This window comes from Vigna radiata, chromosome 4 (genome assembly GCF_000741045.1).
Source record: "Vigna radiata var. radiata cultivar VC1973A chromosome 4, Vradiata_ver6, whole genome shotgun sequence".
Lineage (NCBI taxonomy): Eukaryota > Viridiplantae > Streptophyta > Magnoliopsida > Fabales > Fabaceae > Vigna > Vigna radiata.
In genome coordinates, this window is record NC_028354.1 from 14,992,853 (window position 1) to 15,064,941 (window position 72,089).

Sequence of the window (72,089 nt, forward strand, 5' to 3'; positions counted from 1 at the left end):
GGAGAAAAGAACATAAATATCATTTTAACATTAGATAATTTTTTATAACATTATTTTTTATTTTTAGGAAATAAATTAGATCGGTCACATATAACTTATTATTTGAAAAAAAATATGATATAAGACAAATATAAATATAAATTTTTACTACGTAAATAAAAACAAAAATAGTTAAATTTGCATCATTTGTCACCACGAATTATGTTTGATAATAAATATCTATCTTAAAAGATATTTAGTTATTATTAAATACAGCAAGACCTTTAAAACAATACTACATTAATTAAACTACTTTTAGAAAATTTAAACCTTTTGACACTTATATTTAATTTAACTTAATATATATTGTGCAGTATAGACGGTCAATCAGTCTAAGATTTCATATGAGTTGATTAGAAAATCAAACGGTTGGAATAAAAGCAGAACTCACGTCAAAGATAATTATATTAATCTTAAGCTAATCGGACCATAATTTGGTTAACATTATCAAAAGTTTATTCTAAAATTTATAAATTTAAGTATGTAGTATTTAGGTAGTTGATTATATTGATTGTATATTTATTGCTAATACTATCAAACATTAAATAATTTTAGCATTAGAGTAACACCTCAATTCGATCAAACGATAATTAGTGTGAAGTGAAAGAATAATTTTGACTCGAAGTTAGAGTTTGAAGACCGTTTTATGAGGTAGAGGTAACCCCTTAAATCGGAACACATTTTTCATCAATTAATTTAATATTTATTAAGTTATAAACAAGAATTGCAAATAATGGATATATTTCAAAAGATACAAGAAAGATAAAATACTTGTAGCTGCATATTAACAAAAAAGTGAACATAGATATGATTTCTCATCTTTGCATGTAGTGATTATTTGAGGAAAAAGTCGAGGATAATTTTACCAGATTAGCACCAAATTTCATCTTACTCATTAAAGAATATTTGTGGTTGTTTTATGCATTTTTATCATCTTCTTCCTACATGTTTTGTTGATTTCACGTGAAACCATTTGAGGCATGGTGTGTAAAATTTTTCTTGTGGTCTTCTTCTCGTGCAGTCATTAAAGGTAAGTTTTGTAGAGTTAATGGTAGAGCTGTCAAAATGGGTAATCTGGCTCAATCCGGTCCGGCTCACTACAGGTTGGTCAATTAGTGAGTCAATCCAACCCGCTCATTTACTAGCGAGCCAGAAAAACTTGAACCCGGCCCGACCCACCATGGGTGGGTAAACGGGTTGGCTCACTAGCCCATTTAATTATATTTTTTTTTAAATAAAAAAAATACAAACTTTCTATGATTTAAATTTAAACAAATTTCACTCCTAAAAAATTATGTTAAAGACCAATTCCGACAATCAATAAAAACATATTAGTAAAAAAAAGAGAATCAGTACTCAATAACATCAACAAAAAAATTAATAGTTTAATCTGTAACATAAATTTCCAAATTCAAAAATATCAAAAAGAGTTTGTTCAAATAATGTATACTCAAATTGTTTAAATAAAATGAACAAAATCTGATACAAGCATGTCAGAACGTGAAAAAAATAAATTCACGTCTTCAAATTCCCCAAAACAAAAAACAAATTCGCAAATTCCTATTTTTGTCATTATACGGTTTTTGAAAAAAAAAAAGAAAGAAAAGTGAGAAAACAAAAATGTGGAAAAAAGAGAAGAAAAAAGGAAGGGTGTTTTACGTGCTCTCCTTGAAGAATTTCAGTGAAGTGAGGGTGAGAGCACCGTCAAATGAGAGAAGTACCGTGAGAGTGATTTGTGAGAGCATATGTTACTTTTTTTGTATACATAATGAGTGAAGATAGTATTTTAGTTTTTAGGGTTTCATAAATAAAATAATAAATTAAAAAAAATAAAATTAGGCAGGTGGGTTGGTGAACTAACCCGGCTAACCACGGGTTCAACCCGCATGAGCCGGGTTTAAATGAGCCGGGTTGAAATATGACCCACACATAAATGGATTGTATTTTTCAAACCAACCCAGCCCAAACCCGTGACAGGCCGGGTTGGCTCGCGGGTTGTGATCCATTTTGACGACTCTAGTTAATGGTTTGATGTTAGTATATATATATATATATATATATATATATATATATATATATATATATATATATATATATATATATATATATATAATATTAATAGTCCTCAAACGGTTATTCGTTCGTATAACCGCGGACCTCCTGCCATTCCCACACATGAGTGAGTTTTCTCTATCTGAGAAAGCGCCCTCACGGAATATCAGGATCAGGACGACCAAACCAGAGTCTGACCATGTTCATACTTTACCAATCATCACAATTTCATGAGACATTCCTCCCTTGGAATTCCCTTACTCAGCCAAATTCAATATATTTATTTATATTTTCATTCTTACTTTCATACTGGAAAGATTTCAAGAAAAGGACCGGATGAATCAAAGATAGGATAAGAGATTGAGTAAGACCAGAAAGTTTAACCGAATGGTCAGGTAAGATAAAGGAACCGGACGTCCAATAATGACGTATAATAATTGGCCAGATGATTCGGCTAGGAACAAAACTCAATGCCAAAGACTGCAATATGAACAATAATGACCGGATGGTCATGCAAGGGAATAATACCGAACATGAAAGGACAGACTATAAGGAGTAGTCATCCGGACGGTTTTGCAAATGAATGTTATAAACAAGTACTAATCATGGTTGAGGGCTGGTCTATGACCAAACACTTCTCAAACCGTACGAATCTAAGAAAAGAGAAACTCTTTTAAGGAGAAAAAGGACTTTAGTCCACAAACCGAACGTTTCAATAAACAAAAGTTCACTAGACCATTCAGTCACTAAGTGACCGAACGGTTTCAAAGAAGGAATATCAAGTTTACAGATTTTATAATTTAAGTGTCAGCCTAAGGCCGAACACTTGTAAGGCCGAACGCTTGGTTTATGACCAGCGCCCTTAAATAATTATTATCAATAATATTAAATGAGGTAAACTAAATTGAGAAACTTATTATGCCGAACAGTCTGAATGAACCGAACGGTAATGGGAGGACCGAAGGGTCCTAATGACCTTCGATCTCAAATTCACGATTTCTCTAAGTTTCATACATTCATACCAGTTACCTACTTTAAAATCATACAATTCATACAGCAGCATTTTACCTATTATCAACCATTAAATCATACATCATACAACAAAGTTTCATACATTCAAATCATACAAAGAAATTGTAATTAAACTTTATAAGCTTCCCTTACCTCTAATTCCAGCTAGTACGTCTAAGGTTGATTGGCAGCAACTACCTCTTCTAAGGTTCCAAAGTCTAAAGTGAAATACAAAATAGGTTCAGAGGAGTGGTTTGATAGTCACATGCAAGCCTTAAGAGTGCATGCATGCAAGAAGACAAGGAAGTTTCAAGGATCAAGGCACTTACCGGATGCAACTGAAATCGAACGGTTCAAATGAAAGGGACGAGCACCAGGAGTCTTCAGATGTTATCTGAATGGTGATCGGAACAGTAAATTGATTAGGATTTTAGAGAGAAGGTTGGAAGATTTTAGAGAGAAAGAGGAGAATTTGAGTTTCCAGAAGGTTTGAGTTTGAGAAAAAAGAAGAAGATTGCATGGAAAAGTGGCGTCAGGTTCCTTTCTCACCTTATATACTGCCTCCACTTAGAACGTCCGGACCACTCCCAGCGTGCCACCTGACTTCCACTTTCTGGGGTTTCACTGCTCTGCTGATACTGCACAGATCACGAAGGAGGGGAATTTAAAGCTAGGCAGAGTTGGTCTCCCACTAACTAGGGAAGACCGGACGGTTTGACAAGTGTACCCCACTAAGGAGGGTATTAAAAGGGGTGTGACATTCCCCCCAACAAAATAAAATTTTCGACCTCGAAAATTTCGAAAATTAAGACTTACAAGAGAATAGGTGTGGATAGGATTCCTTCATGACTTCCTCACGTTCCCAAGTCGCATCACCCGTTCGGTCATCCCAGATGACCTTGACGAGAGTCGTGGCTTTACCGGGCGGTCGTTTAACCATTAATCCTTCGACTCTTACTGGTTTCATCTCAACCGAACAGTCTCCTTTGAGTTGAACTTATCGGCTTCGAGTACATGAGAAGGATCTGCAATGTACTTCCGGAGTTGAGAAACATGGAAAACAGGATGAAGGTTGGATAATTGAGGAGGCAAGGCTAACTCGTAAGCGACTGGTCCAATGCGCCTTAAGATTTGGTATGGACCAAGGAATCTAGGAGAAAGCTTCTTTGGCCGGACGACTCTTCCAACTCCAGCCGTACGATTTAGCTTGAGGAATACATGGTCTCCTTCAGCGAATTCCAAAGGCTTCCTTTTTCTGTCGGCATAAGACTTCTGTCGGCTTTGGGATGCTTTCAGTCTTTCCTGTATCAACTTCACCTTCTCAGTTGTCTGTTGGATGATCTCAGGTCCGGTTAACACTGCTTCACCTTCTTGGAACCAGCAGAGGGGTGTTCGGCATTTTCTTCCATAAAGAGCTTCATAAGGTGCCATTCCAATGCTCGAGTAGAAGCTGTTGTTGTAAGTGAACTCAGCTAGTGGTAGGACTTCATCCCAAACCCCCAAGTGATCTAGAACACTAGTCCTCAACAAGTCTTCCAGGGTTTGGATGGTTCTCTCGGACTGGCCGTCTGTTTGCGGATGGTAGGCTGAACTCATCTGGAGTTTGCTTCCCATTTCTTGTTGAAGAGCTTGCCAAAACCGAGAGGTGAATCTGGGGTCTCGGTCTGACACTATACCGGACGGTACTCCATGCAGCCGGACAATTTCTTTGATGTAGAGGTGAGCCAACTTGGACATTGGCATCTTCAAGTTGATAGGAAGAAAGTGTGCACTCTTGGTTAGTCTATCAACTATGACCCAAATAGCATCATGGTTTCTAACCGTACGGGGCAAGTGAGTTACGAAATCCATGGCTATGTTGTCCCACTTCCATTCTGGAATTTCTAGTGGTTGTAATTGACCACTCGGTTTCTGGTACTCTATCTTATCCCTTTGACAGGTTAGACAGGATGCCACAAACCGAGCTACATCATGCTTCATTCCTGGCCACCAGAAAGACATTCTGAGATCTTTGTACATCTTAGTCATACCTGGGTGTATACTAAGACGGCTTTGATGTGCTTCTTCCAGGACTAACCTTCTCAAGTCTTCATCATTGGGTACACAAGTCCTTCCCCTATATCTTAGGAGACCATCCGTTCCAGAACTGAAGTCCTTGTGTGGTGGTACACCGTTCGGCACACTGATTCTCTACAGTTCTTCATCAGAGGCTTGTCTTTCCCTGATTTGGTCAAAGATATCACTTGACAGCTTCATATAGCAACAATGAATACCGTTCGGCTCTAGTTCACAATGGAACCTTAAGTCTCTAAAGCTTTCAACCAACTTCATCTCTTGCACCATCATACTTGCCATATGAACGGTTTTCCTGCTCAAAGCGTCAGCCACTACGTTCGCCTTTCCAGGATGGTATTGTAGTTCAAAATCATAGTCCTTTAAGAACTCCATCCATCTCCTTTGCCTCATGTTCAGTTCCTTCTGGTCGAATAAATATTTGAGGCTCTTGTGGTCACTGAACACTTGAAACCGGACACCATATAGGTAGTGCCTCCACATTTTAAGGGCAAATACCACTGCCGCCAACTCCAGATCATGTGTTGGGTAATTCCTCTCATGAGTCTTCAATTGTCGAGAGGCGTAAGCTACCACTTTCCCTTCTTGCATCAACACACAACCCAAGCCTTGATAAGAAGCATCACAAAACACTTCAAAAGGCTGACTGACGTCAGGAATTACCAAGACCGGAGCATTCGTCAGTCGTTGCTTCAATTCCTGGAAACTGGATTCACACCGGTCGGTCCAGACGAACGGTTGATCCTTCCTGGTCAACTGGGTCAACGGCGCTACTATCTTAGAAAATCCTTCAATAAACCGCCTATAGTAGCCGGCTAACCCAACAAAGCTTCTCACGTCAACAATCGAACGGGGTGTCTCCCATTCTAGCACTGCTTGGACTTTTCCTGGATCCACAGCAATCCCGCCGGCTGAAATAACATGTCCAAGAAACTGTACTTGTTCCATCCAGAATTCACACTTGGACAATTTAGCGTACAGTTGTTTCTCTCTCAGTACACCAAGAACTATCCTTAGATGATCTTCATGTTCTTCTCAGCTCTTGGAGTATATCAGAATATCATCAATAAACACCACCACGAACTTGTCCAAGAAAGGCCTGAAGATACGGTTCATGTAATCCATGAATATAGTTGGAGCATTGGTAACACCGAACGACATTACCACATACTCATAATGACCGTACCGAGACCTAAAGGCAGTCTTCTGGATGTCACCTTCCTTAACCAAAATTTGGTGATATCCGGATCTCAAGTCTATCTTGGAGAAGACTGTAGCTCCATGAAGCTGATCCAACAGGTCGTCTATTCTTGGCAGTGGATACTTGTTCTTGATAGTCAGCTTGTTCAACTGCCTATAATCAATACATAGCCGAGAACTGCCATCCTTTTTCTTGACCAACAGCACTGGGGCTCCCCAAGGTGAGGTACTTGGCCGAATGAATTTCTTCTCCAATAACTCTTCTATTTGCTTCTTCAATTCGGCCAATTCAGTTGGAGCCATCCTGTACGGTGCAATGGATATAGGGCCAGCTCCTGAGATTAAATCAATGGAGAACTCAACCTCTCTCGGTGGAGGTAGACCTGGCACCTCTTTAGGAAAAACGTCCATAAACTCCTCAATAACCGGATGGCTTTCAACCGGACGGTCTGCTCCACTTGCATCCATATAAGTTAGGATGAGAAAACTCATGGCGCCTTCAATCAAGTCCTCTCTGATCTGACCGAGCGTCAAAGTCAGCTTCTCCTCTTCTTTTGGGAAGATCAACTTCTTCTTTCCACAATCAATAAGAATGTGATTGGAGGTTAACCAATCCATCCCTAGGATTACCTCTAAGTCTTGAAGAGACAAACATATGAGGTTCACCTTAAACTTATACCCTTCAACCTCAATAGGACATTTAACACATACAGTGGATGTCCTAACCTTACCAGCTGCTGGGGTTGACACCACCAAGTCGAGCTGCATCTCTCTCTCGGCTAAACCCAGTCTATCAACACATGCCTTCGAGATGAAGGAGTGTGTTGCCCCCGAATCAAACAACACACAGCAGGGCATTCCATGCAATAAGCAAGTACTGATGATGAGGTTACCTGCACCGGACGCTTCAACTCCTGTGATAGCATAGACTCGGCCAGCTGCTTGTGCTCGGCCACCACTCTGTTGAAACCGGCCAGTGTTTGGTGGTCTTGAGAGCGCTTTGTTCCCCATGTTGCATTCCTTCTCCCAGTGTCCATTCCTTCTGCACCGGACACAAAACTTGGCATTTCCTTGCTTGGGACAGTCCTTCATAAAGTGAGGGCCTCCACAGATGAAACAGTTCACTCCTCCCATTTGACCGGATGGTCTGGCATAGCTAGCAGGCCGAACGGCCAAAGCAGAAGGACCCTGAGCTGACATGGGCCGAGAGTAAGGAGTCGTCCTGGAACCAGAGTTGTTCCTTGCAAAGATAGGTCCCTTGGAGCTTGACTGCATTTGCTTCTTGCGCTTCTCAGCGTCCATCAGATTCTTCTCCAGTACCTTTGCCCTCTCCACTAAGGCAGGGAACTTCTGAATGCAATGGCTGGCAATGACCGGTTTCAAATCTTCCCGGAGCCCATTTTCAAACTTCCGGCACTGCCACTCTTCACTCATCCTCATTGTATAAAACCTCATGAGTTGCTTAAATCTGTTAGCATACTCAGAGACCGTCATTCCCCCTTGAACTAGTTGGAGGAATTCCACTTCCTTAGCAAACCGGACGCTATTCGGAAAATATTCTTCATAAAATCTCCTCTTGAATATTTCCCAAGTGATAGGGAGATGCTCATCCTCCAACAACATTTTGGTACTACTCCACCAATGACCGGCCTCTCCGGTTAACAGATATTCCGTGAACGCCAGACGGTTCTCATCTCCACACCTCTTGGCGTCATAGATCCTCTCCATATCACGAAGCCAGTGATCGGCCTCGTCAGCACTGCACTTGCCATCAAACTTGGCCGGACGGTGCTGGAGAAAGCTCTCCAGACTCCATTCAGTCTGGTTGTTTGATGAGGAACCGAACGGTCTGCCAGACTGCATTCCGTTCGTCAACAAATCTGCGATCTGTCTCTGTGTTGCTTCTGCTGAGGCTCTGGCTGCTTTAGAGTGCTGCATGGCCAATGCGTTCTGTTGGGCGAGGTTGGCATTCTGCTGAACCAGGTTGGCATTCTGCTGAACCAGGTTGGCATTCTGTTGTTGAAGTACAGCTAAGACTGACTCCAACAAGTTGTTCCCGCCGGACGTATCTCTATCAACAGGCTGAGGGGGTGGTCTTGGAACCATCTTCTGCTTTCAACAGAAAGAAAGATCCATTAGTCCACAAGAATCAGAATATTCCGATCGAACAAGTGAGCACACAGCATAAACATGGTATACTCATAACCTACAGGCATTCTAAGGAAGAAACTGCTCTGATACCATTAATGTAACATCCCAATAAATATATAACAGAAGTTACACTTCATTTTAGGAGTTAACATGAACAATAAAGGAGAACAGTAGTGAATAAGCATAGAGGTGAAAAAGATAGGAAAATACTATTAAAATTTTGAAACTGTACCACAGTTAGACTAATTACAGTATTTACAATATCGACCGAACGATCTGGAATACAGTTCATTGACCTAACGACCAACATAAAAAGGTTCCTATACAGAACACCTACAAAACATTAAGCAAAGAGAAACAACTACATTAAGGACCGGACGGTCCTGCATAACTCTCGGGCACGGCTTCTACGGCATCTTCCAGAGTGTCTTCCAAAGCAGCTTCTAAGGTATCCTCCAAAGTACCCTCTGCTCACACCCAAAAGGATGATCATTTTAACGGAGAGAATAACCGGACGGTAACATTGATAAAGACAGAACAGATAAGGGTAAGCTTACGTAAATTTAATTAATCGTTTCAACATACATGTAAACCAATAAACAGAATCAAAGCAACATGTTATACACACAATTTCTACACATGCATACTAAGTTCATCCACTTATGACCGACCACTAAGACACTGTCCGGACGGTATGAACCACGTAGCCCGACGTCCCTAGCACCTGGTATGGTGTAATAGCTGCCTTTACATATCAGCTGCCATCCGAGGTTAGTCCTCAAACGGTTATTCGTTCGTATAACCGCGGACCTCCTGCCATTCCCACACATGAGTGAGTTTTCTCTATCTGAGAAAGCGCCCTCACGGAATATCAGGATCAGGACGACCAAACCAGAGTCTGACCATGTTCATACTTTACCAATCATCACAATTTCATGAGACATTCCTCCCTTGGAATTCCCTTACTCAGCCAAATTCAATATATTTATTTATATTTTCATTCTTACTTTCATACTGGAAAGATTTCAAGAAAAGGACCGGATGAATCAAAGATAGGATAAGAGATTGAGTAAGACCAGAAAGTTTAACCGAATGGTCAGGTAAGATAAAGGAACCGGACGTCCAATAATGACGTATAATAATTGGCCAGATGATTCGGCTAGGAACAAAACTCAATGCCAAAGACTGCAATATGAACAATAATGACCGGATGGTCATGCAAGGGAATAATACCGAACATGAAAGGACAGACTATAAGGAGTAGTCATCCGGACGGTTTTGCAAATGAATGTTATAAACAAGTACTAATCATGGTTGAGGGCTGGTCTATGACCAAACACTTCTCAAACCGTACGAATCTAAGAAAAGAGAAACTCTTTTAAGGAGAAAAAGGACTTTAGTCCACAAACCGAACGTTTCAATAAACAAAAGTTCACTAGACCATTCAGTCACTAAGTGACCGAACGGTTTCAAAGAAGGAATATCAAGTTTACAGATTTTATAATTTAAGTGTCAGCCTAAGGCCGAACACTTGTAAGGCCGAACGCTTGGTTTATGACCAGCGCCCTTAAATAATTATTATCAATAATATTAAATGAGGTAAACTAAATTGAGAAACTTATTATGCCGAACAGTCNGAATGAACCGAACGGTAATGGGAGGACCGAAGGGTCCTAATGACCTTCGATCTCANATTCACGATTTCTCTAAGTTTCATACATTCATACCAGTTACCTACTTTAAAATCATACAATTCATACAGCAGCATTTTACCTATTATCAACCATTAAATCATACATCATACAACAAAGTTTCATACATTCAAATCATACAAAGAAATTGTAATTAAACTTTATAAGCTTCCCTTACCTCTAATTCCAGCTAGTACGTCTAAGGTTGATTGGCAGCAACTACCTCTTCTAAGGTTCCAAAGTCTAAAGTGAAATACAAAATAGGTTCAGAGGAGTGGTTTGATAGTCACATGCAAGCCTTAAGAGTGCATGCATGCAAGAAGACAAGGAAGTTTCAAGGATCAAGGCACTTACCGNATGCAACTGAAACCGAACGGTTCAAATGAAAGGGACGAGCACCAGGAGTCTTCAGATGTTATCTGAATTGTGATCGGAACAGTAAATTGATTAGGATTTTAGAGAGAAGGTTGGAAGATTTTAGAGAGAAGGAGGAGAATTTGAGTTTCCAGAAGGTTTGAGTTTGAGAAAGAAGAAGAAGATTGCATGGAAAAGTGGCGTCAGGTTCCTTTCTCACCTTATATACTGCCTCCACTTAGAACGTCCGGACCACTCCCAGCGTGCCACTTGACTTCCACTTTCTGGGGTTTCACTGCTCTGCTGATACTGCACAGATCACGAAGGAGGGAAATTTAAAGCTAAGCAGAGTTGGTCTCCCACTAACTAGGGAAGACCGAACGGTTTGACAAGTGTACCCCACTAAAGAGGGTATTAAATGGGGTGTGACATTAGCTAGTTTACTTGATGATATTTTTTAAAATATGTCATCTTAAATTAATTTAATTAAAGAGAATAAGAAAATAATAAGGTAAGAGATTGAATCAATAAAAAGTCACAACATCAAACTCCTTTACAAAAATTTTCTCATACACTTTCTTGTTTATTTTTTATATTCTCTTTTAATTCTTTATTTCACAATCCATTCTCGAATACAATTAGTTTCTTTATAATTTATATTAAATTATAAATATTACTAAGTTAAAAATTATTATTTTAAAAAGATTAAGTATACTTTTAATTTTTAAATTTGAATACAGTCTTCGTTTAAAACTTTAATACATTTTAGTTTTTAAACTTTAAAAATAAATAACTTTTTTACAAGTTAAATAATTTTATAGACTAATATTTACATTAAAATATGTTAAATAGTATAAATAACTTAAAATTAACTTGATAAGTAAAAAAAATTTATGTAATTAGATTAAAAAGACCATATTTATTCAATTTTAAAATATAAAAATTAAATTACATCAAAATTTGAAATATAGATAAATTTTAATGTTATATTAAAATTTAGGATTATAAACCTGTTTAATATTTTTAATTAATTATGCACTTACAAACTTTATGGATCCTAATATTGTAATGTAAGTTCCTAATCTATTCAATAGTAATTAATGGTGGTAATTAATTTCTCATTAGATATGAGAATTAAGTTGAGTGTATAAAGTTGGTCAGTTTTACAACATCTTGAAAGGAGTTATGTTAGTTGTCAACAATAGAAACACATATAGAAATTAAAGAAATTAGAAAAGATTAAAAGTATTTATTCACAAAAAGTAAAAGGTATATGGTTGTCTGAATCAAGTCAAAACTATTTAACCAAATTCCGGATTGTAAAATGTAGGTTTTGATTTTTCCCAAGACTATGTTTTCTGAACAACACAGAGAGCAACTTTGTAAAGAGATTCTATGGAAGGCATGGCTGTCTTTTCTGAGCTGATACTGATGGGAAATGTTTTGGAGAGTTGAAACTGCAACCAAAGTATCACACGAGTTGATGGAATTTCTTAGTGGCACAAATATCATAGCTAGATATTTTGTTGGTTAGCAAGTCTTAGATATTTTGTTAGTTAGCAAGTCTTAGATATTTTGTTGGAATTATAGAACCTTTTTCATAATTATGCCGGATTTCTTGCTCACTGTGAATCATCATGGAAGTTCCAATGTTGATGAGCCATCCAAAGTGCTAATCTCATCACTCATCTCACTCTACAATAGAGCTTATCCATCAAGTGTTGTGCAGAAGTTGGAAATAGGTTTTGTATAAAAGTCAACTTATGTCAATCAATACAAAAATATATAACAATCCATAAAACTATTTCTTTGTGTTGATATTCTTTCATCAAAAATAGTGTTAAATTTTCTTTTGTTTTTTTTCTTTTTTTTTTTTATTTTACCAAACACTTCATAAAAAAAAATTAAGCTGTTCAAGTTTGTCTCATTTATTATTAGCTGTTTTTGTTTTTTTAATTGTATTATAATATAACGGGATTTATATAATTTAATTTTTCTATGATATATGTATACTGTTTTTTAATTGTTAATATCGACGAAATTATTAAATTTGGTATTAATCATTTATAGAATCTGTCTAGTTTGAATAATTAAACAAAATTATTAGTCTGAAGTTCTTCAGCACTATCAACCTTTAGCAAATAGATTCCTCTCGACTCAGATAGTACATAGAATCCTTATTATTTGCATTGGCCCTCAAATATGAGTTTTTTTAAAATGTTAAAAAGGTGAACGCAGAAAAGATAAAATATAAACTAACACCCATTCATATTATCTTTCTCCTACAGTCGAGATTGGAAAATGAACACAACTTTAACTTTACGATTTCTAATAGATGAAGTAAAATAAGATATATAAAAAATTATACAGTGAATAAAATTTATAATCGTACTAAACCAATACATAGAATTAGATAGATACAAACAAATTTCCAACTATCATTGAAAAAAACTCATATACTCATTTGCTAATGCTTAAACAGTATTTTATTGTAATTAATACTACATATTTTTATTTTCTAAAATGGTGCCTTGGATTAAATTTCAATGAATATTTTTACCCACTATTTGTTATCAAATTAAGTTTAACAAATTACTTTTACATGTTGAGTTCAAATTAATAGAGGATTAAATAATTTTTTTGAAAATCAATGATAGTGGATTATAAACAATATTATTATATACAAAAAAAGTTAAATCAATTAAACTGAGAATCGCTCGACTGGTGCAATACTTGAGAAGGTTAATAAATAAGTGTTACAGGACAACCAAAAGATCATCACACGAGGGCCGAGTGCATCACAAAATGAAATCTCATGAAATTCTTCAATAAATAATAAAGAAAAAGAAGCAAAAGAAGAAGAAGTTATGCTCTACACTATAAATACATTCCAATCTTTTGACGAAGAAACATTTGAAAGATCATCAAATCACGTGACAGGAGTAATTTACAAGCTCCTTTTTGAGTATTACAGACCTAGAATCATTCTCTATTCAACCCAACGAGTAACTCCATCTTCGCCTACAGTTGCCAATATCTCAACGCGTACATCCAAAACAGCCTAGTATTTGTGTCAATAAGAGGAAGTGCGCAAGGATTAACTAATCAGTTTTCAGAAATTTAACAAACTAAATTATCAGCTTGTATATGATCATAGCCAATGACAAGCATGGATATAACAATGAAGCAACACGAATTATTTATTGTATACTATGATGCATCAGAGAAACGACTTGCTCTAGTAAACTGATGAAAGAAGCTAATAGTTGACAATTTTAGTTCTTACGAAAAATTAAAATGGCAAGCGAAGGAACAAAATGAGCCCCTAAAAGCCATCTCCTCTACTTCTCTCTAACGAATGTTCCACACAAAGTAATAGAATATTTGAAGAAATTTAAGAAAGATGAGGCTGTACAATTACAGGTTATAACCCATTTTGGAAAGCCTCAACACCATATTCAGCCAACTAAAATGTTTTGCAATTAATTATCAGATTGCAGGGAACCGTTTAATGTCATACCAATGTATCAAACACTGATTGCAACAAACAAAAAAAACAAAGAAAACTTACTGATGGGTTTCTGCAGTTCACCAGTCTGCATTCCTGTAAGGAACCTTCTAGTGTCCAATTTTCCCAAACATCAAAACTATGACTAGCAAATACAAACTCCATTCTTCTATTGATCTGCAAAAATGACAGTGTTTAACCAAATTAAAAAAACATCGTCTTTGAAGTGAAACATAAATAATATTTTAGCCGTATGTCTAAAATTTTAGCTTTTGTAGAAAATATACTACTCACACAAATACAGCGTGCGAAAGAATCAATATATATGATAATAATAAATTCTAAAGGATATATATGACAAAATTGATAAACTGAGCATTATAATGCAATTACCTGCAATAATTTACCACCAGCAGCAAGAGATCGCAATCCAATTGTGTCCTGAAGCAAATGTATTAACTCAAATATCAGCTAATTTGCAGAACACTTGATCTAAAAATACATCTTACACCATTCTAAAGCCTAAACTAATATTTGAAATCTCTGATGTCACGTAAAATAAATTGATTAGGATAAGTGCAAAGTTCCTTCAAGACAAACCTTGCTTCTGAAGATGATAAGGAACTGTGCAGCAGGGTCTCTTTTTGACACATTAGACATGGAATCCATGATCCAACCTCCACCTTTAACTCTTTGCCTTGAAACATGAAGGGCAGGGCGGTCTCTAGCATACAGTGCTATAACATATCCATCTCTCAATAGTTCAGTACAGTTTCCACTAAGTCTCACAGTTGATTTTATAACTTGAGAACTAGTTGGTTCTTGCATCTCTATTGGAGTTTTTCTACTTCTTGAATCTTCAGAGCTGGAGCTCAAAGCTTGGTCAGTGCCACTCATAGCAGTGTCATCTCTCTGAGATGTCCCTTCTTTCTCCAGTGCAGAAGGATCTTCTGGTTTTTGTTGGGACTTTTGACGGGTATGCCTTTTTTTGGCCTTTTTACCTGACCTGCTACGCCTTCCTTCAGACCTAGCAGAGGTACTTTGAGACAAACTTGAAACCTGAAGCTGGGATGAAGACTCTTTCACTTGAGTACTTCCTTTCTTTTGGGAACTATCAGGACTTAAGTGAACATCATCTGTTTGCTCTCTAACAATAATCTGGAGAGCATTTTCTTTGTATTGCTGATCAGATTGTTCGCTTTCATTGTCAACCTCACTCTCTTCTTCAACATCTGACATGGCATTCTTTGGAATAATTCCATCAATGAAGAATGTTTGTAATATGGATATCGCTTTCTCCCTTATCTCCATCCAAACCTCTTCACTGTAATCTGCACTTCGGGGAAGTATCAATACATTAGGCATCTCCTTCACCTGATGTAGAAGACATACCAAAAGTATGTTATAGTACCATCCTTTTTGTTAAACTATCATTGCTATACACTGACAAGACATAATCTAATATGTAATGTAGTGTTTGTGTGTGTGTACATGATTAAGAGTAGCAAATACAAAATCAAATTGCATGAAGCCAACAATCTTTTGCAAAACCTATTTTAGTTTGACAATACAGTTTTTCCATTAATCCCAGTATTACTCTGATAAAGAATAATCATATTCCAAAGCATCGAGTCCTCTTGATGACAAAGGGGCAAAGAGAAGTTTAACCATAACACTGACACGTAAATTTGTATAACTTTTGAATGAAAACTTTGACCCTGATTATCATAAGATGGTATGACATGTGTCCTGATTTGATACAAAATCTTCAGAGTTTGATACAGATTGCCAGGAAATTCATTTTTTAACTTGAACCATTTGCTAAATTGCATAAATCACTTCTTTATTTGAAGAATTGCTAATTGGTGCCTTATCATGCAATTCTTGCAAAGTGAATCAAGCACACAAAATAGAATGGGTTTTGAGTCAGTTTTTAGAAAATCCCCACTTTGTCAATATGCAACGGCCTGCTATTATGATCATCATAGATTACCAATGTTTGCATTCCATTATCACAAAAAAGGTGCCATATCTTTCTAATCAACTAAGTCTGAGCAATAGCAATACTAGTGTTTGTTTCACAAATTTTTATAAAATTGGAGGGAAAATGACGAATACCTTTCCTATTTTGAACCAAAGTCAGAATATTAATGCTTTGTTCCATTCTATTAATGCCTCATTTACCCAGTTTGAGTCACCCCTCACCCAATCTCTTTCCACCTCTATTCGCATGTATTTACCTCCCTGTTACTGTTGCATTAGTTTTTTTCTAGTGGGGTATTGGGCCAGCAGAAGAAAAGGGAATTTCAGCATCTATGAAGAAAATACAATGAATGAGGTGTTGAAAGATAGATAGTTGGTCACTCAAGACATCTACAAATGCATATATGGCAATATTTTGCCATTGAATTTGGTGAGAAATTCCTAACTATAAAAGTGCTGAAATCGGTTGCTGAATATCTAAGGGGTTTAAAACCTCCCACTTATCACAAGGAAAGAGCATCTTTTTTGTAACAGATACTTGACAAAATCCTAGTTAAGGGTAGTACAGTATTTGTTAAGAAATGAACTTTAAACATAACTCAATCTTACAAAACCAGCTTGTAAAGTGAGATTTGCACTCACTTATATACTGTAAACTGACCTTATTTCTAGTTGATGTAAGACTTCCAACACACACTCCCAGGCCAAAGCATATACATATTGAGCATGAAATTAGACATTAATGGATGGTTCGATAGTGACCCAATAACGGGTAGAACAATAGACTCAACAACAAATCTTGTTAAGATAGGTTCTAAATCATGGTTCTAATACCATGTTAAGAAATAGACTTTAAGTTTAACTCAATCTTACAAAATTAGCTTGTAAAGTAAAGTTTGCACCCACTTATATACAGTAAGCTAACCATATCTCTAGTCGATGTGAAACTCTTAATAGTATTGAATGAGGGAAATGGGGTAGTTCGAAATAAAAAATGGTTGTCACATTGGGAATCAAAATGGCTATTTTCCAATTCATGAATTGAGTTGTAATATTCATTATCAATAAGAAAAAGAGCATGTACAACTAATAGACATATAAAAGCATATTAAGAGCATATATGGCTAGAAAAATAGAATAAAAAACTTCAAGTGTTTGTTGTATCTATTTGTCATAGGTGGTCTTTAGTTTTTATTATTTTCCTCTCTCTTTGTACTTCTATTGCAAGATACATATCTCTCTAAATAAATGAATCAGAAGAGAGATTTTACTTGAATCTCTCAAGTAGCTTCTCTTACATACTTATTCTCGAGTAAAACAGACATAAATCACCAGTCTGAACAAAAAAAATGACTGGTTAAATTTAGCAATAAAGCCACCTCACCAAAAAAAAAGACTAGAAATCAGTATGGCCAAAGTCCAAATGGACAATTTTGATCATTCGTCATCCCCAAAATCAACATTACTTCGTTCATCTTCATCATCCCATATCAAAAGATCTTCCCCTTCCTCCCATCTTGAATAATATCTTCAATTTCATCCTCATCTTCTATTATGAACTTTCCCTTCATCTCAACCTTTGTGTTTAAGTTTCTTAGACCAATAAAACAAAATGAAAAGAATAAGCAAAGACAATATGCATTAAATTTTTAATGCAGTTTATTTTAGTTCTAATTCTAAATCCAATGAGACATCTCTCTTCCATTCCTTGCTACGAGCCCCTAGTCAAAACCAAAACACAAGTATATTCACCCGTGTAGCACAGCACAAATTGGTAAGAAGAATTTTCTTTCCATAATTCATTAAAAACTGATTCAATATTGAATAAACGTATGTGATCATAAATGCATTTAATTATACTCCACAAACACAAGTGCATTTATTTTTTTGGTGCTTGTGGCAACTTATTTTCTTATTTTGCACTTAATCAAATGCACTCGAGTTCCTATTATATCTGACAAAAGTAAAACTTGACTTCATTTGAAACATTCAAGTATGAAAGTAAAGGAACAGTAAGTTGTGAGTTTCAATCAGTAGTTTAATCTTTTGTGAATGTCTGCATCATACCTTATAAATTAAAGAATACAAAACCTAAATTTACCATACCCATGCTTCCATCCATTGGGGCCCTTCTGCACCATCCAAAGCACATCCAGCTAAGGTTCCATCAATCAAGAGCTGCTTTACAGCACAATCATCCAAAAGCTGACTACTGCCCGTATTTACAAGAAAAGCTCCTATGGAAACATTAGATACATTATATATTTGTAAGATAACTCAAACAATAAATAACTAACAGAAACAAGGAAAAATATATAGCATATGAATAAGTAAATACCAGGCTTCACATGTTGAAGACATTCGGCATTAATAATCTGCATTGTTTCATTTGTTAAAGCACAATGGAGTGATACAAGGTCACTTGCAGCAAGTAAATCATTAAGAGTATCCATTCTTCGTGCTGCAGGAGGGAACTTTGCTTTTCCTTTTCCCTGTGAGTGCAAGGTTGACGACAAAATTATCAATTAGTAAAAACCTTATAGTATTCGGTCAGCTTTGAAACTAGTACAAGTCATGCTAAGTTCCAATGTTCCAAAGAAACAAATGAAAAATGAAAATTAAAGAGAGCAGACTATGAAATAAACATTCAGAAGTTGAAATACAGAACAATCAAGCTTTCTGTAACCCCTTTCACGAAGCTACTGGTACTGAATTAATTGTCTATGCAAGTTTGTAGGGCAACAGAAACCTTAAGGCAAAACGAAGCTGAAACAAATATAACATTTTATGATTGTTATGAAGAAATGAAAAGGCTCATTCACCCTTAACAAAAGTCTGATCAGCATGTTAACAAAATGAAGAAATATCATACATAGTTATATTACAAAGTTTACTGACTACACAAAATTCAAGCCCCATTTGAAGAGAGTATCTTCATATCAAATTTATCCAATGAGAATTTATACCAACAAATAGATTCATCGGCTCTCCAACTGATAAACAATCATCAAACGTGAACTAAAAAAGTACAGACTACTATTTCAGGTTTTTATTTAAAAAAATCCTCAAGGACTATTATGGAACAGGAACAATTAAGATAAATTGAAGCTTTGGCATTAACCACGGAAAGGGTTTAAGAAAAAACACAGGAATTTCCACTGGCAACGTAGCTTAAATTTGGGGGAAATAATCACCTATTTTTTTAAGCTCACTGTAGAAATTGCCAAAATAAGCTATTATTTCATTAAAATAAGTTAAACAAAACAACAGTAAAGTCTCACGTTAGACCACAGTATCTTATTCTTACCTGAAAATAGAATTTAAGTTGATGAAAGAATGCAGGGACTTAAGTATTATGTGGTGCTTATGTCTCACGTAGAGTAATATGGGAAGCTCGGTAAAGTATTCAAGTGTTGGTTCTTCCCCATAACAGCTAGTCTTTAAGGTTGGGTTCCCCAATGCTAGGATGCTTATTAATTGTTACCGGAGCTGATTGTCAGTGTCTGAGAAATGGCTACTTACAAAGGGTTCAAACTAGTGAAGAGTTATGACTAACGAGAAAGTTGACTAAAGTGTCACCAAGTATCATAGTGTGAAAACTTCTTAAGTGTGGTACTATGATAAGGGCTTCGGTATTCTGGGATGCCTAAGTCCCACACCGAGTAATATTTGACGCTGAAGAGAGTATTTTAGTGTTGGGTTCTTAGCTCTTCCCCCTTGACATCTAGATTTTAAGGATGAGCTTTCCAAATGCTTGGGGTACTTATCACGAAGCATGCTGGAATGATTCCAGGCAAAATTACAAAAGGAAATGAAGGGCAAGATANTTAAGATGAAAGCAAAATTAGATGATCACGGGGTCAAGTGGATCTGGTTAGGGACAGCATGGGGGAATATATGTTTCGTGCATTAGAAGAAATCAAATGTCATGCTGGAGAATTTTGTATGAGTGGTAACACTTAAATGGTACATATCATATAACTACTTAGAAAGAGAGGAGGTGAACCACAAAGCATTGAATAAATTTTGGATTCCTTCTAACTTCTGTCTGGAGACTGTCCTTTCTCTTCTAGAGCTTAATTTAAGATTAATTCGTTAGTTCTGGATAGCAGTACCTAATTATAGTAAAAAAAAATACAGTGTACACTATTCCAGTAACAAAAATGCTTGTTTGCACGGACTGAACAACAAATTCATACATGCTATTCTAATTCTATCAAAAGCTGAATTCATTATAAACTACCATTGTCCAGGACTGCGCCAATGCGAATGGTCAAAGAGCATTTGTGACTTTTCCATACAAATGAGTTCAAACCAAATAGATTCTTTGTTCCAGTATTTCCATCTTTTTGTCTGGTTTCTTGTAAGTCGAATTTCAATAGTGTTAACGCACACGCTAATCGTAAAATCCAAACTGTTACACACCAGTTACAGTGCCACAAAAACAAAAATGCTTCAGAATCATGAAACAAATGCTACAATATCAATTAAGAATCGAGTCTCACAAACAAGTGGATCACAAAATTAAAGCATTGATACATCGATTACTATTTCAATTTCAACTGAAGAAGGGTTCTTCGCTCAATGAAGGAAAGATTAAAAATACGTACTGCTTGAGTATCAAAATAGAGCACGCTCATTTTGAAGGCCAAGCTGCGAGTGGCCAAAGACCTAGCCGACGCGGAAATTCCGACGATGCCGAGAACGAGGCCGCGGCAGCGGCGCATCCCACGGCAGAGAGGCTGGACGGAGCCGAGCCAGCCGGAGGCGGAGAGAGCGTGGCGAGAGAGGAGGTGCGTGCGGCGGAGGAGGCCGAGGAAGAGCGCCATGACGGTGTCGGCGATCTCCTCGGCGCGCGAGGTGTCGACGTGGACGAGGCGAAGGCCGAGGTCAGCGGCGAGGGCGGAGTCGACGGCTCGGTCGGCGGAGCCGAGGCAGAGTATGAGGTGGTAGGAACGGAGGCGGCGCTGGGCGGCGCGCGGGAGGTAGGCAAGGGAGTGCAGGAGGACCGCGGCAGCAGACTCGATCTTGCCTTCGGAGAGGCGGCTGAGGGGAACATGCTCGACGCCGGCGACGCCGGCGAGGGATTGGAGCTCGAGAGAACAGTCGTCGATGCAGTTTAGGGTGACGACGAGGGGCAGAGACGCAGGATTGTTACGGTGAGGCATTGCCGCACACGATTGGATCTGCTACTCTACCTTCCACTCTTGCCTTCACTCCTTTGCCTTCTCAGTTATGCTATTACGCTATGCTTTCGCTTTAAAACGCTCTCTCTCTGTCGCCACTTTTGGAACCGGCCATCTTCAACCACCTCTAAGAAATTAAAAAGGATTTTATTTTTTATTTATTTTCTTCTTCTTTTTTATATTTTCTAATCTTTTTAAGAAATTAATAAAAAAACTATAAAAACAAATGTATTTACTTTAAAAATAATTTTTTTTTTATATCGATTAGATATTTATTTTTTTAGATTGTAGGCATTTTGAAGATTTTTAAACTGCTTATTAAAGAAAACAAACCTGTAATAAATGCATCAAATACAGTAATAATGAGATTGTTTGGTCATCCTTTTTCAAATCTTTAATGTTTTAAATTTTTGCTAAATAAATAGAGTATTTTTCCTATTAAGAAAATGTTCCCTTTCTTAGTAAATATATATTATTGACAAATAATTCACACTTGTTAATAAAGTTCGTTATTTTAGTTAGTATCATTGATTTTGTCAACAATTTTTCAAATTTTTTGGTTACATAATTAATATATAGAGATGATAATTGGAATCGAGTTTGAATTTTTAAAGTATACTTTTCCATGCGCCCACCATCTTCAAAATAATACAGGAATATAAGTCAGAATTTATTTTGAAAATTAACCAATATTCTTTATAAAACAAAATAATTTACAATATATAAAATAAAATGATTTAATATTTTGAAAATTATTTAAATATATCTATATATAATGGAATACAGTAAACGTTCCTTACAATAAAAAAATTATGAGCAAAACTAATTAACTTCTGTAATAAAAAAATATGAGTAATACTTCACGTTGATCTATTTAGTTTTCCTTTGGCAGCTCGAAAAGATTCTTAGTAATAAAAATATGATTATGAGTATTGTCATTATCAATTATAGCTTATAATGAGTATGCAAAGTCCTTCATGATTATTCGTTAATATTTTCTTAAAATTAAGCAACGTCACTCTTATATGCTAATTTATTCATAAAATTAACCACAAGTGCACATCGTCACTCGTTAATTAGTACCTAAAATAAGTCTTAACTATACATTTTTTTTAAGATTATAAGAAAAACTCTCAACAAAAAGAATATACAAATAATCACTCTTTGCTCTTAAAAGGATTTACAAATAAAATATTATGTCTCTATATTTTATTTATTTTGTACTTAAATTATTATCCAGTCTTATAATTTGGTTATATTTTATTTTCTCTTCTCTCGTTTTCCTTTGACATGTTTTATAATAGAATAAATTACACAAATTTCTTGAAAAATTTCTTAATATAATTCATATAGTTTTCTCATTTGTCTCATGTTTATTCAAACTCTTTTTAAAATGTACACATGCTTTTTAATATAAGTAAAACAAATCAATATAATTTATATTAAGTAAAACAAATCAATATAATTTATATTAATCATCATATAGTTAAAAATGATGAATGTATAAATAAAAATAAGGAAGATGTATCGTAGACCGGATGACTCTGGAAGATAGGGAATAACTAAATACAGGATAAATATCATAGAACTTTCACATATAAGACTGACCAATCCTGATAATGCCAAACCACCTCACTCCACAATAGACATTTTCTTTGCAAAGATTAAGGTAAATGATGATTAAGAGTACTAGGTCAAGATTGAGCCGAGATTAAGGTGTCACTAATATCAAGCTTATAGGTGGAAGGTAAGAGATATGTGATTACATTCACTGTGCTTTTAACATCATTACTCTAAACATCGTACAAATTGTTTACTGACTTAAGCATAAGATAATTGACAGGTACCCCTCCCAATGGTTGGAGCAACAACAAAACACGAAAAGATTTTACTACTTGAACAACTTATAGAAGAAATTGTGGAGGTGTTAAAAGTTACATGACCTCACACCCAAAACAAAAATGTGGAAAAAAAATGTAAAACCTCTCAAGTTATTATTGATATTAATGGAATATATATGATAACATTGGTATTGAAACTATTAACTTAATACTACTAATAACTTGAGTATTGTTTAGAATGTAAAATATTAATTTGAATACGATAACAAAAATATACAAAATAAACTAATTTGTTATTTATATAAAAATGTTCAAAGTTGTCTTTCGGAAATTGAGTTTTAATAAATTAGTTTATATAAAAATTATACAAATTTTTTTTAACAAATTAATTTATATAAAAAGTATACGTTAGTCAAATAAAATAACAAAAATAGAAAGTTAAAATATTTAAAAGAGATTAAATATAAAAATAATAAAGAAAGAAAGAAAAAGTGCAGAAAAAAAATAAGTTAATTCTATAATATTTTTAAATAAAATTCATAATTGGTTTCAAAAATTATTATTCAATCAATTATTATTTTATATTTCAAATTAATTAATATAAGTTATTAATTAATTTATGGGTTTTTTCAGTATTAAGTAAATTACAGTTTCAATTTAATCAAAAGTAAAAACTTATTAGATTAATCATAAAATTTAATAAAAAAAACATGAAATATTATTATGTTTAATCATATTTATTTTTTTTATTCTTTTTATCATGTAAAAAACTAATTAATCAAAATAAAATTTTGATTAATTCTTATTAAAATTTTACCTTTAAGTAAAATTAAGTCTTAATTGTTGGTAAAAAATATTCCATCACATAAAAGTTTTTAAATTTAAATAAAATACAATTTCAATTAAAATTAAAAATAATGTAAAAATATTCCATCACATATAGATTAACATTGTATAATTTGCTATAATGTAAAAATAATTACTTTTACTTGATTAGAAAATAATTGACATGGACAAACAATAATCGAAAGACAGAAATGATTTTATTCATCTAACATCATAATCTATTAAGAAATTATGTAAAATTTTCAAGACTTAACACTCCACGAAAAGCATAAGAATGGAAAAAGAAAGAGGGGAGAACATGGAAAAAGATAGGGAGAAGGGTGAAGAAGAGAGTTGCACGAAATTAGGTCCCTCCAAAAGGGTTTCTCATCTTTTTGTATATATTTTTCTATATCTCTTTATCCAGAAATTGGAGTATGTTTTTTTTTTGTTTACTTTCTTTTTTATGTAACTTCCTTTAATTATGTTTTAAATAAATTCAACATTGTCATAATATATTTGTTTGTTATGAGTATTTAAAAAGATTTAAGAAGATATTGTCAGATTTTAAATATTTGTAGTTATTATATGATAATAGTTGATTCTGTATGTTTTTGTGTGTATACTTTAATGATAATGGTTCCTAAATTTGGTGTGTTTTAACGTTTTTTTTTTTGTGTTTTACTCCTAATATCTCTTTGAGGGTATCAAAATTCCGGTAAAAGAAAGCAAGTTGAAACTTAAGAAAGCATGATTGGATAAAAAATATATATTTTTAGACATACCCGCTTCAGGGACTCTAGAATCGCTGCAAACATCAAGAAAAGGCTTACTTGTAGGGTTATACTACCATGGACTACCCTAAACGACCAAAAAATCACCATTGAATGGAAACTAATCCCTAGGCGAGTTTGACAGCATAAAACTATAGTATTCAAGTCATTGGGTGAAAATATGGCTCACCTATAACAAGTTACAAGTCAAAGAGCATGAAGTCGTTGGGCTAGTTTGTCAACTCTGATATGTGAAAGTGAGCACTAAGGTGCTTGGGAAAGACTCTTGGAGGTTGTTTGGAGTGTTGAGAAACTCTCCCTCTCCTCTTTGGGTTAACTCATCCAAGATGGTTTTCTCCAATTTAGGGTTGAAAAGGAAGATGAGTTGTAGATTGGAGGTGTTGAGGCAAAGGACAAATTTATTTTTGGTATCACTCAAAAAAACCTATTTTAATGGAGGTATCTTATGTGTATATAAACTTATATCATATCTTGTTTTATCCAATGTGGAACTTTGTTTGTATCCTAACAATTGAAGCATAAGCAGTTGCCAAGAACCTTGATCTCTTTGTTTTCCATTTCTTCCATATCTCTTTAATTTGTTGAACCCTAAGTTCTCTACCATGAAGGACTATTCTTATTTGTTGAGATTAGTTGTAAACACATGCAATTCTTGTGTAATTTTGTGTTATTAATGATATGTTCTTTTATAATTCATGTTATTATTCAATTTCCATGTTTAATGCTTGATTTGTGATTCTTAAGGTGTTGAAAAACATCTTTAGAATCTAGACTTGAAATTGAATGCCTAATTGATACTTCTAAGTTCTATCTAGGAATAGAATTTCATTAATTGGTAATCTTAGAACTTAATGCATGGTTGTTTGTTGAGGATTCAAGAAATTAGAACTTGATGAGTTATCATAGGTTCAAAAGCTAATGCATAAGAGTGAAGTGGATGAGTTCTATTCTTAACAAATTGTAAATAATCTATGTTATATTCCCTTATAAATGTTTGATGAAAATACCAAAAAAAGTTTTTGAATTAGAATACAAAAATTGTCAATGTTCCATAAATATCGGAGAATGATATTTATTACTTACTATATTATAGCCAATGCACTTGTGAATGATTTTATAGTTAAGACTATCTTTTATATTTTTTTAATTTAATTTCATAAAATAATTATTTTAAAATATAAAAAAATCTAAAGATATATTTATTTCAAATTATCTTTTTATCGTGAATATTATTGTATTACCAAAAACTCTTTCAATTGAAAAGATATAGTAAATCACACAAAAACAATTTTTGGGTTGGGTTTCTTTCCATCTCCGCTAATGTAAACTCTCATTCCCCTAAATTGTGAACAAATTATACTTCTGGGCCGATGCATTTTTGAGCATCTCCTTTCTTCATATTTTTTCATATTGTTTTTGCTATTTTCATGTGATGGTTGTGATTTATTTGTTATTATTGGTTTTATGTTGAAAGTGTTACAATTTTAATTAATTTATTTTCTTACCTGTTTTTTTTAGCTTATTTTAGTTTCAAGTGCATAAAACCCATCATAATATTCAAAACACATCTATATTACTAAAAAGTTGTTTTAACATGTCAAAATCACAATAAATCTTGTTATACTGAATCTTAATTAAAATAATATTTTAAACACATAAACCAATTAAAAAATCAAGATTAAAATTTAAACCAGGACTCAAATTCGACCTCACCTATATGCTTTCTTCTTATTATTACTCAAAAAAATTTTACGTTTGCGACAAGCTATTTATTCATTTCAAAACTGTATTATATAAGTTTAAAAAGTATAGTACGCTAACATAATATTATATTTTCATTTTCTTTTATATTACACATGCACTTTAAACAGGAAATATATATATATATATATATATATATATATATATATATATATATATATGTTGAAACATTTGGAGTTTTCTAATCCTTATAAAAAAATATTTACATAGTCTCCAAAAACATAATTGAAACCTCTACACTTGAGATCAAAACATTCCTATTTATACTCATCCAGTCTAATCTTGATATATACATTAAAATAGAAGATAAAAATATAGCATATTGAATTAAATATTTGATATACAGTATTAGTCTCTGTTAATAGCGTTGCTTCGGACACATTTAGGTTTTGCATATTAACATATTAAAAACTTGTTCAGTTTAAAAATTAAGACTGTTTTTTAGACAATGTGAATCCTATTAAAAGTTCTCTGATTGTACACTGCAACCACCTATTATTAGTTAGCAGGAGTTGAAGATAATTGTTTTGCTTCTGTTTTCAAATATATCACAGAGCATGCTTGGAACATCATAAGACTAATAGTAGATAAAGAATACAATAATGTTCCAAGCATGGGAACTCTGATTCTCCACATTTGGAAGAAAGAAAAAAAGAAGAAGCAAACTTTCATAAATTGATGTTCTTTAACTTTAGTGACTATAATTGTGCTTGTCTCCCATTTGAAGAAGAAGATGGAGGCAATGATGAAATTGAAATGGTTGAATCATTGCAATTCAACTTCAACACAATACTAGTTGGGACAAGTAACTTCTGATTCTAATAAATTAGGAGAAGGTGGGTTTACTTGGTAAGATAACATTGTTTTTGTATTATGTTCATATGTTCATCAAAACATGGTATATTTACCCATAAACTGAACTGCAAATAAATTTACTTTGTACTGATATATATGTTAGGTTGGTTTTAACGTATAAGAGACTAAAGAATAAAAGAGAGATTGATATCTTTTATTGAGTATAAGCAGTAAATATTTATATTACATAATTTGTAACCAATTTTGAGAAATATATGCTAAATTAATTAATTAAATAATGCATAAAATCCTCCTAAAGAAATAGGATAAGAATATATTTTTATTTAACAACTTTGACTCTTTTAATCATATGTTGTTTGAGTCACAAAATTCCAATAATCTCTTTCTTGACTCAAAGTCAACATATTCTAAGTTTTTTCATCACTGACAGAATCATTTAAAGTTCCCTCACTTTTGAAAGTCTCGATCACTTTTGATTTCTTTATCTTCTCAAGAAATGCGTCTAACTCTGAGTTGTAAGTGTATTTCAACTTTCCAATATTCCCTTGTTGCTCCGCATTTTCAGCTTTTGTTTCGGGAAGAGTTGTCTTAGGATGTTTTTCTTCTTCTAATTTTTCTGGTTTAATTTGAATTTCACCAATGTTAACACCCATTAGCTTTACTTTCTTGCCATTCAGAGATGGGGTTGACATTTGTTTGTACTAACTGCAACTTGTTTGTTGCTCTCCAAGATTTTTCTTTTGGAAAAAGCAACCTCGTTTGTTTTCCATATTACAAAGCTACGCATATAGGTGATTTCTCTTCCAATTTAGAGAGCCCTTGTACCTGTATATTGTCTTCAACCTTGTGCGCATCAAACTGCTCTTCATCAATCAAATTCAAGGCAAAGTTCTTGCTTTTCATTTGAACTATGAATAATTCTTTATTATTTGAATATTTAATCATGCAAGTTTTATCTTCAAATAGAACTTTATAGCCCTTCTCTAGAAGCTGACCAACACTTAACAAGTTTTGATCAATTTCAGGAACATATAGAACATCCGTAATTAATTTCAAACATATGCATATTTTTACCGTGTTTCCAATTCTGACATTTGCGTTTAAAATCCTTTATGCTCTTGATACCAATTGTTGAGTTTTAAAGTATAAGAGGCAAAAGAATAAGAGAGAAACTGATATATTTTATTGAGTATAAACAATAAATATTTATACTACATAATTTGTAACCAACTTTAAAAAATATATGTTAAACTAATTAATTAAATAATGCATAAAATTTTCGAAATATATTTTTATTTAACATTTTTTACTCTTTCAACCATATGCTCTTTCCATCACAAAATTCCAATAATAAATTTTTAGGGATTGCTATCTAAAGGTTGTCAAGGAATTATGGTTAAGGAAGGAGACTTGGAATTTAAGAATGAAGTACTTTTGTTAAGCTTCAGAACAGAAATTTAGTGAGGCTCAACACCCTGTGCCTAAAAAACCTGCACTATTCATTGAAAGCCTTCCAAACATGTATTTGATTACTATATTAAACCGATACAGATACTGAGAGGGAACAAATTGTATTTGTATGCAGAAGTTGGACATAGCTTAACTTACACATTTTTGCACCCTTTCATAATGTTATCATGTCTAACATGAAATCTTAATCTCACTTCTGCTGCCATTCCCTAAATCTTAATCTTACCTCGTATTGATTTTTATTCAATTTAGTTTTTAATCAATTACATATTTTTTATACTGTATAAAATATGATGGAGTTTTGCCTATAATTTTGCTTAGTACTCTTCAAATGGGACGGTATAGAAGAAACTGAAACGGGTTTGTAAAAGGATAAAAGAGATTTAGCAAAGATAAAGAAAATAATAATTTATTTGAGAAAAAGTTCCTAGTATGTGATTTTTGTGGGCCATGCATTGATTTGATGAAAAAAGGTTTGGGAATTATGCATGGATAGCAATGGAGTAGACAAAAGTATATATTCTTCGGAAACTACTTATTAGCCATAGAAGCTACCATCATCATCATCATCATGTCATGTCATGGGAGAAAAACTTCCATATATACCCAATATAGAAAAAGAAAAAGTTTAGAGGATTATATAGCTAGATAATGATGCCCATGTCAACTAAAACTGCTCCACACAAATAGAATCACGTTTCAATATCAAAAACTCCAAACAATAATCCCAAAACCAAGAAAAGGAAGTCATTATTTCTAGCTACAGATTGATGCATATACGGTAGCAGCAAAAGTACGTACGTACCTACGTGCATTTTCATGATATATATATGACCAATCAAAAATGTTTTTAAGATCTTTAAATCTCGATCAAAATTCAAATTATTATTTTTTTAATTTTAATCTAGTTTAGTCATCAAATTTTAAGAATATATAACCAGATGTATAAGCAACTCATACTTTTAAAGATTATCTACTTTTTCAATTTATTTCAATAAAGAACATTCTATCAAAATTTTGGTGATTTAGTTGTTAAATTGGTGTTTTTCTTCCATTCCTTTTTACTTTTCAAGTTAAGTATTGTATCTTCCCTAACTTAATCAACTTTTTTTTTGTCGCACTTCCAATATCATAGCCCACTACAAAATAGGCCCAGATCCTTCAAGCATGTATAAATGGAAAACTTTGTATGGACTACTTAAAACTTAATAACTTTATATATATATATATATATATATATATATATAAAATTAGCTTATTGATATATTTAAAAATTATATAATTTTATTTCACAAATTAACTAGTGTATAATTTAATTTTAACTTTTAGAGTAGTTTATTTATTTATTTTTTTCTTAAGTGTATATGTTGTATATCATTATGTGTTTATATTATTTCAAGATTATTAAATAAATATTTAGTACTCGATTAGGTTAAGTATTTTTTGTGTGTATGTTGGATATTAGTTTGGGTCGAGCACTGTGCACTTAGAAGCCCAAATCCTATTTGGCCCATCAGGTTGAAAGAAAGGCAGAAGACAGAAGTCTGTGTGGCATTTGCGTAAGTGTAGACAGAGTTAGAGAGAGAAACGTCAGAGACTTTCTCTGATGAAAGAGGGAGAATGAAGCGAACGTTGGTGGCCGGAGGTGCTCCGATACGGGGGCGATTGCTTATGGTGCAGAAGATAAAGTTGAAGATCTTGATACGGTGAGTAAGAAAAACCTATTCTTTTATTATTTGAGTGTACATTCAAATACAAAGTGTTTGTGTTTCTGATTAAGGGAAAAGGGGGAAGGAACTCTGTATATATAGAGTTCCAAAGGGGAGAACGAGAAACGGAAAAACTAAAAACAACCCACTGTTCAAATAGAACAGTGAAGAACTGTCTTAACAAAAACAGTTAAGAGAATCGAAAGATTCTCAATACCCTCCCCTCAAGCTGGACTGTGTATATTGACCAGTCCAAGCTTGGGAATGATATGTTTGAAGCTGACGCGATGCGGAAATTTGGTGAAGACGTCGGCCAGCTGTTCATCGGAACGCACAGGGAGAAGGTGTAGAAGCCCTTCCTGGATCTTCTCACGAACAACGTGACAGTCAAGCTTAATGTGCTTGGTCCGTTCGTGAAAGCTTTGGTTATGAGCAATGTGGCGAGCAGACTTGTTGTCGCAGTATAGGACAGGCACTCCAGATTCTTCAATTTGAAGATCTTTAAGTAAATAGTGGAGCCACTGTATTTCACATACAGTGGTAGCAAGGGCTCTGTATTCAGCCTCAGTAGATGATCTAGAAACGGTCTTCTGCTTCTTAGACTTCCAAGAAACAAGTGATGTCCCAATAAAGACACAAAAACCTGTAGTTGATCTTCTAGTGTTAGGACAACTAGCCCAATCAGAGTCACTAAAACCTTTTAGGTGCAAGGGAGAATCAGCAGCGAAAAACAATCCTTCACTAGGAGTAGATTTGATGTATCTGAGCATGTGCTGAGCAGCCCGATAATGGTGTTCTGTAGGAAATTGCATAAACTGGCTAAGTAAGTTGATAGTATAACATAGGTCAGGTCTAGTGTTTGTAAGATAAAGCAACTTCCCTATTAATCTTCTGTAGGGTCCAGGATCATCAAGTTGGCTGTCTAGTTTGTATAAAGGACTTGTGTCTCTAAGAAAGGGTGTAGTATAGGGTTTGCATCCCTCCATTCCTGTTTCCTCAAGTATGTCTAATGCATATTTTCTTTGACACAAGTGAATTCCCTTTTTAGACCTAGCCACTTCAAGTCCGAGAAAGTACTTGAGTTCTCCAAGATTCTTTATGCGAAATTTATTGTGTAGGAGCTCTTTGATGTAATTGATTTCTTCTAAGGAATTTCCTGCCAACACAATGTCATCCACATATACAAGCAATGTAGTGAAATATGCACCAGTTCTTTTGGTAAATAATGAGTGATCAGACTTAGACTGTTTGTATTTAACAGAGATTAGATAAGAAGACAGTTTTTCAAACCATTGTCTGCTTGCTTGTTTCAAGCCATATAGGGATCTAGTTAGTTTGCAAACCTGTCCCTTTGTATGAATACTTAGTCCTGGAGGTGGCTGCATATAAACCTCTTCATTAAGGTCACCATGAAGAAACGCGTTGTCCACATCTAATTGGTGTAGGAACCAATTATTTGAGGCAGCTAGAGCTATCAAAAGTCTAACAGTGGTGAGTTTCGCAATAGGGGAAAACGTGTCAAGATAATCTATGCCTTCCTGTTGGGTATACCCTTTTGCCACTAACCTAGCCTTATGCCTTTCAATGCTTCCATCAACTCTATATTTAGTTTTATATACCCACTTGCAACCTATAGGAGTTTTTCCTGGTGGCAGTTGAGTTAAAAACCAAGTATTGTTGTCCTGCAAAGCTTTAATTTCTCTCTGCATTGCTTCTATCCATTCCCTTTTGTCTTTAGCTTCATTGTAAGTCCGAGGATCCTTATTTTCAGTGATAGTCATGATATATTTGGAGTGTTTTTCTTACAGATTGTCACAGCATAGCAGATTAGTTATCGGATAAGGAGTTTTGAAATTATTTTTAACAGTCAAGGATTGGTTCACCTGGTGGATGTAATCTTCTAGATAGGCAGGAGTCCTTCTAACCCTTTCTGGTCTTCTGTTTCTGTAGTTTTCCTGACTGTTATTTGTGAGAGTAGGATTCTGCAGTTCTTCCTCTTGATTAATTTCTTCTTGCTCATCAAGACGATCTTCATAAGTAGGATAATAATCTTTGGAGAAATCAGTTAAGAACTCATCTTCATCCTTCTCATTGTTTATGCTTTGCTGATTATCTTGAAAATTCTTATAAGGCAACACTTCTTCATGAAATATGACATTTCTGCTAACAAAGAGTTCTTTGGTATTTATGTCTAATACAATATAGCCTTTGACACCACTTGTATACCCTAGGAACACTCCTTTTCTAGCCCTAGGATCCAACTTACTTCTATTGTTTTCAAGTGTAGAAGCAAAACATAAACATCCAAAGACTTTGAGGTCTAAGTAAGTAGGTGGCAGATTGTAAAGCATATTATAGGGAGTCTTATGTCCTAGACTAAAGAAGACAATCTATTTATCGAGTATACAGCATGTCCAATAGCATAAGACCAGTAAACTTTAGGTATGTTTGAATGAAAAAGAAGACTGCGTGTCACGTTGAGTATATGTTGATGTTTTCTTTCAACTACAGAATTCTGTTCTGGTGTCTCAACATAACTTTTCTGATGAATAATTCCATGCATATTATAAAAACTGACACAATTAAACTCTGGCCCATTGTCAGACCTAATGATTTTTTATCATTTTGTTAAACTGGTTCTTGATTTTAATGACAAAATTTTGTAGTAAGTCTTTGGTTTGTCCTTTATTATTCATTAGAAAGACCCATGTGTGTCTGCTATAATCGTCAACTATACTAAGAAAGTACCTGTGCCCATGAACAGAGACAATATTCAATGACCCCCAAATATCACAATGAATAACCTCAAAACATTCAGTAGTAACAGATAGGCTTTTTGTGAAAGGCAACTTATGTTGTTTGGCATAATGACAAGTGTCACATACAATATCAGTATTAGTCTTAACATAAGGAAACATTTCACATATGTGTTTTACAACATGATGTCCAGGGTGTCCTAGTCTAAGATGTCACAGATTAACATCAGTCTTTTTAAAGGAGAAATCAGTCTTGGCAATATCTCTTTGTTCTAGTTTAGAGAAGTCTTGCACGTAATAGAGACCATTCCATGGTTTAGCACATCCAATCGTCTTCAATGAACGATTCTCCCTTATATGACAATTCTCATAGGAAAAAGTTAGATTACAATCCAAGTCTCTAATAAGACTTTGAACAAAGATTAGATTGAAACAAAAATTAGGTATGTAAAGAACATTGAAAATGATAAAATTCTCAGCAATTTGAATTGTTCCAGCATACTCAGCAGTAATGGTAGTTTTATTTGGTAATTTGATGGAAATGGGCTTAATTTTGTGAAAAACAACAAAATTGGATTTATCATGTGTAACATGGTCAGTAGCACCTTTGTCGATAATCCAGGAAGAATTACCTGGTTTATTCTCAGTTTCTTTCCTCTGAACTTGATTAATTTTGTGAACGGATGACTCTTCAGCCTTATCAATCATTTTTAGAAGCCTCTGCATCTGTTCTGGCGTCAAGAGATTGACATTATTGCTACTGCTGGTCTGTTGTTGTATCTTTAGGCTGCCTTCAGAGTCAGTGTTGCTCTGACTAACATTAACAGAGTTCCAATCACTCTTCCTTTCTTCTTTCTTGTACCATGGGGGGTATCCGTGCTTAGAATAGCAATCATTAACAGTGTGATTCATCTTATTACAATAAGAGCATTGCTTGCCATAATTCGGGTTTCTGCCTCTACCTCTGCCTTGTGCACGAGTTCCAGCAAAACGTCCTTGATTCTTCCAGTTCTAGTCTGGTTTCCAGTGATTGCTTTTATCAGCAACATTTGCCAAAATTCTAGTTTCTGTAATGCACTACTTTTCCTGTCTTTCTTGTTGAATGATCAAAGAGAAAACACGGTTAACATTGGGTAAAGGATCCATTAAAAGAATCTGCGTTCTAACAGTATTGTAAGAATCATTCAATCCTTTTAAAAAGCAAATCACATGTTTCATTTCCCTATATTTCAACATAACCTTGGACAAGTCACAGTTGCATGGAGTCTCACAACTACAGACAGGGATAGGTCTCAAAGACTCTAATTCTTCCCACAATATCTTTAGGTCAGTGAAAAATTGACTGACACCCCGTTCCCCTTGCTTAATTGAATGTATGTCCTATAATAAATCTGAGATTTTAAAATAATCTCCTTTGGAAAACCTTTCCTTAAGCTCATCCCATAGCTCTTTTGCTTCTTCGACGTAGATGACGCTCTCAGCGATGTGTGGAGATAAGGTCTTTGTTATCCATGACAAGGTCATCACATTACATCTTTCCCAGATGTCATAGGTAGCATCTGTTTTCTGGGGTCTCTTTATGGACCCGTCTATGAATTTAATTTTGTTTTTCGAAAGCAGAGCCATCCTCATGGCTCTGCTCCAAGACGAGTAGTTATTCTCGTTGAGAGTTTGTGTGATCAAAGTCAAACCTGGGTTTTCTCCCGGGTGCAGATAGAATGGGCTTGCAGGATTGGAGGATTGATCTGATTGATCCATGGCAGCAAAAAGACTCCAAGAACCCAGCAGAAAGAACCCAAGAAAACAGCCCAAGAAGACCTAAGAAACAGCAGCGGTGGCAACGGAAGCAGAGCAGGTACTAGACCTGCTCTGATACCATATTGGTTTGGGTCGAGCACTGTGCACTTAGAAGCCCAAATCCTATTTGGCCCATCAGGTTGAAAGAAAGGCAGAAGACAAAAGTCTGCGTGGCATTTGCGTAAGTGTAGACAGAGTTAGAGAGAGAAACGTCAGAGACTTTCTCTGATGAAAGAGGGAGAACGAAGCGAACGTCGGTGGCCGGAGGTGCTCCGATACGGCGGCGATTGCTTATGGTGCAGAAGACAAAGTTGAAGATCTTGATACGGTGAGTAAGAAAAACCTATTCTTTTATTATTTGAGTGTACATTCAAATACAAAGTGTTTGTGTTTCTGATTAAGGGAAAAGGGGGGAAGGAACTCTGTATATATAGAGTTCCAAAGGGGAGAATGAGAAACGGAAAAACTAAAAACAACCCACTGTTCAAACAGAACAGTGAAGAACTGTCTTAACAAAAACAATTAAGAGAATCGAAAGATTCTCAATATTGGAATTGTACTTTATGCAATGATATAAAAGTTATGATATATTTTCATACATACGTTCATAATTGTATCTCAAATTATATATACATAAAGAGAGATATGAGAACACAAACCTTACAAAACTATACATCCAAGACTAGCCCATAACATAAAAAAGTCAAAGAAATTATACTCCCATACTTATAACCTTTGTTATTTTATTTTTTTAATTTTTTGCTTGTGTACTAAGTATAAGAGTGAGCTAATAGATTAAGTATATAATCAATAATTAAAAGTAAAAACAATATATAAAACTAGTTTGTAAAGTGAGATTTGCACTCACTTTTATATTTTAAATTAACCTTATCACTAGTTGATGTGAGACTTCCAAAGCATTGAACTAGAAGTTGATGTGTTGTCCAATAGTGAGTGACTCTATGATATAACAGATGAAAAAATATGTTCAACAAACAATAAATTTTCTTAGGATTTGTACTCACTTATTTACTTTAAATTGACTTTATCACTAGTTGATGTAGAACTTTCAACATTATAAAGATTATCATCTCCTTAAACTATTTTTGTTTTCTTTTTCTGACTTCTCTCTAAGTTTTTGACCGATTTACTCATTTGTTTGACAATCAAATCGCATCATAAAAGTCTTGAGATAGATTGATTCAATTCTACTTGAACATAATTTTAAATATATTAAGTTTATCTTTTATCCTTCTTTTAGTCTTTTTTTTGTGTGAATCTGATGCACATGGAGAGTTGTTGGACTTGAGCTCAAGATGAATTTATGTTCGGTTAGAATTGTTAGAATGTGATTAAATCTTTAATTTAAGTTTTTTATGTGTTGATATTGCTTTCCGTATGAGTAGATGTTTTTAGAGGTAGTAAAACTCTGTGTTAGTAGCTCATAATCTAAGTAATAAAAGCTAGTAAATTATAATATTATGTGAAGAGTTTTAATTATATTTAAGATTTAAAAGTTATGGTTTAAATTATGTGTTGGTAATGAAGTTAGTTGTGTGAATGACTTTAGAGCAACTTTGATGAGTATATTGATAAATTTAGTATCTAATATGGTTATGGATGTAATTCTTGTTTGGATGAGAATAGATTATCTCGAATGCTTGATTTGGTATGTTGACTTCTTTAAAAATATTGAATTTAAGTGTTTGATTGGGAACTAATGTGTTTGTGGATAAAAAAATGTTAAATTGTGTAGTATTTGTATAGAAGTTATGATATATCAAATTTGTTAATTAGTATTATCTAATAATATTTTGAATTAAATTATACCCTCATGAAAAGAGTAGAATGATTCAAATAAAACTAATAAATCAATCTCACACACAAAACCATTTTTCTAAATTCTATATATAGTCCCACTAGGCTGGATACACAATATTTCTTGATTTATTTTTATACTTAATACCACAATCACAAAATCTCAGTACTATCTTATATATGAAAACAAATATGCAATATCTTGTACATCTATATTCTTCATATTTATCAATTGAAATTATCTCATTCAATTGATTCATACATATATACATGTTTAATTCTATAAATCGTACATTTTAATTAAAACATGGAATTGCAATTGAACATATGTAGTTTGAGTGGAACAACCTCGGTTAAATTTAAAAAACCTCTCTTATTAAATACAGATAAATTCATACTCTTTATTTATTAAATGACTACTTTTTTTTGGATGAAGGAAATATAATATGAAATAGTTTTATTTTTTTCTACATCTCAGTCACTCAAAACATCAAGCTATAACGTAAGGATTATTATTAGAAATTCTCTTTGTATATAAAAAAAGAGTACTTTATTTAATTCTAGTTAATGCATGAAACAGTTTTCATACTACCAGAAAAGTTTTAACTTAATTTTGTAAAGAAGAAAAGAAAAATCGAACACCTATCATCTATGTGCTCATGCTGGTAGAGATAAGATAACGATGGCGGCAACTGCCGCCGCCGCCAATTTTCTAAAAAACCCGCAACTGTCATTTGGAGGTTCAACTGTGGGACCCACATAATTGCATCTCTCACGTGCGAAATGATACACGTGAAGGGTGTCTGAAGAACTCACGCGCTACTCTGTGCGCGTAGGAAAGTTATGAGGGTAGATGTACGTTATCATAAATACAGTACTGTAGATTATACTGTACTGTACGCTACTGAGAAAAGTGATAACGACACTACTATGGTTCTGGCACCGCCCACTGGGTCCACTAGACGTGGCATTCTCAAATTTCTATTTGTTGCTCATTCATGCATAGTATTCTGATGCATTTTTTCTCAATAAATAATTGTGATGTACTTTTTCCATAATTACAGAATAATTCTTCTGTTTATGTTACAAAATCATGTTAAATGGAAAAAAAGTTACGTAAATTTATTCTAATTTTTTAAAATATTTTACAAATAGTAAGATTTATTTCTTAAAAAAAAAGAAAATAATTAAGTATATTAAACTATATTTGTTAATTATATTTGAAAAGAACTGGAAGTATGAGATGAGATTCCAATTTCAAATGATACTCATCACATCAAAGTTTTGTTTGTTTTGTTTTGGTATGAAAACAACGTTGGTATGTTTGTTTATTTATGAATGAACACCTGAATAAGATTCCACTCTTGGTAGCTAAATGTATCCAACTACTTCGTAATTTGTATGTTAATGTGGGCACTTTCGGTTTTTGATGAAGCTGCGAATTACAAATTTAATGTTAATGTTAGTAAGACTACTAACAAGCAACATTTGACAATTACATAAAAAAAATATATATGGCCAATTTGATAATTTATTCTACCATGACATTATAATAATGAACACGTAGATGGTCTAATAAGATTAAACTTTTCTTTATATTATTGTTTAAACATATGTGATTCAGAAGTGGTGATTCTTGAAAAGGAGGCAACAATAGTAATAAAGACTGAAAATACAGAATAAGGTAAAAAGAATTCCCCAAAACAACACTCTTGGTTAAAAGTTAAAGAAGAGAATGTTTGGGGTAAAAATAAATTAGACATGAATTTTAATAATTTTTATTTTAATATCATATTGAATGTCTGAGGATTTAAGAAACGACAAGACAGATTAAAAAAAAAAAGAAAAGGTTGTGAAATTTACCTCACAATGTTTCTGTTGTGAGTTGTAGATTGTTCTTTGAGCTAACATTGTAGCATTGTTCAGACACATTAATATGAATATTGGGATCGACAATGGTTTCAGGCTGTGACCTAAGACTTCACGGGTACCAAACTCCCTGTCTTATTTTCTTGTTGCTTTCTTCTTTCTTTTAGGTTAAAAAATATATCTTGTTTTTTCAATTTAAAAAGCTAAGATAGGTAAAATTTAAGAAATGAAAGTAGGTAACTTGAATAGAGTGAAATGAAAGAAAGAAGTAGGGTCCATTTTCCATAAAATTTTAAAAGATTCTTTATTGAAAACAAATATATTATAAATGTAATGAAATATATATATATATAACAGATTTTAAAAGCGTATAACTCACAAAATGTCCTCATACCCAAAGACAACTACTCAATAATTCTCATCAAATAAAAATATATATATATTTTCAACATAAATCTACATTTTTATGAACTTTATATCATTAATCCCATACAAAAATGTAATAAAAGAATTAGGTAAGAAAAGAAAACATACCATATGAATCGGTACTGTGAAAATGGTTAGAAATTGTATGTTAATTCGGTTTATCATATATACTTGATTGAATTTGAAAAGTTTTAATTTTTTTATCCAGATGAATTTTCAATTTGGCTTGTTTAGAACCTTATTAATTCAGATTGAACTTACAATGAGTCGGGTTGACTTATCAATCCACTTAATTTAATTTAATTATTTATTATTTAATATTATTAGTTAATACTTTTTTATTATATTGTAAATGAGAATAAAGGAAAAAGATATTTAAAGAGAGTAAAATATTATAAATTTATCTATTCAAAACTCTAATCTTATAAAGGGACAGGTGACACAAAAATAATCAATATTATATATTTATTTATTCGCTTTTTGAGTTTGCTTTTGGATTATATTTGAGTTTAGGTTAATTTTTTATTTTGATTTGTCTTTAGAGTTTAACCTAGGATAGAGTTGTTTAAATTTGAATAAACTGGATCGGATTCAAATTTTTTGAATTCATTAATAAATGAGTAAGGTTGAATTGACTGACTAAATATTCAACTGATAATGAATCGAGTCGAATTGAACCGGATAATTTTTTTACAGCACTAATAATTTTAATTATTTATAACAAATTTACATTTATGCTGATTTAATTATAAATTTTGTTCTTCTGAAAATATTTCAATGAACTAATAAATAGCAGTTTCTTGTTGTAGGCCTTAATTATTAATCTTGGGATGATTGTTGATTTTAGGGGATGGAAGTATCTGTAAGGATATTTCAATGATTAAATTAATATTGTGTTTATAATTTATTTTTAGAAAAATATAGTTAAGAAAAAAAATTCTTCTTTTTACTTTGTGTGTTTATCTATTTATACATTTTTTTATTAATTTTTTTCAGGTGATTAAGGAGGATTTAATAAGAGTTTAACAATAATTTAGGTTTTATTTTTGTGTCTAATTTTTATTTAATTACTTTAAATGTGGGTATATTTCTCAGTGAGAAAATTAAGAGTACAAAAAATTAAAAAGGTCGAAAAAAATAAGACTAAAACAATAAAACCAAAAAGATAAAAACCAAAAAATTGGATGAAAAGACAAAACCGAGAAAACAAGACCGAAAAAAAAAAGAATATTAGAAATTTTATAGGAAAGGATTGTAATTTTCTATCAGTTTCTTCAAACATTATGTATAAAATAATTTTCTATTAACTAAATATAAGAAAATGTTCAAAAATATAATACAATTAAATTATGCAGCAATATATTATAACTCATATATCCCTTTTCTTGGGATGCGATATGATATATTTTTTTAATAATGAGGCAATATCAATTCTTATTTGTCCCTTTTTAGACATTTTTCACCTCAGTCTGTATTTGTTGGTGGTGCCTTTGAATAACATGTTTAGGTACTTACAAATTATAATTAACTAATAATTTTTTTTACATTATAATAGTTTTAATTTTTTATAAAAGTCAGTGAGAATATTGAATACTTTATTGTTAATAATAAAAAACATATTATATTAAGTAGAAATAAATTAAAAAAATAATACTTCTAATTGGACACCATATAAACAAAATAATTTTAATTTTGTTTAAAGTAACAAATGATATTTTAAAAATAAAACATATAAATATTAAAGAAACTATTCGCAATTTATAAATTAAAATAAAGTTTCTCGCACTTTCTCTCTTCTATCATTAATACACACACACACACATATATATATATATATATATATATATATATATATATATATATATATATATATATATATATCATACGTTATTTCTACCACTACTATATTTTTTATTTTCTCTCTCAATTATATTAAAGTATCTTTACTCTTATTTTCACTAACTCTACAAATGGTTATCATTTTCAATTTCAAATAAGTTCACGCTAGTTATTATCACTAAATTTATGTCATTACACTAAATTTATATTCTTACATGTTTATCTCTAGGTTGAATTTTAATAGATTTTAAAAATAATTTATTAAACCTGAAGATATTAAAAATGATATGCTACTTAATGGAATGAATTTTAAAAATAAATCATAGAAAATCGTATTGTAATTAGTTTTTTGTTATTGAAATTGGTGAAGTCGGTTCACATTCATCATTGGCCACTCGACTTCTTTATGAAGACCGTGTTGAAAAGCCGAATGGTGTACTTAACCTCTCGAAGCCTAAAAGTCTTCATATGTAAATGCGATTGAAGGTATGCTTCTTATCTTTCTCTCGACCAGGTGCATTGTGGACGAGCCTCTTCCGTGATGAGCTAGAGGAGCCACCTCTTGCAATTCCTTTTGAGATGGTGTTAATGTGTCCCCTTAGCGGGCAATCACTACTTCAACTCTTCTGTTTGGACGACTCCCTTTTCTGCCTAATCCCATGGTTTTCTTTTTTAGGGTTGTGTTCCAGACTTTGTCGACAAGGTGGACTTCACTCCAAGTGATCCTTTCTTACAAATTTCCTTAGGTGGCCAACTCTGATGAGCTCTTCAATTCTTCTATCAATGTAGAGGACTCCTTCGTGGTATGACCTAGGTTGTAGTGATAGAGACATTGTTTGTTTCCATCGGCATTGAGATTCGTATACTTCTTATGAGGCAATAAGTCAACGCTGAGGACCTTTTCCAAGATTTTGGGAATGGTCTTTGTCGCATTGATCAGATGGTGCATGACCACATTAGGGTTAAAGTTTCAGATTTGCAAGGACATTTCTAAACCTTTCCATGAAGGCCTAAAATGACTTATTTTTCTCCTTCCTAACATTGACTAAAGCAATCGACGTTAGATGATGTGGTCAACTTGTGGCGAACTAAGTTCTGAATCTCGATCGGATAGTTGCAAAGTAGTCCATAGATTTGGTCGGTAATAGAGCAAACCAAGCCATGACATCCTTCTTCATAGAGGTGGCGAAACTCTACACCATATGACATCAGTCATCATACAACACCATTTGGTTTATGAAGATTCATATGTACTCATTCGGGTCAATGGATCCATCATACTTGTTAAACATTAACATCCTCCTCCAATTGTCAAACAAAGGGATGCCATAGTGAATTAGAGTAAACTGGATGTGTCAATAGTCACAACAGATTAGCTATTGTCCTTACTTGCTCCGAAGTTGCTTGTCTGAACTGTTCAGTATGGCTCTTCTCAGTGTTGCTTAGTTTGTCCCTACAAAGTTGGAGTGAATGACATAAGATCTTTGCCATCCTTTTCTTGTCGGATGATCATGTTCTCAGCTCGTAACGCCTTGATTTCTTTGTCATACTTTCTTTACATTTCGTCCATCTATCTTTGCATCTCCACATCATTTCCCTTAAGTCCATCTGATCATTCGCAACTTTCTCCAATACAATGTTGTTTGCCATGTTCCTAGTGATTAATATGTGGGTTCCAACAGTTTTGGCTTAACCCTACGGTGAGTGCTAAAATGTTTCAGGTGTAGAGTCAAACATTTACTTAAAACAATTTTCTTCTTGCATGTTCCAATGCTATCTTCTCCATGAGTATGTTATTCTCCAGCTGATTGGAAATACATTGTTAAAGATGTTTCGATATTAAAGTCAATCCAAATTTGATCGATAAAACTATTAATATTATAATAAATATATAATAAAAGTTTCAACAATTATATATTTAACTTATATTTATAATTTTGTCCATAAAATTTTAATTATGATCAACTTAATCACAACCTAATTTCTTTTAAATCTATTGACTTATTTTGATTAATTATATGTTTATCTTATTCTGAAATTGATCAATTTCCTCATACTTGAACTACCAATATGAACCATGGGTACATACATTACAATGATGATTATTCATAATTAACGTGAATTAATTATCATGTTATCGGAATAAATTATCTTATATGTCAATTTACTGGAGTTCTATTAAAGAATATATTAATTCTTAAAAAGCAGTTTATTTATCAAGATGCGCAATCAAACTTTGTGAAAAAGTGGTGTTATTTCTCAAAATAAGTTATAATTAAACTGAATTGTAAAATTTACTTAAGATTCTATTCCCAAAACTCTCATCATTCTTATTCTTCGCAGCAATCAGCATCACCAGAGTATCAAAAGATGAGAGATGTTAAAGTGAATCATTGTACGTCTAAGTATTTATCTTGACAAAACAAAACTTTCTGTTATGTCAAAAGTAACCGCGTATTCTTTCAAATAAATGAGAAATGATAAATAGTCCAACATTCTCACATGTTTACATATTATTTACATAAAATCTCTTACATAACATAGGTAAAAGATAATGAAATAATATAACTTGTCACATATTTATAAACATAAATAAAAAATGTGATATTTAAAGATTATTGTTTCTGTATATAATTTAGTAGGATCGAGAGACACACCTTTCTATTATTGTTTTCCTTATTTTCTGATTTTTGATTTTTCTATTTCAAGCTCTTCAAGTCCTAATTGATAAATAGGATATCTGCAAAAGATACTTTGATGCTCAAGTCAATAACTTTACATGATAATAGTGATAATATTCAATATAAAGTAAGTACTCAAAATTAATTCAAAACTGCTTACCTTTACGGCTTAGTCTTCTATTTTAAAAGTTATTTCATAGACCCTAAACTATCATAATTTCACCAAAACAATTTTACTTTCAATTTCGGTTTATTATTCATTAACCGATTCTTTAAACTATAATTATTTATCAATATTTTTAATATTTTGTTGTTAGTTTATTAATTTATTTTATTTGTTCAATCGAAAACAATATCTTCGACGTACTCATGATCAAACATAATATTTTTTAATATTGACTCAATTATAATCGAATCATGAATAACTTAACCTATGATCCAAAATTAACCGTTCCGCCTATCTTGAGTACCATACAATTATATTTTGCATGCAAACACATATTCGAAAGAATTGATGTTTGTGGTGGCCCTGCACTGCACCAAGCGGTCACTCGCTGAGCAGCATCGCGTGGCCGTATGCTGAGTCAGAGTGATATAAAGTTTGCTTTGTGATTACAGTTTCATGCGTAGAGTGGAGGGGCTCACTCTGTTCTCTTTCCCTATAGCCCCTCCTACATTATTTTCTGTAAATATTATTACAACAACAACACCACCATCATTATTTTCTGTAAATAACATATTACATATTACTACATAACATTAACATACTTCATGCTTCCCTTTGTTTTCGTTCCGTTTCTTTCTTACACCTACTCTCTCTCTAGCTTTTCTTTCTCTCTCCTATTCTGCAAACCTTGTTTTGTTTCGGATTTTCTGGTATTAAAATCTGTCCAACTCTTCACTCTCCATCTTTTTCAACATACCATTATAGATTTCGTATTGCACTCTCTCTTCTCTTCTCTTCTCTTCTCATCTCATCTCCAATTCAAGCTAACCACTTTTCTTCTTCTCAGTCTCTTCAAGTTTTTCACATTTCTTCTCTCTTCCTTTCATCTCCACTCGCATCCCTCCAAACCATAGAGGGATAAAAAACATGAAGGTATGATTCCCACTTTCCACTTCTGGATTCTCTTTATCCTTTCCTCACAATTTATAATTTATAATTTGTAATCATAATTCACTTCTGAACTTTGACTCATGAACATGGTTCACTTTTGATTCTCCTCCAACTTTCTGCTTTTCTTTCTCTCTTTTTCTTTTTCTTTTTGTTTCTGCCCCTTCCTTCTGTATAAAAGATCTGGGTTCTGTATCTGAAATGAATATTGTCATATTCTTCATCAGATTCGTGGATATGTTATATTTTAACATATGGGGTATGTGTAATTGATTTGATTGAACATATGGGGCATGCATAAAATGCCATAAAAGGTTTCAAGTTTGCCACTTTATTTACTTGGTTCGGATTTGCTGCTATGGATATGCTCTGCTACGATTAGGTTATTGTGGTTTGAATCTGGGCTGAGGGAATCACTCACTCTGATTCATTTTTTTCTCTCTTTTGTTTGCAGAAGTTTGTACTCAAGTTAGATTTGCCAGATGACAAGGCTAAACAGAAGGCCCTGAAAACAGTTTCAACACTTTCAGGTATCAAATCATTGTTCACCCTTTTTTCCAAAAATACCATCTTAACTAAAATCTATGGTTTGGGAATGCCCAAATCTGGGGAATGTTACAAAATTCTGAGATCTGGGTGATGAAAAAATGATGGTTAACCTGATGGTGTGACGGAACCTCCAAATCATTGTCACGTGATATTTGAGCAGAGATCTATGTGGTCATTTTAACCATTTTGGTTAACTTTGGTCCCGCAGAATATTTTACCACTATTTTTTAATCATATACTATCCCATCTTATTGCAGGGTTTTACTTTTTTAATACTTATGATGATTATCATATTCAAACTTGTTAAGTGTGTACCGTACATGATGTGATAATAGTATATAAACAAATACTCTGAAAGTGAACGAAAGCAATGCTATAATTGTAATTATTATATTAGATACAACCATATTGAATAAATGTCTGGGCCATTTTGTTACATATATGTCATGCCTTTGTCTGGGGATGAAGACATACCAAATGCGTTATATTAATTAAGATATATATATATCCAGCTTCTCTATTTCATAATTGACAGCGATCTAATATATTAGTTAGCATGTCATGAAGTTGTTCTGTGGTTATGTTAAAATATTTTGAATTTGGTTTTCGTGCTTTTGAAGGGATGGGGTTGGTTGCACTCTCTTTCTGGTGTCGCTTATCAGTGGTGCCTGTAACCTTTATATAAAAAACAAAGATCAAGGTCCAAATGTTTTGCTTAAAAAATTTACTTGTTAAATTAACAGTCAATTAAGTTCCCTAAATATAGCATGATAGTTTGTAATTGGTAACTTTCAATGACTAACTTATTAAACAGTATCTGGAGTCTGAAGAATAAGGATATTTCAACTAGGAAGAAGGTTACTGATGAGAAATGAATAAATCTTTGCACTTTAAAGAATTAGTCTTTTAACTCTGAATGAGAAGATATCATGGATTCAACAAAACATTGTTGGAAAAGACAGTTCTTGTTTGATTGGATTGGTGTGGTTAGTTGGATTGGACACTTCAGCATTTGAAGTGTGATAATTTATGCAGTAGCAGAGAGATAAAGAAACAGAAGGCATTGTATTGTTTTTTTTTTTCATTTGATGAATGTGATAATTGTAAGGTAAAGAACTCCTAACAATAAAATTGTGTGCAAACATGTAGGAATTGATGCTATCTCTATGGACATGAAGGAGAAGAAATTGACAGTGATAGGAACAGTTGATCCGGTGAATGTGGTGAGCAAACTTCGGAAGTACTGGCAGACAGACATAGTGTCAGTAGGTCCAGCAAAGGAGCCTGAGAAGAAAGAGGAGCCGAAGAAAGAAGAGGCAAAGAAGGAGGAAGAGAAGAAGGAAGAGGGGAAGAAGGAGGGGGAAGGCAAAAAGGAAGAGGAGAAAAAGGAAGAGCCAAAGAAGGAAGAGAAAAAAGAAGAGAAGAAAGAAGAAGAGAAAAAAGAAGAGGAGAAGAAGAAAGAGGCACCAGCCCCACCCCCAGATCCAGTTCTAGAGTTGGTAAAGGCTTATAGGGCTTATAATCCACACATGACCACATATTACTATGTCCAAAGCATGGAAGAGAATCCCAATGCTTGTACCATTTGTTAAAACATCAAGCTGAGGAAGAAAACATGAAGAAAGAAAGACATATATATAATATATAATATATATATATATATATATCAAACTTTCTCTACTTGTAATGGAATCAAGCCAACTCTTTCATGAAGATAGAAAGAAACTGCTTGTATATATTTTGGTGGTGGTGGTGGTGGTGTCTTGTTTAGTTGTTTTGGGAGATTAGCAATGTGTAGAGAGAGAGAGGAATAAAATTTTGGGGGATTTGTTTTGACAATGATCAGAAATGTAATGACAGTTGATGTTAGTTTCCTTTTGAGTTGTTGCATGTATGAAGTAGAAGAATGAATGAGCAATTAGTAATCAGTGTTGTGGTGGTGACGTAAACAGAAAAAATGTGTAAAAAAAGAGATTGAAAACGCCAAGCATATGCTTTGATAATGGTCAAAATGGTGGTAGAGGTCTCAATCTCTTATCACATTCACCGCCACTTGATGTCATAAAGAAAAATGTTTGTTTCTTTTCTTTCCTTTTCTTTTATTCCGTGGTATAGTCATGTCCTTTGTCAAGTGGGGCAGTGTGGCTGAAAAGCAAAGGGTACCCCATCACGTAGTTGAGATCTGAGGGTGGGACACCCATTTCTCCTTCCCTTTTCAGAACCCTGCATTTGTGTTGCAAACACAACTTGTTCAAAAGTGAATACCACATGGCCACTCACACGATTCTATGGTCCCATCTCTTCATATCTACATTGAATGATTGAAGTTTCAAGGTCCCCATTTAACCATGATTCAAATGGTCGGTCCAATTCATCATCACCATTGTTTTTATTAGTATTTCATTCTTTTCTTCAACATTGAACCAAGTATTAAAGGATGAGTATTTAAATTTGAACCAAGTATATATCTAATCTAACCGTTTGATTGATTCTCTTTTTCTAAAATGTCTTTTCACACTATCTCTAGTTGGGAAGCAGGTAGCCTGTGGTGTTTTCTGGTATAGAATCATGGTTTGATTGATTATTTGTGAAGCTGTGCTTCATGCCTATCTATTAGATCTGTTTGCTTGTTTTTTAATATATGAGGACTTAGTGGTGTGGTGTATAATTAAAGTAATCCCTTTAGGCCCTTAATCTCAATTCCCTTTTTGTTTTTTGTGTTCCTTCCTAAAGACAGAATAACCTAAGCTACCCCCATAACTTTTTTAGGTGGCATGTCATGTTTTGCTTTTGTATTCATCCTCATTCCACATGGAAACTGTTTGTACTTCTTGTACATTGCAAAGCCAAGGCGTGCATGTGATTAACTAATACTAAACAATGCTATGCAGATTCCTGTTTTGTATTTACCATTTCAACTTTCTCCACACCTTACACATGCATCTTGTCCCTCCTAAAATGTTCTCCTTCCAACGCACCCTTTGGAACTATTATTTTAAAGCTACACACTTGTTTAATTTACTTTTCACTTTGTTCTAAGTTTTTACTTTGTAAGTAAAAAATAATTAAGACCAAGAGACTAAAATGGCTGTCTTCCATTTTCGACAGCCTAGAATGCTTTAGGCAGAATTTCCAATTTCCAAACGTTTACGTACAACAATGAATCAATTCCACGTCATTATAAGATATGGTCGGTGTGTTCATGATTAACATTGTTCAGCTTTGTCATTCCAATAATGAAACACAAAGTCAAGGGAACAAGATTCACATATTAACATATTAAAGCATCAAATACCCAACAGCACAACTTGAGTAAAAGTAAATTGCTTACATAGGAAAGGATCACCATTTGGTAGATTTTAAATACATTCAAAGGGTTAGGTTAGGTTGAAGTCATTTTTATATATCAAAGTCAATAGGTTTTATAGTTTTTTAATTTCATTAATTGAACTTGTTTTGTAATGAAAAGTATTTCATGGAGGAATCACTTCTATCTATTATGAATCTAAGTGTAAGATGACTAAAAAGATATTAAGATTTTTAGTTACTAATCCCTTATTTGGGATAGATTAATGTTTAATTGGCATTGTATTTCCTGTGTTATCTTCTAGGTTTAATAGGTTCGGAGATCCATATATTTGGAGGTTTGTTTCAATTGGGTCCTCCAATTTTTGAAGTGATCAATTAGGTCCCTAATTTTGTCAATTTGAATCAATAAAAGCCTTTCTGTTAAATGCAATTAACGCCGTGAAGTTTTTGAACATGTGGCACGCTGATGCTTCCAAGGGTGAAATCCCTGTGCCACATGTTCAAAAACTTCACGGTGTTAACTGCATTTAACGGAAAGACTTTTATTGATTCAAATTGACAAAATTAGGAACCTAATTGATCACTTTCAAAATTAAAGGACCCAATTGAAACAAACCCCAAATATAGAGACCTCCGAACCTATTAAACCTTATCTTCTATTATAAAATTCGTCAATAATATTAAAATTAATAATTAATCTGATCACTCTAAAAAAATTTTGTGACAAGAATCTCACTGCTATTTTTGTGTATGAGAAAACAATTAAAATCGAACTTTCCACTCATTTATATTTTAAAATTATATATGTGGAACTTTCAAATGGACTACTTTTGTCAGCCTTAATAGGTATGGGCAAAAGGTCCATAAAATCAGAAGGGCCACAAAATAATAAAAAAAATGTAATCGGAGTCATCCTTCGGTTCATGTGTTTTTAGACTTTGACAATAGTAATCTTTGATATAGAAATTAAAAAAAAATAAAATTAAGCAGTTATTTTCAGAATAATTAATAAACTGCGTTGCATTGTATGTTGATGTTCAATTTACGTCCTGTACAATGCTGTTTTTACTGTTTGTCATATCATAAATGTTTAACCATAAATTCATTCATAAAATATCATGATGAAATTGGTACAAAGTTTATTACAAGAACTATATGTTTTTTTTTTTTTTTAAATTTAAGAACTAAAAACAATTAACCCAATAATTGAATTAATTCAAACTAGCAAAGTTTTCCATTTTAAAATTGATTTAGTATTCATTCCTCTCGTTTATATATTTGATCTAATAAAACACTTACAGTGTAGTCCTGTAAAGAATAAATTGTTTATTTTAACCTTTGAATGTATACAAGTTTTATTAATTACAACTTATTATTAAGTTTTGTGCAACTGTGTTATTAAAATATTTTTTATGAATAAGTTTTACAGTAAATCATGAATTATAAATATTTCCATTAAGTAATAAAATTAAATATTATTTTACATTTTTTTATCTATTGTTAACATTTTTTTCAAGTGCACTGTTATGGTAAAAAAAAAAAACTTTAAAACCAGTAAATGGAATTGAAGATACTAATTTTATTTTACAAAAGTTAAATAAAAGGAAAGCTGATATGATAATAAGGATTAAAACAAAAAACTAAACAACATACTATTTTTTTTTCATTTTTAAATTGAAAAAAGTTAGATTTTGTAGAAAATTATAATATAAATACCTTGAGATAAAACTTTGTTTTTCACTTTTTCATTTTATTAAGTACATTAAATATTTTTTATTGTCATAATTTCTTATCATGAATAGCATTACCAAGCATATTCTAGATATATTTGGATCATAGTCATTTATTAATTAAACATAATAAACTTAGATTAAGCTTAATGATTTAAAGATGATTAATAAGTAATATTCGTTCTTTGACAAATTATTTAATTATTTTTATTTTATCTTAGATTGAAAACTTATCAACACATATATAAAATATTAAATGAGAAGAATAATAGAACTATTATAGTTTGTCAATATATATATGTATATAATAAAAATATAGAGGAAAGTTTTAGTGATTATATCTAATATTAATAAATGAAGATTTAGCTACTCATGATATTGACATCAGTGAAAAAAACTTATTTAACATTGATTCTTTGAATATTTCAATATTGATTTTAAAATGAATGTTAAACAGGACAAAGTTAAAAGTATAGACTTTCAACCTGGATTAATGTAATAACCGATGTTAAAAATATATTTTCTTTATTAGAATGAGCTATACTTATTTTAGAGGTAGCTCACCTAAATAACAAAAATGCACTACAATTTATATATATAAATATATATTAACAATTTATATATTTGCACACATCTTGTGTATATATACAAGTTCAACAGATTTCATATAATTAATATATATAATATGTAAACAAAATTACTAATTAAGAAAATCTGAAATTTTTGCATAATTCGTAAATCACATTAATCCAAAATTATAAAAAAAAATATATATACTTGAGTGATATAATGGGAACATATAACGAATTTGGTAGATATACTGTAGAAGCTGAAAGTAATAAAATTCCAAAAGTGTATACAATAAGGCGATATGTTATTCCAAAATTCCATAAATCCTATGTGACTAGATATTAACATACTTTAAGTAGTTAAATTTGTTTAGATTTTTCTTAGCGTTTCGAGATAAGCTTTCTCTATTTGAAATTGTTTACTCAGATTACTTAAGTGGTGTCTCATCAAAGAAATGTGTCAATCTTATGATTTTAAGAAGATCAAATTCAACACATTATACAATTAAATATGCTTATGGGAATTCAAGATTGAATAAAAATGAAAAAAATAGAATACTACATAAAAAAGTAAAAGATCCATTTTTCTTAAAATTTTGAATAAAGAGAAACGTTAATTTCTTATGTGAGTAGACTCAAATCTCGTTAATATTATATCTTTTTAATAAACCTCTTTGATAAATCTAACATTAATATTTTGTCTGAAAGTTTCTCCACGGCATGAACAACATAACTTGAATAACATTATCAGAAGCCATTATTTCCTTAAAATTATGAAGTGATGAATAGCAGTTAAAACTGTCTGTGTCACTTTCAGATTCTATAAAAGGGCTTCATTCATCACTGTCCAATACACATAGTTTACCCCACAAATGTATTGCAACTTTCTTTGGTTGATGTTGAGATCACTGTCAAGGCTTATCAGGTAAAATTCTGCAACTTTGACATTGCTGAGGTTATTATTTATTGTGAAGGCACAGTGCACTGGAAGAGTATCCATGTCCCATACGGCAAGAAAAGCTCGCAAACATGTCAATTCCTTTTACCATAAAACAATTTGAATGACATGTAACTAAATTCTAATAATAAAGTTTGTCAATTTTGTGGGTCAGTTTGTCCCCCCACATGGTGGAAAATGACCTAAAATGAAACTTACATTTCAGTTTCCATAGTTCAACACACCTTGACCAAATTACACAAAGGATTCACATATCTACCTATGCTAAAAACGGAAACACATCTTCTCTACCCAAATTTCCTCTGCACTTCATGCAATCACGTAGTGCAGATGGCGAATGTTGGAAGTTTCATATCGACTAGAGATAAAGCTAATTTATAATATATAAGTGATGTACAAACCTCACCTTCACCTTATAAGCTGGTCTTGTGAGGTTGAGTTAGACTTAAACCCACTTTCTAATATGGTATTAGAGTCATGATTAAAGTCTATCCTAACGAGTTCTAAGTGAGCATTTCTCTTTTTATTCCACCCGTTGTCGGGTCAATATTGGACCATCAAATTTCTACTATCACGCACAAGATGTTTATACCTCGACGTGAAGGGGTATGTTGGAAGTCTCACATCGACTAGAAATAAGACTAATTTATAATATATAAATGAAATACAAACCTTACTTTATAAGTCAGTTTTGTAAGGTTGAGTTAGGCTTAAACCGACTTTCTAATAGCCAATGCAAATTATATAAGCTCATTATCTCAATGTATACAGATATATACTCAAACAACTGAATAATGACTTTGATATATATATATATATTATCCACTCGTTCAATTTTAGCACATGTTGGTGGAACCAATCAAGCCACGCATGCATGATGGTGAGATGAGTTCCAATAACTTTTTTTACTGATAAGTTTCTTATTATAATTATCACTTACTCTACAAATTTTCGATCACCGTGGAAATTGAATATATATATTTATTTGTATAAGTACTTTGGTGTCTAAAGTTTCTGCATAGACTCATTCAATTATTGACTGGATACCAAAACTTTGGATTTCTAAGACTAAAAACAATTATTTTTGTTGGAAAGGATAGAGTTATCATTTTAGATACGATTAATTAAACTTTAAGTAAATTACAAGTTTGAAATTGAGTATTTTAAAAGAGAATTATATAGCATATTTTATCTTCCTAAAAGAACAGTTTCCTAATTGAACAATCAATGTTCAAGGTTCATTAGGCCATTAATATATAGGAGAAAACGGTTATTCTCCATGAATTTAACATACCCAGGGGAGGAAAAGTTACAGAATGAAGCATATTTTGAAATCATAAATTCATAATTCATACTATAAATAACTTGATTGAACAAATCGTTTATGTTACCTAACTACATAAGAGTTAGCTGTCCACACATCCAGGACAACGTCACAAACATAAGTTTAAATGACATATGTAGTAGAAAAACCATTATGTAATTTGACTCTTAACACATACGAAGTTTTTAAGGTACATATATATACTGGTCTAACTAAGTGGCTCTGACAAGGGGTGAGTGAGGCATTGGTGAATGAGGTGACATCATGTGAGGTGACATAACACTCTCATCAAACCTTCTTGATGAGAAGCTGAGTCTAAGGTTGCTTTTCCAACGTTTGAGTTCCACTGGTTTCCCTGTCTCTTTGCCAACAAATGCTCTGATTCTCTTGAGTGCAACTTCCACAGTTTCATCATCCATGTTAGCAAAGCAAACCCTATACCAACCGGGCTCAGGACAATTGAAAGCTGAACCTGGTGACACATTAAGCTTCACCTCGTTGATGATCACACGCCACAGCATCATTTCACCGTCGAATGTTTTTTCCTTCAGCAAGCTCCTCAAGTTCATCCAGAAGAAAAGCCCTGCATTGCTTGGCAAGCAAGTAATGTTCACCTTTTCAAGGCCCTTTATGAAGTGATTATGCCTTGCACCCAACCTTCTTCCACTCTCTGCCAGAAACCTCTCCACAAACTCGTTATCAGAAAGCATCGCAGCCAGAAGAAACTGTGTCTGAGTTGAGACTAACCCAAAGCTTGACATTTTCCTCCCATTGTTCACCACTTCATCGTTGTACGAATAAACTATCCCAACTCTCAACCCCGGAATCCCCAAGTCCTTGGACAAACTGTAAACAATGTGAATAAGGTCTTTATTGCAGTGCTCTAACTCTTGTATCACTTCAGAGACACTCACAAAGCAAGGAGCTCTGAACACTGTGGCAGAATATATTTCATCGCACACTAAGTGTATGTTCTTCTCATTGATGAACCCCACGATGCTCTTCAGTGTTTCCTTGTCCATGGTGGTTCCTAGAGGGTTCGAAGGGTTTGTTATGATCAACCCTTTCACGTTGATATTACCATCTTTTGCTTTGCCGTATGTTTCTTCAAGAGCCTCCCTCGTTATCTTGAAGTTGTTGCTGCTGTCACATTCTACGGGAATGAGTTGAGCCTTAGTTCTCCAACACAAGTCTCGGGCAAATCTGCAATAATAAAACACGCAGAATTTACGTCAGATAAATCAAACATGTCGTTCTCGTAACACGTGATGAAACATTCATATATATATCTATATATGTTAACTTTGACACTTCTTGTTACAAAATATTATGAACAGGAAGTTATATTCAAATTTGTTGACGGATTGCTGTGTTGTAATGGTCTCTGAGGCCAGACAAATTAAGGATTTGAATTAGTTGACTGCAGATTTTTCCATGGTAAAGGCTACGAAACATTGGATAGACTTTAACTTTACAAACTTGTGAGAATTAATAATATTCTCTGGGTTTATCTAGCTAAGAACCAAGAATTTCTTCTTTTTTGTAAAAAAAAAATAAAATTATTTGACATGACTATCATTTAACCGTAAAATATCTTAATAAAAACTAATCTTCGTATTTCTAAAATAAAAGCAAGGAGTGGTATTAAATAATAGTATAAAAACAATTATGGTGTCGTGTCCTTTTCTTTAAACGAAAAGATGACACTATGAAACTGGATTTTGATTATACTTCCATTTGACACTCATAAATAGTATTATTTTATTTTAAAAATTTGTTTATAGTCATTTTCATTTACTAAATATAATATTTTATAAATAAAAGGAAGAGTCAAATGCAATGAAGAGAAAAGTTTGGTCTGAAAATATAATTTTGCAATGCGTGAGCGAGAGCTAAGGTGGTCGTGGTTTCAAAGTTAAAAAGGCAAATGTCCACTCAACTACATGAAGTCTCTTATTTTGTATTTACATAACACGTGTCGTTGACTACTCACCTGGTACATAATAGCAGCCTACAAATGTTAACCAGTACATGGTGGTCATTTAATCGTATTGGAATTTTCTTAAAAAAAAAAAATTAACTTTTTACGATTAATAAATTTAATTAAAATATTTCTTTTCATTTTATTTTTATACAAACATGGTAAAATTTGAACGTGTTAAAGAAAGACTGTTTCTCGATGAAGGGTATGTGTAGTTTGTCTTTTAAAATTAGTAAAAGATATATTGATGATGACGAATTGTGTGTGAAAACAACTTGGTTATTTAAATCCAACTTTTAACAGGTTGTTTTGTATTTTTTAAGGATTTATTTATTTTTTAAATAGCAAACCTTCACCTAACTCATTGAACCAAATGGCGTACAGTTGGAATGATGTTGTGTATTGTGGTGGTAGGCCAAATATTCATCACATCATTATCATTAGTTTCGATCGATGAAAGAGTATTTTCTTCACATTGTTGTATGTCGAATGCTCTTGTTTTGTGAATTGAAAACTAGTTTTAAAAATATATTAAAACATAATAAGATTAACGAAGACAAAAATAGTTATTAAGGTTTGTGGTTGCTTAAAGTTTTGTCGAGTTTTAACGTAGTGTGAAAGAGTATGATTCATTGAATGAAAACAGAAGTGATGAAAGAGAGGGTACATACGCTGGATAATAAGGGTTAGGAACCAGAAAAGCATCTCCAGGATTAGCCAAACAGAAGATAACTAGCTCGTTAGCCCCAGTGGCCCCTCCACCCATAACTATACGGTCAGGATCAAATCTCACTCTTCCACCTCTCACTCTTGACATAAAATTTGCCACAGCCTGCATAAAATAATATCAAAACAAAACTCATTTCTTATGTCATTCTGATATCATAACTATCTTATCAACTCACACTATAATTTTCTTACATTTCTGAACTCTGGCAATCCATGATAGTCCTGAAAGTTTGCAATATATTTGAACCATTTCACTCCTTCAGGTGTGCAAACGGAGGCTTGGGGATTCTTCATTATCCAGTCTTGAATCAGATCCAAGGTCAGCTGCAAAAGTTATCAGAAATTATACATTATCAGCTGCAAAACCTCATTGTGGCTACGCAGATTGTATAAACTATAAACTAAGAAAATATCAAATACATATAGTGTACCGGATTTTCTGCAAGACCCAACTGAATAACACCCTGAGGATTTTGTGTGGGGTGAAAAGGGTTTGATTCATAGGCCTTCCAGCCATCAAAATAAGGAGAGTTCTCTCCATGCTTGTCGTTGGTTGCAATCTCAGACAGAAGTTGGAAACTTTTGTTCCTTAAAGCCATGATGATTCTGGTATATGTGTAGTTTAGTGTTTGTGTGGTCACTCTTGCTATTGTAGCAATGGAGCTGCAATTTGCAAAATGGGAGGGAGTGTTGCTGGATTTATATAGAATAGAACTTCAGAATTTATAGGTGGAGCTTAGATTTCCCAATAAAATTAATGGATTTTTTGGTCAAATTATAGTAGTTTGCGTGTTTCAACCATGACTCTTGAACGTGGAATTATTATGAAGTGCACCATCAGTATAAATAAATATATTTACTTATATATACCCTTTTATCATTAACTAAATTTAACTAAAAACAGATTAGCATTATAAATAACAAGAGTTAAAATAACATGTATTTTTATAATTTTAATAAACATTAACTAATTAAAAACATATTGGGAAGTACCCATTTCATAGCGACATCTGTAAGACGTACTCAAAAACCCGAAACTTTTAATTTCGATTTGATTTTATTTCTAATTAACGTAAATTTTCCAACAAAAAGGAATACTTATATATAATGTTATTTATACATAAATTTGTTGAAGAAATTCTTGGTGAGTTTTAGTTTGGAAAACATGTCAAAAAACAATATATGAGCAAGTGTCTGTGAAGGAGAAGTTTCCTGTGAAACTACCCTCGCTTGGTTTCATTCAAAGGAAAGGTAGAAATTGTATACGAGAAATAAGATGAATGTAAGAAAAGTCTAATGCACTTTTTATACTATAGAAAAAATATATAAAGGAAGTTGAAGGAGAAAAAAATGTATTCATCTGCCATTAATAATTATATTTATATATATAAATATTATTTTATGTTGTATATCAATAATAAAAATCATGGTAATTATAAAAAAATTATTTATCTTTTTCTCCTGTTATATGTAAATCATCATTTATTCTCATTTTTTTTTTCCACACATTGATGTTCTCTCTTTCAATAAGCTTTGTTTGAAACTATTCCCATATAAAGGAATGTGAACTAAACAATAGTTAAAACATTTCTGGTTGAACTTATTTCAACTTGGTGATATTAAACGCTTCCTCACGTACACTATTTCTACTATTGTCGTGTCAAACATATAAACTAGCTGTTGCTATTTATATAAGCACATTAATATATTCATTTTGTTTCAACCCTAAATTACCTTCAAGGTTAGTTTCGTTTTAGATTTTTCATGTTTTTGTTTGGTTGTTTGTTGGATGTTTTATGTAGTATTTTCTGAACAGCGTTTCATGTTTTTTGTTTTTTCGATAAATAGAAAACAATGTTTTCTAGACAAAGTTTTTGTGTACAAATTTGTTTATGTGTTTGTTTATGAGATTATATAATATGATTTGTGTGATATGAAATGGTGATAAAATCAATCAAATTTTTTTTAAAAAAAAAATACTTTAGACAACGATTCTGATAAAAATTGAGATAAAAAAAGGATTTATTATTTCGGTTCTGGATCTAACCGAAACAATAAACCCATTTTTTTTTTGCTTTATAGCTTCGAGTTTGTTAAACCGAGGCAAAATCATAACATTTTTGTTTCAGTTTTTGAACTGAGACCAAAAGTCTCAACTTTTTACCTCACCTGAGTATATATTATTTTGCAACCGTTGTCATAAAACAAAAACAACCGAGGCAATTTCCTTTCATTGCACTAGTGTGAGAGAATTGAATTTGATAAAAGAAACGGAGTTGTAGATAATCTTTTCTTTGTTTTGAATAATGAGAAAGAAAGAAGATGGGACCTAAAAGTATAGAGTCGGTGTTGGAGTGCATACCCTAAAGGGTAAATGGAGTAGCTTGGTGGAGACAGGTCGCATTAGTGATTTCCCGAAAGGAAGTGCCCTTAAATTATACGACGGCAACATACATTGCAATGGTGTTAGGGTAGGTCCCAAGACTAAAGAGTGAATACCAGATTTAGGAAAGGATACTGGATTTGTTAGGTTGCTTATAAGGGTTTGAAGTCTTTTGTTTACTGGATATAGTAAGAATGAAGTGTGATGAACACTTCCAAATTTGCTGGGATAAGTAGAGACTTTTTGGACAGACTGAAGTGATGCTATTGCAACTCATGGCATGCATGGTTCGAGTTTAGGTAAAAGTATAATCTCATCATCACTCGCTTCAAACTTTGCATGTGGGGATGAATACCAAGTGAGATCCGCGTCACGATTCATACCTTCTTCATTATCCATCCCTTTGAGACTCATAACCCTTCCGAACACATTTATTCATTTTTCATTTACTAAATCATTTTTTAATACACATTATCTGCCCATCAACATCCTTTTCCATTAATCATCTTTCTTAAATAATTCATCTCCTCATCATTTTCCTAAAAATCTTACAAAATTATTTCCTTAAACCCTTTTTAAATATCTACTACCTCTTGCAATGTTATTTTCATATGGTAATATACCATCAAGATAAAGAGATGCCAGTGACAATATGGATTTTATATATTTAAAGAAAAAAAGTTGATGGGTGATATATATTATTGTTCTTATCTCTGCTCCATGCTAAAGAAAGAAGGATAATGTCAGGATTTTCTAGAGCAGTATAGTGGAAAACATTATTCGTTTTATACGCCTATTTTGTTAAAGAATGTTGATATATTTTCGATATATATTTTTCATTATTGGTTAAGAATTAAAAAAAAAAATAGTATACAAACTCATTCTTATATATAATTTTAACAAATTGACGTGTTGCTAATGTTTCTATTTTAAAGCAACATTTTATTTTATAAGTTAATTATTTTGGAAGAACTGATTGACTTTATTGGATTACATTTTATGGGTAAGTATTTATTTTAAAAAAAATTACATTTTTTTTTTCTCTGAAAATCAATTTTGAGAAACCAAAATCATAACCAAACAATGCAAATTAAGTAAAATCTGATACTTTTGTTGCTGCTGAAAAAATATTGTTCTATTATCCAAAATATATAAGTTATCAGATATTAATTAAGTAAGAATGAGAAAGGTTAAAAATGGAGAATCCTTTTTTCTTTGTCATTTTGGAGTCACCCATTTGTCTTTCTCCCTTTTCTGGTATTAGTAAGTTGAATGAGAGTTGATGAACTGTTGTGTTTGGTTGAAAATTTTAATAGGTCATTTAATACTTTAGTAGGTTTAAATTCTTTTACAAATGACTAAAATATGATTAATTAAAAATATACATATATATTGTGTGAAAACCCTTTAAGAATAAATGCATGAATATATCCATTACCTTAAATGTAGCAGTTTTCTTTCTCTTGAATATTCACATCAATTGGTGTTTGTATAATTAAGTATAAAATACAACAGAATGTGAATAAAGTGACAGATTAATTCATGTACGTACGAAGACTTTTGAAGCTTGGCGTGAATCTTACCATAGTTTCTCTGTCATGTTCATAACATGTGAAAAATTCAAACATCATAGCAGTAAGATACGTGTAATATTCTATAAAATAATTATAAATAAATATATTTTGTAGTTTTTTGAAAAAAAAAATAGAAGAAAAAAAGAATAGTATATAAAATTTTTTATATGTCTCAAAATATCATTTATCATATTGTTATTGATTTAGCTCTCAACTTATATTAAAAGTCATTCATAAAAAAAATATAAATAATAGAACTTCATTCATTAAATATATATATATATATATATAATTTTTTTATTATAAATCAAATTATTAATATTATAATATATATATATATATATATATATATATATATATATATATATATATATATATATATATATATATATATATATATATATATATATCCCAACAATTTTAATGTTAACACAATTATTACTTTAGTATGATATAGGATATTATGAATAAAATATCAACGAGTGTGAACCCTGAATATAGTCAATTCATATGCTCTTTCAGTTTAAATTCCGACTATGAAATTATATTAAATACTCAAAGAAAAGAACTTTGTTACCCATTAATCCTATTATTCAGAGAAATATATTTTTAATGAAATTTTTTTAATTCTATAAAAAGAATTGTATTAATAGAAATTTATAATACTTTTCTACTCAATTTATATTAAATATTGATTATCTATTAATAGAGATAAAAGAAAAAAAAAGAGATAAACCTAACCTAATGCATATGACTTAATATATGTATAAATACAAGAAACCATTGTATTAGTGATGGCATGGTTATTTTTATCTCTAATACTGGTGTTTAGATTTTTTATTTTATTTTATTTTAAAATTACATGTTAATTATCTTGTCACTAAAACAATCTTTTGCATTTCATTAAAGTGATATATTCATTAATGTTTATGAATTAACGATGTTAACATGCTGATTTTAACTATGAGATGATAACACTTACAAAGAACAAGTGACAACATTGTTGATTCAAAAGTTGTGAAAATACTAATTTCAGTAACAACTCATTTTAAACTTAACAAAACCTTATTTACGAAAACAAAATTAATATGATGGGCATTTAAAAATGTATTAAAAGAGTTTTGAAGTTCCTGAGAAAAACATGGTAAGAAAGTGTAATAGAAAAAGATATTGATAATTTGACAACTATTTTTAATAACTTTTTTATAACAGGACATGTATCATTATTTTATTGATGTGTTTGAATTTATGTTTAAAAAACATTTGAAACAGATTAATAATAAACTATTACGTAAACATTGTAAAAATATTACTATTAAAGAAACTTTTTTCAATAAAAAACACAGTAATTTCTAAGATGATGAAGGTGTCACATGTGCAGTTTTAAGAATAGTGCAGAAGAAGAGCATTATTATTGTGTCTCATGCCTATTCTAAGACTCATATAGTCAATTGCTCAAGCTGTGATATGCTGACATTTTCGCATGGATTTAAACTCAAACACCTTTGAAACTTAAAACAAAATCAATATGTTATCTTCTATGTAAAACACTTAATCTACATAAGTTAGCATCATAATCTCTGTTCATATGTGTGTCTCATGTTTATGTAAAATGCACACGTGTGCCACATTTTCTTTCTCACCTTTCTTATGTCCCCACTATACTTCAAGTCATCGTAACCTAACTTTTATATCGAGAAATGTGCTACTTATTCCAATTTTAGAATCTATTTTAAATTCTTAATTCACTTTTTCTGGACACATTTTCCTTCTATTCTTTGTCATGTTTTCCAATATTTTATGAAATATTAAGGATGTTGAAACCTTTTATTAGGTAGATTTAATTATAAATTATACATAAATAGTATTATATTCATGTATTTTATTATAATTACTACAAGAAAAATAAACATTTAACATAATAATAAGTAAAAGTTTATTTTAAATTATGATATCATATCTATAGTAACTATAATTATTTAAAATTAGGCTAATTTAAAAACTAATTTATTGGTGGCTAACTGACAAACTGATTATAATTTTATATTCATTATAAAAACTATTTTAGATAGTAATAATTTTTAATTTACAAATAGGTGCTTAAATTAGTTATTAAAGTAGCTGATTTTTTTTTTCGCTAAAATTTCTTATTATCTAATAATTTTTGTAAAAGGTCTTTATATTTAGCAAAATAAAATGAAAAGAAAAAGTGGGAATAATATATAAATGAATGAAACATGTATGAACAAGATAAGTGAAGATAAAAAAAATATAAAAAAGTAGATATGAAGAAGATGAATGTGTGTGAAGAATATATATCAATAACAATATGATTTTAATCTCTAAATTTTAATGTAAGATTGAAATGTGTTTTTATAAAAAAATTGTTTAAAATTTAAAATTAAAAAAATATAATTCTTATAACCTTATTTAATCTTTTTTACACATCACTTTGACATTTAAGTTATTCATTTATTCTTGTATTTTTAGATATTCTAATTCAAACATGAGTATGAAAACCTTTTAATAAATAAAAAAATTAATACCATTGAATTAGAAAAGTTGTATTTATTTATTTTTAAACTTAAAAGATAAAAATATTTCAAAATTTTATTTAATGACAACTTTCAATTTTAAAAGAATTAAAAATATATTTAATTCTATTTAATAACTAATTTAAAGTAAAAATTAAGATGCTCAAATGCTTTTACATTCTTAAATTTTTCATAACATTCAATTATAAACTGTATAACAATCTGATGATGCTCACATGTTAGACAAAATTATTACAATACTTTTCATTGACAAAATCGTTATAACAATGTTTATTTTGATATAGGGAGTATTACATTAAACTCCATCTTCTATTGTATATTATATAGTTTCTTTTTATGTATTAATTTTTTTTACTGACATTAATAGAATTTATACAACTTTTACTTGTGATAAAATTCATTAATATATTTTATATTTTTCTGTCTTGATTTGAAAACTTATTTTATGTAAATTTAAAAGATTTTTATATTTTCAGTAACAATCATCTGTTACTGGCCCTATAATATTGGTCGGTCACAGCTACTGTGCATGCATGTCAGAAAGTTTGGACCACATAACACATAACATGTGAAACAAGGGTTATTTATTTTATTTTTTTTAAACTGTGCAATTTGCTTTTAAATTACTAAAACAGATAACTTTAAAAAGTTTATAAAACAAAAATGGAGTTATAAACTTTCCAATTTTCTCTTTAAAGTAAAGCAAAATTCTTCTTAAAAAGAAAAGTGAGTTACTCGTTTATTAAGAAAAATTAATTATATTTTTATTTTTTTATGTATAATTAAAATATTTATATTTTAGATTTTAATTATTCTGATTTTATATTTTAAAATTATATAAATATAATTACTTTAAATTAATAATATTAACTTTTTAATTTATCAAAATGTTTCAAATTAATATTTAAATTAAAATATATTAAATGATGCAAACACTCAAACATTAACCACATGAAACGTGTTTTATATATAAAAAACAGTGTAATACAATTATTTTTTAAATTTAAAAACCAAAATATATAAAAATTTAAAAAATAAACGAATTTTAAGAGATTAAAAAATATAATTAATCCTTAAGAAAATCATGTTTGAAACAATTTTAATAAATTACATAACCTTTTAAAAATAAATTAAAATGCTTAAATACATGCATTCGGTAATTATTTAAAAATATATATTATTCTTATCATATTTACAAAAATAAATAAATCATGTTATTAGAATGAGTAAATTAAAATTTTAGTGAAAAAAAGTACGATTACAATTTTATTATTTTTATAAACTAAAATCATACTTCTATATATTTACGATTTTAATTTAATGTATCAATAACGAATATTATTTATATTATTCTTTATTGTTTTCATGTACCAACAGTAAAATACGATTTAATAATTTACATTAATAGTAATTACTAATAATAATTTAAAAAAAAACTATCAGCATTATTTTTATTGTTACTATCAGCTACATATTATAATGTTTTTGTAATCATAAATAAGAATTCGGTTAATTGAAAAAGAAAAAATAAATTAATAAAATTATGTTCTAAAATGGAATGTAATTGTTCAACATGTAATTTAGTGTATTCGTGGTTCAATAATTTTTTGCTTAAATTATAAATATGTTGAAAGATTATATTTTTTAAGAAAATAAAGAAGTATAATCATGTTTTTTGTTTTATGAATTTAATATTTATTTGAAAAAAAAACTAACAATCAGTTTGGTGATGTTAAAGATGTAAATTGAAATATTTTAGGGTAATAATTAATATTTATTGTATTTATATAACTTTGAAAAATAAATTTCACAACCATCCAAGATGTATTTGATTTTATCAATCCTTCTTTTCGAAGTGAAATGACATACACAAATTCTTCATATATTTGATAAATTAATATGTATTATATCTACATTACTCTTGAAGATGTGTGTGTAAATTTGATTATATTTGGTTCTTGTTACAAATGTTTTTTTTTCTTCTTGATATTCATTTAATATAAAATTTATGTTTTATCTCCCATCTTTATGGAATAACAAAGTATATTCATATTTATATATACATTTTTAAAAATAATTATTTAATAATTATTTTAAAAGAAAGTTAAAAGAAATATGAAATTCTGAAAAGTTCAATAGAATAAGAAAAATTTTTAAATTTAATTTTTTATTTAACAAAGTTTTTTCCCTTCAATGTCACGTGATAAGAAAAAATTATAATGGTATAAAATTAAAATAAAACATTAATTTTCTAATAATTTCAAATAAATATAAATATAAAAATAAGAAAATATATACGTTTATTTAGTAAAATAGATAGTGTTGGAATTGAATTTTAAACTTAACTCAATCTCAAATAAATTAATTTGTAAAGTGATATTTATACCTATTAAATATACTATGAATTAACTTTATGTGAAACTTCTAGATAATACATATTTAATACATATGTACTTAAATATTGAATAATATTTTTAAGTTTTATATAAAATAAAATATAATTTATATTTATTTAGTAGTGGATGAATTGGTGGATATTAAATATTTACACTTAAATACCAGATAACCATTTTTTTTTTTAAGTTGCATATATGCAGAATACAAAGAATATTCTGTTATATCCTTGCAGATGAGATTAATATAGTATTAATAGTCTGCTCATAGGAAAAAGTCAAAAGATAAAAAAGAAAATTATCTTGAGTTTTATAGTTTGCTTTCTACTCTTCCAAATTCGATAACCATATTTTCTCTGTTTCTTCCTTCTCTCTGTTTCTTTCTTAGCCTTTCATTGCACACAAATGAATTAGTAGGTGCATGTATAAACATATCAAAAACATGATTTCGATAGGACCTATCATTCATATTTTAGTATATTTAATGCTAAGACAATGTGAAATTGAACTTTTAATTTGAATAATGATGAATTTAGAGTGTTGTAATTGTTACTTAACACCAAAATAAGGCAATTAGGATAGAAGAATCCAACTTTAATTGCAGATGTGCAAGGTGAAAATATAAAATTGGGTGGTTAGGTAAAGGCGGTCAAGAAAATTTCATATTGGAAAACTTCTGATTAACAACATCTTTTCTAATTTTCGTTATCTTCTTTCTTCTTTAACTTATCTTATTTCAAGAAACTATATCATATTATAATATTAGCTTGTTGAATTAAAGAAAATTAAAACTACAAGTTTCTACAATAAAGATGATCATTCAAAATTTCATATATAAATTAGATTAGATAAGTCTATCTAGAATAACAGTTTAGACGAATATGATATAAAACAAACGAATAATCTAAAGGGTTTATTGTATCATAAGCATTTTTTTATGGAAAAATATGTTTTGTTTTAGAACAATAATTAAAAGGAAAGACCACCACTAATATATTCATCTTTGAGATAAAAATATTCTAATGTGAAAAAATGAGAAAAAAATAATTAAAAATTCGAATTGAGTTGAAAATCTGTAATAGAGTAAAATAATTAACATATAAAACAATTAATAAATTCATTGTTTTAACATTTTGAATTAAAAAAAATATTATGATATCCTATATAAAATTATTTACGATTCATTGATTTCAAATCTCACATATTTTTTTTTTCTTAAATAAAACTTTACAATAATGTATAAGATAAATTTTTAATCAATTTTATAATATTAAATCAGTTATAAACTCATTTATTAGAATAGTATCTAAAGAAAATAGGTTAAAGTAAAAATTCCCTATGATTAAATAAATAGAAACAATTCTTATCTTATGTTTTAAGAAATTAAATTAAGTTTAATTTCAATTCACAAAAATAAAATCCTTAAATTGTTAACTATAAATAACTAAAGTAATAATAGTAATAATAATATATATTAATGTACTTAAAAGTTTATCATAATAACAAGCCCTTAAATTAAATGTTTATTTAATATTCTTTCACCAAAAACTATCACCATATATAGGCTCAAAATGAAAATGAACATTCCTATGTTGGTATGAAAATTGTAATGAAAAGTAAGAAAACGCACTTTTAATAAAAACTATTTTTACTATTGTGATTTGTAACTATCCGAGTAGTTTCTGTTTTCCTCATAATACTCTAAAAACATTTTATTTTAATTTTAAATACACTATCCGCTAAGTATAAATATTGTTTTAATAAAGTCAAAAAAGATAAGAAAAGTATAGCATGAGAATCTTTTTGACTCGCAATCAATGGGCGAGACCACAGAATTTAATTATTATTTATTATTATTACACCTTTGACATTCTGAGGATCCCAAATTGCAAAAACGAAAGTTCCTATGAGGATGCTCTCTTCAGAAAGACAATATCAAATTTTATTCTGTATTGTAGGTAGTTAAAGGAGTTGAAGCCACATGGAACCAAAACATCCACATTAATTTATAAGAAATATATAGAGAACGTAAATGATAATTAGGGATATTGGGCTGGGTCATGATTAAAGTTTTATTGATATCAAGTTTATGTCAAAAACTATAAATATAAATTAAAGATAAGAAGAAGGTAATTGTATTTCCTGTGTATTTAATATCGTTATTTTCGACTATTGTACATACAATTTACTGACTTAAATATATAGGAATGTTTGACAGACACACTTCTAGACTGTGAAATGAAGACAAGAACCAGAAGAGCAGCTACCAAACAACGTCCAAGAAAAATTGTGACTCGACCTCACATTCAAAACAGAAACTACAATACTAAAATATAATTAATAAAATATATTTTTTCCCTAAACTTATCATATTCTAAAATTAGATCTCCTGTTTTGTTAATCCTTAATTAAAATACGAGTGTTGGATAAAAAAATGTTAATTATATATTATTTAGTGATAGAAAGTTGGCAATATATTGTTAAAAATGAATGTGTACTATTTTGTTAAAAGTTTAACACTAGTGATTTCACACACGCACACACGTATAGAATTTAGACTTTGGGTGTGATAATTTTAATTCAACTATGAATTCAAATATAGGAAGTCTAGAGCCATAAAAGAAGTCCAAAAAGTGTGTCATCAAATCCAAAGTTGATTATGTAGTGGAAGTTGAATAAAAGCCTCCACAAAATCTAATATTGTTCACATTGGCTTATCCGTTCACCATCTTCTGTTTCTAAGATGATTGTCATTTTCTGTGCAAATTATGTTTACGAATGAATTTAATCAAGATGCTTAAATGAGTTAAAATATTTTCAGAATTACAATCAAATATTTTCCCATGAGTATTTCTATTCTTATTATACACACACATATATATATATATATATATATATATATGTATATATATTTAATTTTTAAGTAATTATTTTTCTATAAGGTTTTTTTATATTTTTTCTTCGAAGAATATTTCCGGATTGATACCTTGAGCATAAGGTTCAGTTCCGCTTAGTGGAGTGGTCTAAGCCTTCGCAACATATGACTTGTTTTCTATAACTTAATAATCTTATGCATTCATACCTATTATGAATAATTAAATTCAATATATTTTTCTTTGTATGGAAAATAAAATTCAATTATTTTACTTAAGCTGAGTTGTTATGAATATATATTGTTCTTGTAGAAAAGTGAGACCACGATTCACAAGCACCAATCACGATCTTCTCTCAGGTATCTGATAGCGAACTAGAAACTGAACGGGGTGTACCTGCACGTTAGCACTCCGACGATCAAGTTAGCTAGATCACTTTTGTAACTCTTTTTCTATTGAATCAGAATCAACCCTTTACCTGAGTTGTCTTCCCCTATTTATAGAGGAATCATTCCGCTTTAACAGGAGTTGCCTTAGAGCGTACCTGAAGTTCCCGTGATTTTCTCCATATTATCCGCAACTGCCTTACCATTCCGTTATCCACGACTGCTTCATGCTTCCTAGATTCTCGCTCCGTTAAATTCGCGAAATATCTTCGTCAACTGTTCGCAACTGCTTCCTACTCCCATACTGGAATTCGTTCCATTTTCTAACATTGATACAGTCTTCTCCGATCGGTGCTAATTCATGGCCGATCTTCTTTGTACCGTTCCCGATCTGCCTAAGTGCCATTTATCATTCCTCAAGATTGTACCATGGAATTCACCCCTTCTTCTATTGATGTTGTTTATTCCGATCGGTGTCACCTCATACCCGATCTTCCTTACACCCTTCCCGATCTATCTAAGCGCCACTATACTACATAAGCCCCCCAAGCCCTTAGCGATGGCAAGAGCGTTAGGGTTTCTTGATCTATATACTTGCAGTGTAGAAAGATGTAATGATGGGAGAGTCATAACTGCTGAAAAGACGTTTCATTTCCAACCGTCAGATGGGTAGTCATGGGTGGTTGAGATTAATCGATGATGTCAGCACTACGGACGTGAACAGTCACGACTTCCTCACCGTTAGATCTTAGGTAAATCGACGATGGAGATGACAGTATGGAACCGTTTTCCCCGGCTGTAAATAGGGGGGAGGGACCACTGTCATTTTCACTTTGCTTGCTGTATTCATTACTGCGTCCCAGACGAGAAATAGCACTCACCGATCCTCATCTGATACAAGGTAATGTCTACCTCTTCTCCTGCAACTGAAAGGCCTAGGGATGACCGTGCGGGGGGTACTGATCGTAGAGATTCATCACCGTCAACATCGTCTTCCAGTACGTCCAGTGACTCTAGCAGCTCGTCCGGCCATTTTTATGTTGAGTTTAACATCGACGATTCCCGAACTTGGACGTCCATTATAGCACCACCCAGGGTAGAGGGGTATGGTTGGGCTCCTCATGAGGTACAAAATTATCTTCCTTATTATATCCGTAGGGCTACTATTAGACATCTATTGCAGAAAGTATACATATTGTCTGACTTTAAAGAAGTTGATGATTATACCCTGGTAGTATGCCGATCGAATGAGAGAGCATGTCACGGTCGTGAGGGGTATGGCTTAGATTTTTTCTATGTATATATCACGTTGTTCAAAGATTTAGGTGTGCGGCTTCCTTTTACCGAATTCCAAATGGGTGTACTAAAATACCTAAACATATGTCCCGCCCAACTTCACCCTAACGGATGGGCTTGCATGCAAGCCTTTCAGGTGCTATGTACCGGTTTACAATTTGACCCCACCCCTAAGTCGTTCTTGCATTTTTTCCGAGTGTTTCCCAACGCTAATAGATCTTGGATCTCTCTTCTTCCTGCTAAGGACAAACAATTGTTTACTCCCTTCAACTCTTCATACAAAGATTTTAAGATGAATTACTGTAAAATAGCTATTCGCGAGTCTGGTCGGGTAAAATATTTTCTGAACAACGGAGAGCCAAAATTTCCTCTGTACTGGACCGAAGGGCCTGCCCGAATAGAGTCTTGGCCTGTCACGGATATGACCGAGGATGAGATAAAGATTATCAACAAGATCGATCAGTTACCCCGCAAGACGTCATCCCGCATGCTGATAAAACTTCTTGGCACTGATGAATTACAGAGTAAAGTGCTAGGTATGTTTCGTATCCAATGCTTTTACCGATCGTCCATCATTATTGACTTGCCTAAATTTACCTTTTATTTGCAGAATTGTTTGAAGGGATGGATCAGCATGTTGCCTTTGCTAAGTTGATGGCCCAAAAGAAGCTTAAGAAAGCTGCGGAGAGTTCCTCATCTCCTGCGTCGCCAGCAAAATCTGTTCCGACCGTCAATCCCGCTCTGAAGTTGACTGATTCGGTAGAAGATGTGACCGAATCTAAAGTTGCCAAACCCCACACCGCAAGAGGCAAACCGAAAAGGAAAGCAGAGAAGACACCTTCCCCACCTAAAAGACAAAAAAAGACTCTACCGTTGCTAACAGGGCCTTTGGACCCGAACGTGCATGTATCTGATAGGTTGCAGTTCAACCTTTCCCCTGAGGAAAGGAAACCGTTCAAAGACATGTCTCCGAGTGAATCCCTCAACATGGCTTACGAATTAATTGCTCGAGCGAGCATTTGCCTGAATTATTCCGCTGGGACAACCAAACCGTTGTTGGTAAATGAACTGGAGGCGGCCACGAATGAACTAGCTGAATTTAAGAAAAAGAATATCTCTTTGACCTTACGCATTGACGAGCTGGTTAAAACAGCCGAAGAGGATCGAGTGAAAGTAGCAAATCAACTCTCTGAATCTCAGAAGCAAGTTTCATCCCTTCAAACTTCCCTTGAGCTTCTCAATAAGAGTGTTGAAGAATTGACCCTCAACAACAAAAAATTAACCAAGGAGCGTGACGATCTCATTCTCGAACGCGATAATCTGCTTGTGGAGACCGCTCGGTTGGAGGATCAGGTGTGTCTGGAGAGGGAGTTAGGATTTGATCAAGGGATTGCTCAGTGCCACTACTTTTTTAATACTCCCTTAGCCGATTCCAAATTTGATATAATGAAGGTCGTTGTTGATGGGAAGCTGGTTGACCTGGGTGGCCAAATTNATGGAGAGACAGAAAAGGCCGAAGATGCNTTTTTGGATGGGGAAGAGACTGTTGAGAAAACNGATGACCGGGTGACCTCGACTCCCGATCAGGTACCTGAGCCTACCGAACCTGTTAACAAGCACTAAGAGCCACTTGAGATGAATGATATGAATGAATGTAATTTGACTATGTTATTGTTGATATTAGCTATTTTGAATACAGTTAGTTTGTATACTCGTGATATGATTTTCGATCGAACGTATTTACCGCCATATTTCCCTGAGATTTTGATAGTGTTATGATGTTCTCCGATCAGTACAACTACTCAATCACCTTATTCCCCAATATATGAATTACCCGATCGATACAAATAATATGCTCACGATAACGTGTTATAATGTTCCCCGATCAATACAACTACTCAATCACCTTATTCCCCAATGAGTGCTTTACGTCATGTATATAAACATTATAAGCGTTGTGTTCTTCGACCACCTTATTCAATCACGAAAATAAAATACAAAATGTGTAAGTTGATCAATACCCTTGCTCCAAATAAATTGGAAAATTTCTTCAAAGTATAAGATGATCTGGTGATACAATTTCACCTCCCCTTATTCCCCAATAACAATTCCAGTTATTCACAAAGCAGAAAACAGATACAATGGACTTAGCTAAAGTAAAATTTCAAATGAGAAGCATTCCAAGTGTTCGGTATAGCATCGCCTGTTAAGTGTTCCAGACGATATGCACCATTCTGTAGGTCTTCTTTCACCCTGAACGGTCCTTCCCAGTTAGCCGCTAACTTCCCTTCAGTGTGTGATTTTCGTGCTTCTGCCGTTTTCCGCCACACTAAGTCACCCTCTGTGAACTGTCTAGGTTTTACTTTAGTGTTGTATCTTCGGGCTGCCAATCTTTTATAAGCTTCATTTTTGATAGCCGCTACGTGACGCCGTTCGTCTATAACATCAAGATTACCTCGTAACTGTTCGTCATTAATTATCATATCCGAAAGTTGTCGCCGCGCGGTTGGCTCTCCTACCTCTACAGGTAGCATAGCATCTGTCCCGTAAGTGAGATTGAAAGGTGATTCACCGGTCGAACCGTGCGGGGAGCATCGATATCCCCATAAGATCTGGTCAATCTCATCCACCCATCCTCCTTTAGCCTCCCCTAGACGTTTCTTGAGTTCACTTACAATAATTTTATTAGCCGCTTCGGCTTGGCCGTTTGTCTGAG

At 32.0% G+C, this 72,089-nt stretch overlaps 3 protein-coding genes across 3 annotated transcripts; 1 reads left to right on the forward strand and 2 right to left on the reverse strand.

Annotated features, from left to right (window-relative positions):
• Positions 1-13,284: 13,284 nt before the first annotated feature.
• LOC106759410 (C-terminal binding protein AN) lies at positions 13,285-21,366 on the reverse strand. The gene is made up of 7 exons (XM_014642568.2): positions 20,673-21,366; positions 18,401-18,554; positions 18,169-18,299; positions 14,680-15,453; positions 14,473-14,520; positions 14,143-14,256; positions 13,285-13,632 (listed from the first exon to the last, which is right to left on the reverse strand). The coding sequence occupies exons 1-7, from the start codon at positions 21,228-21,230 to the stop codon at positions 13,561-13,563; spliced, it is 1,851 nt and encodes a 616-aa protein (XP_014498054.1). The 5' UTR covers positions 21,231-21,366; the 3' UTR covers positions 13,285-13,560.
• A 22,972-nt stretch (positions 21,367-44,338) lies between these two features.
• Positions 44,339-47,401, forward strand: LOC106758038 (heavy metal-associated isoprenylated plant protein 39). Its single transcript, XM_014640932.2, has 3 exons — positions 44,339-44,749; positions 45,219-45,294; positions 46,463-47,401. The coding sequence occupies exons 1-3, from the start codon at positions 44,744-44,746 to the stop codon at positions 46,903-46,905; spliced, it is 525 nt and encodes a 174-aa protein (XP_014496418.1). The 5' UTR covers positions 44,339-44,743; the 3' UTR covers positions 46,906-47,401.
• Positions 47,402-53,307: 5,906 nt separating this feature from the next.
• Positions 53,308-56,585, reverse strand: LOC106759016 (1-aminocyclopropane-1-carboxylate synthase 1). The gene is made up of 4 exons (XM_014642030.2): positions 56,345-56,585; positions 56,106-56,237; positions 55,856-56,016; positions 53,308-54,406 (listed from the first exon to the last, which is right to left on the reverse strand). Exons 1-4 carry the CDS (start codon positions 56,510-56,512, stop codon positions 53,416-53,418), a joined length of 1,452 nt encoding a protein of 483 aa, XP_014497516.1. The 5' UTR covers positions 56,513-56,585; the 3' UTR covers positions 53,308-53,415.
• Between the last annotated feature and the right edge of the window lie 15,504 nt (positions 56,586-72,089).

Bases quoted from the DNA above. Each gene is read 5' to 3' on its own strand.
- LOC106759410 (XM_014642568.2), bottom strand. From the start codon at position 21,230: ATGCCTCACCGTAACAATCCTGCGTCTCTGCCCCTCGTCGTCACCCTA. The intron at 18,555-20,672 runs GTACGTATTTTT...TTGCACTCACAG, and splicing joins TCTATTTTGATACTCAAGCA to GGAAAAGGAAAAGCAAAGTT. The intron at 14,521-14,679 runs GTTTGTCTTGAA...CATTTGCTTCAG, and splicing joins TTATCATCTTCAGAAGCAAG to GACACAATTGGATTGCGATC.
- LOC106758038 (XM_014640932.2), top strand. The intron at 45,295-46,462 runs GTATCAAATCAT...GCAAACATGTAG, and splicing joins AACAGTTTCAACACTTTCAG to GAATTGATGCTATCTCTATG.
- LOC106759016 (XM_014642030.2), bottom strand. From the start codon at position 56,512: ATGGCTTTAAGGAACAAAAGTTTCCAACTTCTGTCTGAGATTGCAACC. The intron at 56,238-56,344 runs GTACACTATATG...TAACTTTTGCAG, and splicing joins TGGGTCTTGCAGAAAATCCG to CTGACCTTGGATCTGATTCA. The intron at 56,017-56,105 runs GTAAGAAAATTA...TATTTTATGCAG, and splicing joins GATTGCCAGAGTTCAGAAAT to GCTGTGGCAAATTTTATGTC.